The 63,277-nt window shown below is 48.2% G+C and overlaps 1 protein-coding gene and 1 non-coding gene across 2 annotated transcripts; one reads left to right on the top strand and one right to left on the bottom strand.

Moving 5' to 3' along the window:
- Positions 1-18,754: 18,754 nt before the first annotated feature.
- MAP2K2 (mitogen-activated protein kinase kinase 2) lies at positions 18,755-48,300 on the bottom strand. Its single transcript, XM_066276010.1, has 11 exons — positions 47,853-48,300; positions 43,323-43,533; positions 34,119-34,265; positions 28,614-28,691; positions 27,795-27,846; positions 27,586-27,710; positions 26,715-26,928; positions 24,898-24,962; positions 23,119-23,180; positions 21,959-22,004; positions 18,755-19,137 (listed from the first exon to the last, which is right to left on the bottom strand). Exons 1-11 carry the CDS (start codon positions 47,942-47,944, stop codon positions 19,027-19,029), a joined length of 1,203 nt encoding a protein of 400 aa, XP_066132107.1. The 5' UTR covers positions 47,945-48,300; the 3' UTR covers positions 18,755-19,026.
- Positions 48,301-54,311: 6,011 nt separating this feature from the next.
- LOC136321590 (U6 spliceosomal RNA) lies at positions 54,312-54,418 on the top strand. The gene has a single exon (XR_010728738.1). It is a non-coding gene; the product is annotated as a U6 spliceosomal RNA (small nuclear RNA).
- Positions 54,419-63,277: the final 8,859 nt, after the last annotated feature.

Here is a 63,277-nt window from a genome sequence, read left to right as displayed (position 1 = left end):
TGATTCTCAGTATTTTGGAGAGAATAATGGTAGAGACTTCCTAGGGTTGTGACAAGGGAGAAACAAGATGGTACATGCAACATAATTAAATAGCATAGTGCCTACAGAAGGGAAGTCCTCAATACAAGATAGATGTGATTATGTTATTGTTGTTGGTTGCTATTATTATTATTATTATTATTATTATTATCTGGGCAGAAATGAAACCCACATTACCAAAGGTGAAAAATTTACACACACCCAAGGCATCTTGACTTTATCAGCAGACCCCGTAAGATACTTAAGCTTAACTAAAGGGTTCTTGGAATGTATCAGGACCAGCTCCATCTTACTAATAAAACAAAATAAAAATTGATAACTACTTGACACTTGTCTACAAAAAGATCTATTCCAGGGTAAGTAGTAACTCCAAGTCTCAATTGCTGAGTTCCACTTTTCCATGTTATTTTAGTTCATCTGTGTAACAGGGTTATCATCCCTAATGTATTTACAGATGAAGACATGGAGACTCGGGATAAAGAAGTTGCCAAAGGCACACAGCATGTGAGTGGAAGAACTTGAATTAGAGTTATGTTGCCTCCACAGTTATATAATATTTTAAACTCATAATTCTTGTCACCATAAACAGGATTGCTTTTGGGGTAGGGAAATGGGAATGGGGAGCAAAGTGAGGGACTCTTTGAATTTTGTATCATGCATACATTACTTAAAAAAAATCTTAACAGAAACAGTGAGAGTCAGAGAGAGGGATAGACAGGGACAGACAGACAGGAACGAAGAGAAATGAGAAGCATCAATCATCCGTTTTTCGTTGCGACACCTTAGTTGTTCATTGATTGCTTTCTCATATATGCCTTGACCGTGGGCCTTCAGCAGACAGAGTAACCCCTTGCTCGAACCAGCAATCTTGGGTCCAAGCTGGTGAGCTTTTTTTGCTCTAACCAGATGAGCCCGTGCTCTAGCTAGCAACCTTGGGGTCTCGAACCTGGATCTTCCGCATCCCAGTCTGACGCTCTATCCACTGCGCCACCGCCTGGTCAGGCACTTAAAAAAAAATCTTAAAGTAGCATTCTTTAACTTTTGTGCTTCAAAGAACACCATAAAGAAAGTGAAAGAAGCCTGACCTGTGGTGGCGCAAGTGGGTAAAAGCGTCAACCTGAAACACTGAGGTCGCTGGTTTGAGGCCCCGGGCTTCCCTAGTCGAGGCACATATGGGAGTTGATGCTTTCTGCTCCTTCCTCCCTTCTCTATCTGTCTCTGTCTCCTCTCTCTACAATGAATAAATAAAATTAAAAAAAAAAAGAAAGTGAAAGAAAAACCCGCAGAATGGGAGAAAATATTTGCAAATCAGATCTGATAAGAGTCTACTACTTAAAATATATAAAGAAATCTTGTTAAAAGAAAAAAAAAGAAAGAGCCCTGTCTGAATAGCTCAATAGACCATCGTTCCAAAGCACAGAGGTTGCTCCTCAATCAAGGCACATACAGGAACAACTTGATATTCTTTTTTTTTTTTTTTTTAATTATTTATTTATTTTTACAGAGGCAGAGATAGACAGGAACAGACAGGAACAGAGAGAGATGAGAAGCATCAATCAGTTTCTCGTTGCGCGTTGCGATTTCTTAGTCATTGATTGCTTTCTCACATGTGCCTTGACCGTGGGCCTTCAGCAGACTGAGTAACCCCCTGCTGGAGCCAGTGACCTTGGGTCCAAGCTGGTGAGCTCTTTGCTCAAGCCAGATGAGCCCGCGCTCAAGCTGGCAACCTCGGGGTCTCGAACCTGGGTCCTTCCGCATCCCAGTCCGATGCTCTATCCACTGCGCCACCACCTGGTCAGGCCAATTTGATATTCTTGTCTCTCTCTTCCTCTCCCTCTCCCTCTCCCTCTCTCTCTCTTCCTTCCTCTCTTGCTGAAATTAATAAATAAAATTTATTTATTTATTTTATTTTTATTTTATTTTTTTAACAGAGACAGAGAGAGAGTCAGAGAGAGGGATAGACAGGGACAGACAGACAGGAACGGAGAGATGAGAAGCATCAATCATTAGTTTTTCATTGCGTGTTGCGACACCTTAGTTGTTCATTGATTGCTTTCTCATATGTGCCTTGACCACGGGCCTTCAGCAGACCGAGTAACCCCTTGCTCGAGCCAGCGACCTTGGGTCCAAGCTGGTGAGCTTTTTTTTTTTTAATTTTGTATTTATTTATTTATTCATTTTAGAGAGGAGAGAGAGAGAGAGAAAGGGGGGAGGAGCAGAAAGCATCAATTCCCATATGTGCCTTGACCAGACAAGTGCAAATTTCGAACCGGCGACCTCAGCATTCCAGGTTGATGCTTTATCCACTGCACCACCACAGGTCAGGCCAAGCTGGTGAGTTTTTGCTCAAACCAGATGAGCCTGCGCTCAAGCTGCAACATTAGGGTCTCGAACCTGGGTCCTCCGCATCCCAGTCCGATGCTCTATACCCTGCACCACCGCCTGGTAAGGCAATAAATAAAATTTTTTTAAAAAAGAAAAAATCTTGTTGTCTAACCACTATGCTGTATACCTGAAACTCATAGAAAATAATATTGACTCTAAAAAGTAATTAAGAAGGCCCTGGCCGGTTGGCTCCGTGGTAGAGCATTGGCCCAGCGTGTGGAAGTGCTGGGTTCAATTCCCAGCCAGGGCATACAGGAGAAGCACCCCGATCTGCTTCTCCACCCTTCCCCTCTCCTTTCTTTTTGTTTCTCCCTTACCCTCCTGCAGCCAAGGCTCCATTGGAGCAAAGTTGGCCCGGGTGCTGAGGATGGCTCCATAGCCTCTGCCTCAGGTGCCAGAATGGCTTGGGTTGCAACAGAGCAATGCCCCAGATGGGCAGAGCAGTGCCCCCGGTGGGCATGCTGGGTGGATCCCGGTCAGGCACATGCGGGAGTCTGTCTGTCTGCCTCCCCACTTCTAGCTTTGGAGAAATAAATAATAATAATAATAATAATAAGCCAAAGGATGCATCAATAAGTGGAACAAGTGGATGTATTGCTCTTGCCATCACTCTAAAACCAATAAATTTTTTTAAAGTGGGAAAAAAAAGTAAGAGAAAGAGAGAGAGAAAAGAAAGAGAGAAAGAAAGAAAGAAAGAGAGAGAGAGAGAGAGAGAGAGAGAGAAGGAGGGGAGGAGCAAGATGCATCAACTTCCATATGTGCCTTGACCAGGCAAGGTCAGTGTTTCGAACGGGTGACTTCAGTGTTCTAGGCTGATGCTTTATCCACTTATCCACTATGCCACCACAAGTCAGGCCACCATATCTCTTTCTCATGTGTAAGAAGCAGCCACAAAACAAGGGTTCAGTGTCCTTGAGCACTTGGATCCAATACTCTTAGGTTTTTCAATGGGTATTGACTGTTCTCTCAACTGTGACCAGAGAGAGAAGGGCATAAGGAGCCTCTTCTGGCTGCTGGGGATGAAGTTGAGGCTGCAGGGCCAGGGGGCTCACAGCTCCAGGGGTTAAAAGCATTTGTACATAGGCCTGGGGATCCTGGTTAACTATTATTCCTGGAGGAAGTTCTGAGGTGGAAAGGGAGCTGGGGATAAGTTCCAATTTTGAAAAAGGGAGGGACACAGGCAGATTCTAGAACCCAGAGATCACTGAGCTTGATGTGGACCCCATGACTATTCTAGAATATTCTGTTCAGCAGTTGGACTGCCTGGAAGACCACATAGCCAGCCCTGGGTGCCTCCTATGGGTCAGGTCCCTGATCTTCAGCTTACATTATAGTGGAGGATAAAGATAAGCAAATAGACAAATAAAAGAACTTCAGACAATTAGTGTATGCAATGAAAAAAATTAACTAGAGGAACTGAACATACACAGAGCAGGACCTGGAGACTGTTTTTTAAAAATGAACAGGTGTCCAGCGGTAGAGCGTCGGCCTAGCGTGCGGAGGACTCGGGTTCGATTCCCGGCCAGGGCACACAGGAGAAGCGCCTATTTGCTTCTCCACCCCTCTGCCACGCCTTCCTCTCTGTCTCTCTCTTCCCCTCCCGCAGCCAAGGCTCCATTGGAGCAAAGATGGCCCGGGCGCTGGGGATGGCTCTGTGGCCTCTGCCTCAGGCGCTAGAGTGGCTCTGGTCGCAACATGGCGACGCCCAGGATGGGCAGAGCATCGCCCCCTGGTGGGCAGAGCATCGCCCCATGGTGGGCGTGCCGGGTGGATCCCGGTCGGGCGCATGCGGGAGTCTGTCTGACTGTCTCTCCCTGTTTCCAGCTTCAGAAAAAAGAAAAAAAAAAATTAAAAATGAACAGGTGTGAAAAGATTTTACACAATTTATTAATTAATGAGAGGATAAATAAGATTACATCAGGTTCAAAGAAAACTTCTAAGAACATCAATATATAGGCAAATAAGAAATGCTATAATGAATTAACAAACAGAAGCAAAACATGAATCTGCACATTTAATTTGTATTTCTGTGGATAAGAATCATGGCCATGCCTGACCTGTGGTGGTGCAGTGGATAAAGCGTTGACCTGGAATGCTAAGGGCACTGATTTGAAAACCCTGGCCTTGCCTGGTCAAGGCATATACGAGAAGCAACTACTACAGTCAAAGCTTCCTGCTCTTTGTCTCTCTCCTCTCTCTAAAATAAATAAATTTTAAAAATCTTTTTTTTTTTGAAGAATCATAGCCATTATTATCAGTTTTCTACAAGTATACAGTTGAAAAATACTCAAAGATAGCCAAAGGCTCAGGACCACATAGAATCAGATATCTAGTTTTGACTAGGGGTTAATTCTTTTTTTTAAAATTCATTTATTTAGTCATTTTAGAGAGGAGAAAGAGAGAGAGAGAGAGAGAGCAAGAGAAGGGGGAGGAGCAGGAAACATCAACTCCCACATGTGCCTTGACTAGGCAAGCCCAGGATTTCAAATCAGCAACCTCAGCGTTCCAGGTCAATGCTTTATCCACTGCACCACTGCAGGTCAGGCCTAGGGGCTAATTCTTTTTTGAAAATGGTCATCATGGACAATTTTTTTTTTTGAGAGAGAGAAAAGAGAAATATACATCTGTTCCTGTATATGCCCTGACTGGGGATTGAACCAGAAATCTCTGTGCTTCAGGATGGTGCTCTAACCAACCAAACTAACCACCCAGAGCTTTTTTATCTTTTTAATTTTATAAAAAAAGAGAGAGAAACAGATTTGTTTTCCACTTATTTATGCATTCATTGGTTGATTCTTGTATGTACCATGACCAGGGATTGAACCGAGGACCTTGGCATATTGCTACAGCACTATCTACCAGGCCAGGGCAACCATGGACAATTCTCCAAGGAGGTGCTATTTGAGCAGAGACCTGAATGAGAATCCAGGGACAGGTTCCTAGGTGTGAGGAACCAGGAGGATAAAGGTGTAGAGGTGGGTCTAGGCTAAGTGACGGAAAATGAGACAGGAGGCCAGTGTGCCTGGAGCAGGAATTCTAAGGGCGGTGAGTGTGCACCTGTAGGCCAGGTAAGTGCTTTGAACAATATTGGAAGTGTCATGGATTCAACCTTTAAAAAGGTGGACATTCTGACATCTGCCACAAGATGGATGAACTTTGAGGATATTATACTCAGTGAAATAATCCAGTCACAAAAGGACAAATATTTTATGATTCCACTCACAAGAGATCCCTAGAGTAATCAAATCCATAGAGACCAGGGGTTGGAGAGGGGAATGGGGAATGGAATCAGTGCTCAATAGGGACAGAGTTTGAGAAGATGAGAAAGTTCTAGATATGGATGGCGGGGATGGCTGCACAACAATGTAAATGGACTTAATACCACTGAACAGTGCACTTAAGAATGGTTAGGGCCTGCCTGACCGGGTGATGGCACAGTGGATGGAGCGTCAGACTGGGATGCGGAGGACCTAGGTTCGAGACCCCTGAAGTCACCAGCTTGAGCGCAGGCTCATCTGGTTTGAGCAAAACTCACCAGCTTGGAGCCAAGGTCGCTGGCTCGAACAAGGGGTTACCCGGTCTGCTGTAGCCCCACGGTCAAGGCACATATGAGAAGGCAATCAATGAACAACTAAGGTGTCCAAACGAAAAACTGATAATTGAGGCTTCTCATCTCTCACCGTTCCTGTCTGTCTGTCCCTACCTGTCCCTCTCTCTGACTCTCTCTCTCTGTCTCTGTAAAAAACAAACAAACAAAAAAAGAATGGTTAGAGCCTGACCTGTGGTGGTGCAGTGGATAAAGCGTCAACCTGGAACACTAAGATCACTAGTTCAAAAACCCGGCTTGCCTGGTCAAGGCACATACGGGAGTTGATGCTTCCTGCTCCTCCCCCGCTTCTCTCTATCTCTCCTCTCTAAAATGAATAAACAAAAAATCTTTGTTATTTATTTATTTTTTTTATTTATTCATTATGGGGGGGGGAGAGAGAGAGAGAGAGAAGGAGGAGCAGGAAGCATCAACTCCCATATGTGCCTTGACCAGGCAAGCCCAGGGTTTTGAACCGGCAACCTCAGCGTTTCCAGGTTGACACTTTATCCACTGCGCCACCACAGGTCAGGCCACAAAAAATCTTTGAAAAAAGAGAAACTATTTCAGGATCTTACTTAACAAAGGTTGGCCTTTTTCACTTGACATTAGGAAGAAGAGAACACACAAACTACCACCCACAGCTGCAGAAGCAAGTGGCTGGCTGCTAGGCTTCTTGTTGAAATCTTGTTGTGATCACTTGTAGGCAAATCACTGACTGTGTGGACTGGAACTTTGCAGGTGGTAGGTGTCCAATAAACCTGGAATTCGAGTATAGGTACAAAGGAGGTCAGGGTTACTGCTGGAAGTCCCTCTGATTTTCCTTTTTGTAGAAACCTCCTCCCATTCACGCCCCTCCCAGGTCCTGGGGCCTCTTCCAATACGTGCTCTCAGGCAGAGTCAGCACACCCTGGGGTGGCCAAACCAGGTGTGCAAGTATTGAAATACTTCAGACTCCTTGGCAAATCAATGCTGTATAGAGCACCCGAGTGCCACCCTGAACCCTGTCCTAGGGCATCCCCTGAACATCCCAGAAGAAATATTCTTTGATAGAAGACACTTTCTGTGAGTCTCTGAATTTATAGCAGTTGGGTAGATGACTGGTCTACTTGTACTGGGAGCTGGTACACGTCACTTTAGAGGCTACTTAGACTCAGTTCTGAAAGTGGAAGAAGGCAGAGTTATTCTGGTGATGTTGGTGCCCCTTATTCTACCCATCAGCGGCTCAGAATCCCCACCTGTGCAAAGTCTCTTCCAGCCAAAAGCTTGCAGTTCCCATCAAGCTCTGGCCCCTCTCTCCATCTTCGCACTGTTATCTGGGACAACCCCTCATTTCCAAGCTGGACAACAGCTCCCAAGGGTCTCTCAGAACCTCAGTGAAGTGCTCCAAAGCTGGAAGGTGGCCCTGCCTACCTTTGGCCTGGCTCAGAGCTTTGCCTATTCTAGTCTCCATGGCCCGGCCCCAGACTATGGGAATTTGCTTAGGGCAGTGGATTGTCAAGACTGGGCATGCTCCTGGCATCAAGTGGGTGGAGGCCAGGGATGGTGCTCAACACCCCACAGTGCCCAGGATGGCCCTACCCCAGACAATGACCTGACCCCAAATGTCCACAGGAGAAGCTCTGGCATGGTTCTAACTTCAATCCTGCCTGCTGCAAACCATGCCGGCTTGCTTCCTCCCTTTCTGTGCTCTGCAGAGAAGGAAAACTGCTGCTTGGGGCCTCCAGACAACCAGCACTGGAGCCATCAGGCTGCCTTCTATACCTTCTACCCCAGCAGCATGCCTCCACTCTGGAGATGGTCCTTGGTTGTCTTGACCTAGAGAGACCCCAAGTAGTGAACAAGGCCAGTCCCATCCCTACCTCCCCCCCCATTGTCATTCATAAGATGGCATCTCCGGGGAAACAGAATGGTCAGGACCCACAACTAGGGAAGCAGGGGTGGGGGGGGTGTGGGGGGGGTGTGGGTGGGGGGGTGGGGTGGGGGGGTGGGGGGGGATTGGAAGGTGGAATGTGGGAAGGTGGCAGCATTTCTGGTTGGCCAGACCTCCCCCTCAGTTTTTTGTTTCTTTTTTCTTAAATCACTGAAATTTTAAAAGCTACTCCTCCTTCTCTCCTTCTATCCCGCGGCCTGCCACGTGGGCTGGCCTGAGAAGTCACCCTCTCCTGTCTCCCCACTGCAGGCAGGCTTGGCTGCCAGGCAGTAGCTTCAGTTTCACTTTGGTGTCACCGGTTTCACTTTCAGGCCAAGGAGAGAAAAAAGAAAGAGAGGGGGGGGAGCAGGCTGTGTCAGGTGCAGCCTCCACCCCACTCCCCTCAGGGCCACTCACTTCCATTCCTGACCCTCCTCTGGCCTGGGCATTCTTGGAGTCAAGGTCAAATTATCTCTGCATGCCCTTGAACAAGGCGAATAACCTCTTGGCGCTGGGCTCCTCTTCCTATGCTCTCTGCCCCTCATAAAAGTGGGGCTGAGAATCATGTCGTCGTCCCCCCCCCAGGGTGCTGTGAAGATCAAAGTCTTGCTGACCAGGGCAAGTGAATGTCAAGGACAGTCCCACAATGTCCCTAGTGGAAGGGGGCAGGGCAAGCTCTAAGGCAGAACAGGATGCCGGCTGTCTTTGCCCAGGGAGAGACCCTTGGCCCAGAAACCACCAGGAAGTAGCCTCATGTGGTCTGAGTCTAGGGCCTGGGTTCAGGTGACAGTGTTCCCTGAGGTTGCCTGCCCTGACTTGGGGTTCCATTGTCTGGCAGACCTCTGCTGAAGCCCAGCTGCTCTGCTTGCTTTTCAGCACACCTGCTTGACTCTGGGATTCAAGTGTTTTCACCTGTATAATGGGTGAGGAGGTCTTGTTTCCTAACCCACTCCCACCCTGGCCCTATAGGATGGGGGTCCACAGCCTGGTAAACAGATCCACTCCCATCTCATGCCTGCATGAGAGCCACTTATGGGCAGAAACCGGGTCCATTCACCTCTCTCCCCAACACCCCACTCAGAGCCTGATTAAGGACTAGCCAGACAGGACAGGGGAGTTACCCTGGGTATGTCAATAACAGCTCCTGGGAGATAGTGAGTGTATGTACTTACATGAGAGGTTTTTGTTTGTCTGTTTGTGTTTTTAATAGCTTTACTGAGGTATCATTCCTATACCATACAATTCATCCACTTAAAGTTTGCAATTCAATGGTTTTGTTAAATTTTTTATTTATTTTATTTTTTTTATTCATTTTTATTAGAGAGAGAGGAGAGAGAGAGAGAGGAGAGAGAGAGAGAGGAGAGAGAGAGAGAGGCAAGAGAGAGAGAGAACAGAGGGAGGAGCAGGAAGCATCAACTCCCATATGTGCCTTGACCAGGCAAGCCCGGGGTTTCAAACCAGTAACCTCAGCATTCCAGGTCAATGCTTTACCCAGTGCGCCACCACAGGTCAGGCAAATTTTTTATTTTTTTAAAGATTTCATTTATTCATTTGAGAGAGGAGAGAGAGAGAGAGAGAGAGAGAGAGAGAAGGGAACCACAAGGGAGGAGGAGCAAGAAGCATCAGCTCCCATATGTGCCTTCACTAGGCAAGTCCAGGGTTTTAAATATTTTATTTATTGATTTTTTTTAGAGAGAGAGGAGTGAGAGAGAGAGACAGAGAGAGAGAGAAGGGGGAGGAGCAGGAAGCATCAACTCCCATATGTGCCTTGACCAGGCAAGCCCAAGGTTTCGAACCGGCGACCTCAGTGTTCCAGGTCGACGCTTTATCCCACTGCGCCACCACAGGTCAGGCCAAGTCCAGGGTTTTAAACCTGCAACTTCAGCTTTCCAGGTCAGTGCTTTATCTACTGTGCCAGTACAGGTCAGGCTCAATGTTTTGTTTTGTTTTAAAGATTGTATTTATTCATTTTAGAGAGGAGAAAGAAAGAGAGAGAGAGAGAGAGAGAGAGAGAGAGAGAGAGAGAAGGGGGGAGGAGCAAAAAGCATCAACTCCCATATGTCCCTTGACCAGGCAAGCCCAGGGTTTCGAACCGGCAATCTCAGCGTTCCTGATAAACAGTTTCCACTGCACCACCACAGGTCAGGCCTTCAATGATTTTTTAGTAACCACCACCACTGATTGATTCCAGAACATTCTCATCACCACAAAAGAAGCCTTATTCCCATCAGCAGTCACTCCCATTCCCCCTCCCCAGCACCTGGCAACCAGGAATCCACTTTCTGTCTCTAGATTTACCTGCTCTGGACATATCACATAAACGGAACCACACACTGTGTGGTCTTTTGTGTCTAGCTTCTCTCACTGATCATCGTGTTTTCAAGGTCCATCCATGAAGCAATTGTCAGTTCTTCACTTCTTTTCATGGCTGAGTAGTATTCCAGTGTGTGAATGTTTTGTTTATTCATTCATCCATTGAGGAAATTTGGGTTGTTTCCAGTTTTGGCTACTGTGAATCATGCTGCTGTGAGTGAGGGCAGGCTTTAAGGTAACCAAAACAGGTGTTGATCAGTGCATGTCCACCCACAATAAATGATGTATGGTGTTTTCTGGGGGCAAGAGGCTCTCTGGGACCCTGCTAGGCCCTGGCCTCACCTCCATCCAGGTTGGCCGGATTGTAAACCTGGAAATTCTAAACACAAGACTCTGAGAGGCTGAAACTCCGCAGGAGGGCCAGAATACCTGGCAACTCAGCTCTGGAAAATGGACGCTCCCCTTTAAAGAGGAGGATCGCTGGACCAAGGAAGGGCAGGCCAAAGGGAGGACCGGAGTGGAAAGGAGGGGAGGGGAAAGATGAGAAAACAGAAGAACGGAGGAGAGGCGGGGATGGAAAAGAGGGCAGGGAGGGGCTTCCTCCATATCGCACCTGTCTGGCCTCCCGCCCCCGCTTGGGCAGGGGTACCCCTGGGCAGGGGAGGAGGAGGGGGAGTCACACAGGATCCGATGCTGTCTCCCTAGAGTCACTTCCTACTTTTTAATGTTGGGGGTGAAGACAGGAATCAGCGCACCTCGGGGTTTAGGAATCCCTCCCGCCCATGGGAGGTGAGGCCGCCCCAGCCCCGCCCCTACCCAGCTTCACCCCACCCCTCCCCCATCTTGGGACCTCAGGCGACATCCTTGCTAAATCATCTCCCTGCCTTGGGCGCCGAGTATCCAAGTGTAGTCCCCTCCCCTAAGCGGGCCAGCCAGACCCCAGGAATTCTGATCCTAATCGCCCCGCCTCCTCCCCCAGCTCAGCTCCCAGTGCCAGTGCTGCGCTTGGGGAGATTAAGTTCCGTGTCGCCTCATGTGCTCACTGGCCACTTCCATGTCATCTTTAGGGAGATGTCCATTAATATCCACTGCCTGATTTTTATTTACTTATTTATTTTAGAGAGAGATAGGAAGAGAGAGAGGGTGAGGAGAGAGATGGAAAGCATCAACTTGTAGTTGCAGTCACTTTAGTTGTTTCTCCTACAGTGCCTTGAAGAAAGAAAAGGGGGTAGGTCAGGCTGGCGACCTCAGGTTTCGAACGTGGGTCCTCAGCGTCCCAAGTCGATGCCCTATCCACTGCACCACCACAGTCAGACACTCTTGGTTTTTTGGTGTTTTTTTTTTTCTGATGCTGGAAACGGGGATAGACAGTCAGACAGACTCCCGCATGCACCCGACCGGGATCCACCCGGCACGCCCACCAGGGGGCGACGCTCTGCCCACCAGGGGGCGATGCTCTGCCCCTCCGGGGCATTGCTCTGTCGCGACCAGAGCCACTCTAGCGCCTGGGGCAGAGGCCAAGGAGCCATCCCCAGCGCCCGGGCCATCTTTACTCCAATGGAGCCTTGGCTTCGGGAGGGGAAGAGAGAGACAGAGAGGAAGGAGAGGGGGAGGGATGGAGAAGCAGATGGGTGCTTCTCCTGTGTGCCCTGGCCGGGAATCGAACCAGGGACTTCTGCACGCCAGGCCGACGCTCTACCACTGAGCCAACCGGCCAGGGCCGACACTCTTGGTTTTTTAAAGGAATATTTATTTATTTATTTATTTTTGTGAGAGAGATAGAGAGAGGGACAGATAGGGACAGACAGGAAGGGAGAGAGATGAGAAGCATCAATTCTTCCTGCGGCTTCTTAGTTCATTGATTGCTTTCTCATATGTGCCTTGACTGGGGGGGGGGGCTACAGCAGAGCGTGTGACCCCTTGCTCAAGCTGGTGAGCCCGTGTTCAAGCCGGTGACCTCGGGGTTTCGAACCTGGTTCCTCTGCATCACAGTCCAACACTCTATCCACTGCGTCACCGCCTGGTCAGGCTATTATTTTTATTTTTTAATTTAATTTTAAATTTTTTATTCATTTTTTTAGAGAGAGGAAAGAGTGAGAGAGAGAGAGAGAGAGAGGAAGGGGGGAGGAGCAGGAAGCATCAACTCCCATATGTTTTTTTATTTTATTTTTATTTATTTATTTATTTATTTTCATTTTTCTGAAGCTGGAAACAGGGAGAGACAGTCAGACAGACTCCCGCATGCGCCCGACCGGAATCCACCCGGCACGCCCACCAGGGGCGACACTCTGCCCACCAGGGGGCGATGCTCTGCCCATCCTGGGCATTGCCATGTTGCGACCAGAGCCACTCTAGCGCCTGAGGCAGAGGCCACAGAGCCATCCCCAGCGCCCGGGCCATCTTTGCTCCAATAGAGCCTTGGCTGCGGGAGGGGAAGAGAGACAGAGTGGAAAGCGCGGCGGAGGGGTGGAGAAGCAAATGGGCACTTCTCCTGTGTGCCCTGGCCGGGAATTGAACCTGGGTCCTCTGCACGCTAGGCCGATGCTCTACCGCTGAGCCAACCGGCCAGGGCCCTGTTTTTTTTTTTTAATTTTTATTTTATTTATTCATTTTAGAGAGGAGAGACAGAGGGAGAGAGAGAGAGAGAGACAGGGGGAGGAGCTGGAAGCATCGACTCCCATATGTGCCTTGACCAGGCAAGCCCAGGGTTTCGAACTGGCGACCTCAGCATTTCCAGGTCAACGCTTTATCCACTGCGCCACCACAGGTCAGGCTATTTTATTTGTTTATTTATTTATGTATTTTAATTAATTAATTAATTAATTTTTTACAGAGACAGAGAGTGAGTCAGAGAGAGGGATAGATAGGGACAGATAGGAACAGAGAGAGATGAGAGTATCAATCATTAGTTTTTCATTGCACATTGCAACACCTCAGTTGTTGATTGCTTTCTCATATGTGCCTTGACCGTGGGCCTCCAGGAGACCAAACAACCCCTTGCTGGAGCCAGTGACCTTGGGTTCAAGCTCGTGGGCTCTTGCTCAAACCAGATGAACCCGCACTCAAGCTGGCGACTTCGGGGTCTCGAACCTGGGTCCTCGGAATTTCAGTCCGACGCTCTATCCACTGTGCCACCGCCTGGTCAGGCTATTTTTTTTATTTTTTAAAATGATTTTATTTATTGATTTTTAGAGAGAGAGAGAGAGAGAGAGAAGGGGGGAGGAGAGGAGCAGGAAGCATCAATTCATAGTAATAGTTGCTTCTTATATGTGCCTTGACCTGGCAAGCTGGGGGATTTGAACCAACGATCTCAGTACATATTCCAGGCTGATGCTTTATCCACTGCACCACCACTGGTCAGGAACTGCCCACTATTTAATTGGGGTGATTGTCTCTTGGTTGCCAGGTCCTAATGATTTTTCTTATATTCTGGCACCAGACCTCAAACAGGATTTGCAAGTATTTTCTCTCACTCGGTAGGGTGCCTTTTCAATCTCTTGTTTTACCCAAGTTTTACATTTTGACTAAATCCAAGTTCATCTATTTTTTCTTTTGCTGTTTGTACCTAATGTATCATGTTGAAGAACCACTGCCAAGCCCAAGGCCACGAGACTAAGACTATAGGCAGGGGAAAGTTAATGCAACAGCTGTGCTGAGGGTTTACTGTGGAGGTCTGGCATCCCTTTGCAGTCTGAGGAGGGAGGATGTTTGTCCTGAGCCTAAAGTTTGAACAAGAGTTGGTGGTGGAGATGCAAGAGAGAACCTTCCAGAATAGGGAACAGAAGGCGCAGAGACAGGAGGGCAAGAATAAGTGAAAGACCTGTACTATCCCCTTTCCCTCTCTTTCTTCTCCCCAAGGACCCTTGGACAGCCCCTACTCCTATCTGGGTCCCCACAGAAGGGCAGGAAAGGGATCTGAGTAAGCGGGGAGGCCATTGGGGGAATGCCAGCCATCTCCTTTAGTCCGTAACCCTCTTTGCAGAGAAGGGAACTGAGGCCCAGAGGGGCGTGATCTTCCCTGAAGCTGCAGAGGCAGGGGTGCAGCCAGTTCAGGCAATCTAGCTCCTGCTGCCATGGGGTGGGTGAGGGAGGAGACAGGACAGGGCTCACTACCCCATCCCTTTCACCTGAGGCCTCTCTGATTCTCCAGGTGCTTCTCTATGGGCCTCTCTCCATCCCCTGGGAAGCCTGGGCAGAAACCTGAGACTCAGGCCTCCGTTCAGGCTGCCATGAGGCCCAGGTCTCTCCTTCCTGCCCTCCTTACTCCTCGAGAGCCACCCCATCGTTGCCATGGGGATGGGGACTGCAGAACAAGCAGGTACTCCACCTACCTGGCTTATGGTTCAAGGTTTGGCCTCAAGCCTCAAGGTGGCCTGCCTGGAGCTCTCACACCTGGTCAGCTAGGAACCCAGAGAGGAAGGGGTGGGGGCTGGAGGTCCCAATGGTTTCTAGTTTCAGAGTCTTTTCCCCTTTCTCAGCCCCCACTCCACCTCGAACCCAGCTTTCTGGGAAACCCTGTCACAGCTTCCTCTGAACTCTGTTAACCTGGGAGTTCACAGCTATAGAGGGAGGCTGTGTTTAGCCTCCAGGACCTGAGGCTTCCTGCCCTGCTCAACATACACCTCCTCCCCTGTGGCCAGCTGAGTGCTCTTCTCCTAGCTGCCCACCTTCTAGAAGATTCTGGGCTGTCCCTGCCCACATCCCCCTGCCACATCCCTGTTGAACTGCCATAAGATGACCCCGGCTATAGACACAAAAAGCCTGGTGCTGCCCCAGACATACACAAGTCAGGGTCTAACCTCTGCTGCTGGGCTACTGTGGCGTCTTACAGCATCAAACGTGGGGAGGAATTTGGGCTAAATCAGGTTTTCTTTTCTGAGCACAATGGAAATTGGGGCTGGGTCACCTCCTGTTGGGGGGCTCTCCCTGGCACTGTGGGTGCTGAGCAGCATCCCTCTCCCCTCACTACTCGATGCCAGGAGTGCCCCAAGTCATGACAGCTGCAGATATCCCCAGACATCACCCGTGTCCCTGGTTTCAAGGGGTAGGTTTATCTCCATTGAGACCCTGTGGGCTAATGTCAGCTGGGAGAGGACAGAGCACAGAAAGGATTTATACATGGCCACATGTATTATCTGAGTGTACTGGGTCTAACCTCAGATGTGCTGAGGACCAAACCCCATATTACAAAGACTTCATAAAAAAGAAAAACAACATAAAATACCATAGTAATTTTTCATATTGATTACAAGGTGGAAGTGGTAATATCTGAGCTCTATTGGGTTAAATAAAACATACCATCAAATTACCCCACCTATTTCCTTTTTTTTTTTTTTTTTTTACAGAGACAGAGAGAGAGAGAGTCAGAGAGAGGGATAGATGGGGACGGACAGACAGGAATGGAGAGAGATGAGAAGCATCATTCATCAGTTTTTCGTTGCAACACCTTAGTTGTTCATTGATTACTTTCTCATATGTGCCTTGACCGTGGGCCTTCAGCAGACCGAGTAACACCTTGCTCAAGCCAGCGACATTGGGTCCAAGCTGATGAGCTTTGCCCAAACCAGATGAGCCCGCACTCAAGCTGGTGACCTCGGGATCTCAAACCTGGGTCCTCCGCATCCCAGTCCGACGCTCTATCCACTGTGCCACCACCTGGTCAGGCTGTTTCTTTCTTTTTTAAAAAAGATTTTATTTATTCATTTTAGAGAGGAGGGAGAGAGAGAGAGAAAAGGGGGGTGGGGAGGAGCAGGAAGCATCAACTCCCATATGTGCCTTGACCAGGAAGCCCAGAGTTTTAAACCTAAGAACCCCACTCCCCGGTGTTCCAGTTCTATGCTTTATCCACTGTGCCACCACAAGTCAGGCTTCACCTGTTTCTTCTTCCTATTGAAATTGCTGCTGCTAGAAAATTGAAATTGCAGAAACCCTGCCTGTAATCTGCTTGCTGATTCTGCAGCGTTTTCTTTTTTCCCTCTCATTATCCCCCCACCCCCACGTTTGTTATTACAGAAGGGAATGTGACCCATCCAGGGGCCACTGGGCTGATCCAGTCTGAAAATTCCACAGGATGAAGGAGGTGGGCAGTTGCTTAATAAATAAGGTGTTTGGATAGATCCAGCACCATCACATCTAATGGAGTGGAGTGATCACATATTCTCTGGGTTACCACTGGGCTGTTAGGATGAGCTACTAATGGCTCTGAGGCACAAGTGCAATAGAGGGGAACCAGGTGGGAACACGGGACAGCATGTGGTCTTATAAAGTGCTGTTGAACTGCACTGATTTGTACTGACAAGCTGGAGATTTTCTTCTTGCAAATCAAGCACCAAAATAAAGTGAAGAAAACACAAAATAAATAAAAACACCCATTGTGCAAGATTCTAAAGCTCTCCAATTTGCTTCTTTTTCTTTTTTTGGACAAAGGTCACAAGGTGCTGGGATTCCCAGGTGTTGCCCTGCCCTACAACATGGTGTTTGTGTTATCTCACATACTTGGCCATACCAGGGTTTTTAAAAACAGCCACAAGGAACTTCAACACATGCCTCCAAAACACTTTGTTTCTCCTAAGAACCAGGGCAGGGGCCTGATGACTCCTACCTGGACCCTCACCCAAAACCAAATCCAGATCCCAAAACCAAGGCCTGTCACATTTCATGAAAGAGCCTGCCCACTTGCAACAGAGAACCTCTAATTATGTTGCTGGGACAGGTATCAGGTCCCTAGGTCCATGGCTACTTTTGGTCCTGCAGTTGAGAGCAGCCAGACCTGGTCCATAACTGCAGTGACTATGGTGTTGAATTAGAAGGGACAAATCCAGGTGTCCCCAGGGAATGGGGGGAGAGGGAGACACATGGAAACTTGTCTATCGGTGATGCAGACACTCTGGCGTGACCCCCACTTTCTAGGAGCCTGGTTCTGTTGCAGAGTGGAAAGAGAACCAGTTTCTCTCTAGATCTTTCCAGATGTGGAAAGGGATCCTGAAGTAAGTCTAGAACTGAGTGGCCCATGTTGTATTGAGCTGAGGGCCTTGGGGGCAGCACCTAGAACTGTCAGTGCTTGTGGAGGCACCCACTTTCAAATCATTCCCCTCCACCCCCCACCAACCCTAAACCCTACCTCCAGCTCCCTCTGACCCCCATCAATGTGATCTTTTACTCCTCGTAAATGGCAGCTGGTTCCATGTTAACAGGTTCAGGAACCTGAAGTGTACAGGACAGGCCCAGAGATATGGCTCATCTGTGACCACCAGCACCAGATACCCTTGGGCCCAGAGACTATCACAGCTCAGACATTAGGATCCCTTCCTCACTCTAGGAAGGCCCTGAAGGAGCTGGGACACTCACAGAGCAACACCTCCATAACTTCTAGTTAGCTCTTTATTCTTTTCTAAATTAGGTGAGATTTTGGGGAGAAACTATGAAGTGGCACAAACCTGGAAAGCTGGTTGAAAGAGCCATCAACTTCTCTTCTCTTTGGTGTCCATAGGATAAAAGCATGGGGGACTAGAAGGGTCTCAAGAAAAGTCTAGCAATTGCTACAAGATCATAAGCCCCTGCCTTGTGCTGCACCTTCTCTAGAAACCCAGGGCCAGCGTGGACTGCAGCAAGCCAGGTCCCTCTCAAGAGAACCCTTCCTCTGCAATTTGCCACAGATAAGTATCAGTCTGTTTCAAGCCATCAGGAAGTATTGAGGGGGGCAGCTGACAACTTTAACATCTTCAGAGTTCAGAGGGGAGTCTTAGAAGCAGCCTTGCTCCCCCCCCCCCCACTTCCTAGAGGCAGCCTTTTCTGAGTCCTGAAGGTAGAAAGGCTGGCCACCCCAGTAGACAACCTCACTGCTGCTGTTTCATTACAACCAGCTATGGAGGAATGGGTCAGGGGCCCAAAAGAGTGATGTGCCCTGGGCGGTCACTTTTGATTCACTGGGTAAGCAGAGGTGGCGGAGGGTGCCACCCACCCAATCTATAGGCAAGGGGGAGCACAGGTCTTATCTACTGGATCTGCTGGAGGTTTCAACCACACTGACAGCTTGGAAACCCAACACTTCCTTTCTGTCAAGTGTCAGCTCAGCTGTCACGATGAAGAGTCAGAAGTGTCTGCTCCTAAGGCACAGGAGAGGACCAGGATCCTCTGTTAAGGACAGGCAGATTTGGCTGTACCAGGCTGCATGACAAGAGGCAGCAGTGACCAGGGGAAGTGGACCTCATGACAGCCAAACAGCTGATTGCTTTTTGGGCCTGCTGAGGGCCACCTTTAAGGGGGCAGGTGTCAGGTGAGGGGATGACACACAGAAATGGAAGGCGGCACTTCCTCTGTTTTGGTGAAAGATGCTAATGTCCAGGGGTTCCTTCTGAGGCTTTGTCCCTGGCAAAAGGAGTGAAGCCAGTGCCTGATGCCACCCCCACCCCAATTTCTCTGTGGCCCAATTGGCTGGGGCAGCCCTAAGGGACACTGTTTCCCCTGGGGTTAGACCGGAGGCTGACACCCAAAGAACAAATGGAACAAGTACAATGGGCTTGGTTTGCTTTTTCTTTCCCTGTTTTTTTTTTTGTTTGTTCTGTTGTTGTTTTTAAAACCTAAGCAGGTTCTGAGACGACAACATGGGCAGCATCACCCTTCCCCAGAGACCAGAGGGCCCACATTGTGACAGGTGGAAGAGGAAGTGAATGTTCTGCTGTGTGTATGTTGTCTCCTCCAAGGCTCAGCAGGAGAGGGAGGAGAAGAGCTGGTCTGTCCTTGGCGGGAAGGGTGGGTGGACGGGATTCGGACAGGTCAGCAGCCAGACCCATCACACAGCGGTACGCGTGGGTGTGCTGGGCTGGTTCAGACGCAGCGTTTTACACAACCAGCCGGCAAAATCCACTTCTTCCACCTCGGACCGTTTGATGAAGCCATGGTTCTGAAAGAGAAGAGACACCATAAACAGCCTAGTGTCTGTGGGGAGAAGAAACGGACCAGGCTTTTGCTCAAACCCAGCAGGCCGTCAGAGATGAAAACCCAGAAACAGAGAGAAAAGGCCGCCTAGTGCAGGAAGACACATACAGGACAGGGAGAAAGCAAATCCAGAGCAGGTTGGTACCATACCTAAAGCCACACAGATGTGGAACAGGGTAGGGTGAGACTACTCTGAGCTCCCTGGAGCCCAGGCCTCCACATCAGCACTACTGACATTGTGGCCAGGTCAATCCCTGTGGGGGACCATCTGGGGTACTGTGGAGTGGTGAGCCAGCATGTCTGGTCCCCATCCCCTCAATGCCAGGAGTACCTCAAGTCATGACAATCACAGATGTCAACAGACATGGCCTAGTTTCCCTGTTGGCGAGTCACTCCAGATGAGACCATTTGATCTGCAACAGAATTGCCTGTGAGGATAGCAAGTTCCTATAAGTGCCACCACCCAGTATGGAAGCCAGTGGCCACAAGAGGCTCCTGGGCCCCTTAAATATGGCTTATGAAACTGAGGAATAGATCTGTACATTCCATTTTGTTTTAAGTAATTTACATAGCCACCTATGGCTGGTGGTTCCACTAGAAATAGCAGAGGCACTAGAGCTTCCTGGTTCTGGAGTGGGTGGGGTGAGTGGGTGCTTTTCCCACCAGGGTGTGCCTGGAGGGGTGATCCAGGACAGGAGGGCAAGGCCTCGGAATCCACGGGGGGGTCTAGTTTCCCCATGTGACACAAAGGTCCTGACTGCCGCTTTTTTTTTTTTTTAATTTATTCATTTTAGAGAGGAGAGAGAGAGAGAGAGAGAGAGAGGAGAGACAGAGCGAGAGAAGGGGGAGGAGCTGGAAGCATCAACTCCCATATGTGCCTTGACCAGGCAAGCCCAGGTTTTCAAACCGGTGACCTCAGCATTTCCAGGTCGATGCTTTATCCACTGCGCCACCACAGGTCAGGCCGCTTTTTTTTTTTTTTGTATTTTTTTTGAAGCTGGAAACGGGGAGAGACAGTCAGACAGACTCCCGCATGCGCTCGACCGGGATCCACCCGGCACGCCCACCAGGGGCAACGCTCTGCCCCTCCGGGGCATCGCTCTGCCGCGACCAGAGCCACTCTAGCGCCTGGGGCCGAGGCCAAGAAGCCATCCCCAGCGCCCGGGCCTTCTTTGCTCCAATGGAGCCTTGGCTGCGGGAGGGGAAGAGAGAGAGACAGACAGGAAGGGGGGGGGGTGGAGAAGCAAATGGGCGCTTCTCCTATGTGCCCTGGCCGGGAATCAAACCCGGGTCCCCCGTGCACCAGGCTGATGCTCCACCGCTGAGCCAACCGGCCAGGGCCCTGACTGCCGCTTTTTATGCAAGCTGGGGCCAGGCAAAACCACCTTCACCTTCCCAAAGGCTGGTGCAGGCTTGGGTAAAACACCAAAGAAGGGAAGACAACTCCTGTGGTCTTGGGCAACAGAAAGAGTGGCTGCAGAGGTAGTCCTAAACAGCAGATACTTTTTTGTGTGTGACAGAGAGGGACAGGTAGGACAGACAGGGATAAACAGATAGAAAGGGAGAGAGATAAGAAGCATCAATTCTTTGCTGCAGCTCCTTAGTTGTTCATTGATTGCCTTCTCATATGTGCCTTGACTGGGGGCTACAGAAGAGCCAGTGACCCCTTGCTCAAGCCAGCAACCTTGGGCTCAAGCCAGCGACCTTGGGGTCATGGCTATAATCCCACACTCAAGCTGGTGAGCCTGAGCTCAAAGCCACGCTCAAGCCAGTGACCTCAGGGTTTTGAACCAGGGTCCTCAGTGTCCCAGGCTGATGCTCTATCCATTGCGTCACTGTCTAATCAGGGTACATATTTCTTTCACACATTCCTTTAGCACACGTTACTGGAAAACCTCCTATGTTAGATATAATAAGGTTTCTAGAAAGAATTAGGCAGATGCAGACCCCTCCCTAACACAGTGCTTGCTCCAGACTATGCTTTCTATTCTGACCACAGCAAATGGTGACTACAACTGGGACACAGTCTGACACCACAACTAATAGTGGGCTGGGATTAGACAAGGTGCCGGGGCCTTCAGAGAGTAGGCGCTGAAGGCAAGACTCAGAAGGGAGGAGCGATCCTTGAGAGGAGGAACAGGACACATCCTGTAGGGAGAACTGTCCTGTGAAAGGTCCTGAGGGGAAGGCGAGCTTTAGTGGCCACCTTGGTTTTCAAGAACACTGAATGGTATGGGACATTAAAAGAAAAGCACCAGCCTATGGCAGGGCAGTTCAGTGGATGAAGCATTGTTCTGGCAGGCCGAAGTTGTGGCTTCGACCCCTGGTCAGGGCACATAGGAGAAGCAGCCAAAGAGTGCACAGCTAATGGAACAACTAAGTAGAACAACAAGTTAATGCTTCTCTCTCTCTTTCTCTTCTTCCCCCTTTCCCTACCCCTCAAATCAATGGGGGGAAAGAAGTCACCAACCCCTTGGCTTCCCCAACCTACAGGGGGCTTGATAAGCCCAAGATGGAAGCCCAGAAGACTTACAGCCCATCATTCTCCAGAAATCCCACCCAAGCAGGGTTAGGGCCCTTATGTTCCCCCAGGAGCTGAGAGGGCAGAGACCACTCTGGATCATTCCAGGAGACACACAGGATTCTCCAATGGAACATGCATCCCATGACAAAAGCCAGCTCAGGAGGCTGGCCGGGGCCTCTCTTTCCTGAGAAGGAGGAAGGGGCCCTGGGTGACAGCCTGTCCCCCTGGTGATCCCAGAGTCTGCAGCATCACTCACACTCACCATGAGCATCTTTAGATCCGCTCGCTCGGCTGGGTTCTTAATTAGGCTGGGGGTTCCATGAGTGGGGCAACAAGACAGAGCATGGGGAGACAAGACAGGGCAGTTAGTTGGTGGCCATGGGGACTTGCTGTCACTCTCTTGCCTGGTCCCCATGGGTGAGGACTCCAGTGCTGCCCTGCAGTGTAAGAGCAGGACGCCTTGGGAAGAAAGGATAAGGGTCTGAGACCAGGATAATAGGGAAAAAAAGAAAAGGTGGGAAATCCCCAGCTGCTCCTCAGTCAGAGGCCCAGCAGCAACCACTGCTCCATTTCCAGTAAAACCCCTAAGTCTGGGAGTCTGATTGTCAAAATGGAACTTTTTCCTTCAAAAAAGCAGAACTGCCTAAATGCAGCTATTCAAAGCAGCATGGGGCCAAACAGTAGGTCTTTAAACAGAAAAAACCTTGCATGGATATAAAAATGTTCACACAGATAATGGATAACTGGAATTGTGCCACACAGTGTTGGCCAGAGGTCATGCAAAAGGCCAGTGGTACCTTTACCACCAGGAGCAGGTGTGCTGCTGTGAGTCAGGCAGTACCCAGGCAGCAGTGAGCTGGCAGTATCTGCTCATCCTGACATGCAAGACTTCCTGAAAGGTTAAGTGGGGCGGTCCTGGCCCCTCCCTCCTGGTCTCCAGCCTGTTGCCCCAGGCCCTTCTTCAGAGGGCAAGATAGTCCAAAACAGTAGACCACCTTCCAGAATCTGGGTAGGAAGGCTTGTTTAGAAGCTGGTGGGATGCAGAACTCGAGGGATTGGGAGGAATCTGGTGGCAGAAGGCAAGGTAGGGACAGCCTATTTCCAAAGTGCCCGTAACCCTGGTTCACTCTAGGTTTTGGGGACAAGTAAGGGATGGCAGCTGGACACTGTGACTTAGCAGCTTTGGAAAGGGAATCTGGGTTCTCAGGTGACCACAGGTGTCCCACCGGATGCTGCCATCCACCCGGCATTCCTGAGTGGTAGGCTCGACAGAGGGGTTTGGGCCAGAGCCAGGAAGCAAGGGCTCATCTAATTTTATGGCTGGGAGTGTGCGCTGCCCTTTCCAGGAGGAGGTAGGGCATCTTAGGGCCTGGCACCCAGCCCCACCTACCCAAGACCACACTGGAGGCTATGGCACCTTACCATTTATTCACAAACTCTTGGAAGTCCTGGGTAAAGACGCAACTGGGCAGCTTAGGAGGAGGCTATGGGAGAGAAAAGACAAGTGGGTGTCAGATGCTCATGGATGGTTTTAGAATTTCGGAACAGAAGACGCTTCCCAGCACTGTGCACATGAGGAGAGCGTGGCACTTGGAGACCCTGAGGACACACCTCTCCTGGCCCTGCCTTTTCACCCTGCTAGAGGCAGAGGGGAGCACTCATCCCTTCCCTTCTAAAGGCTTCTCTGCAGGTACTGATGCCAGCTCTGCCAACTGGGCTGGGCTCTTCCAAGATTTTCTTTTGAAAGCTCTCACTTAAAGATCACACTGTTTCTACAGGGAAGGATGGTTTGACACTGTTTGAGCCACCCACCTCTGTGGATGTCTAGAATGAGCTGTAGATCTGGACCACAGGGGGCAGCTAGTTCCAGGGTTTGGGGCCTAAAAGCTGGAAAGCCTGAGGAGCATGGCCTGGCACACATATACCAGAGGGGGGATAGTCATGTGCAGGATCAGGCCCTGTCAGAGAGGCAGTGGGCAGAGACTATCCTGATGAAACCCACAGGGTCTTTTCCTCCTCAGGTCCTCCTCCCTCCCCAGTCTTGGGACCCAGCCTTCCTACTCGAGGCAAGAGGTGCTCACCGGGTGGCACTGTCTGGCTCTGACCAGCTGTGTCACCAGTCACCACACCCTGTTCTGTTGCCACCAATCACTCACCTTGACACTCAGCTTTGAGCCAAGCCCACACCATAGGCAGCCTGGCTGCCCTGTTTCTCTGCCCTGACTCCAAAGGGCCACAGTAAACACATGTCAGCAGAGGCTGAGGGAAGGTGATCAGACTTTGCTGAGAGGCAGGATTCAGGGTCAGCCACACCCCTTCCCAGCTACAGGCCTCTAAGGAGGCCGCTTTTATCCTTAGGCCTTGGTTTACCTGTCTGTACAATGGGAACATTCACACCACCCTTCTAGGTGTTCTGTGCCTCCTTCCCAGAGAGGAGAGGATACCTGGACTTTCCCCAAGGAAGTATGACTATTTACGATGTCATGCACACTGACTCCAAGATGCTCAAAGAGATACTGAGTGACAGCTCTTTGGCCCCAACACTTGGCTGTTGGCCTTGAAAGGAGGAGGCTGCGGTAGGAATTCTGGATTCATCTTTATAAACACAAAAATATGTTCCTTGGGTAGGGGTAAATTTCTGCAGAATGGCCGGAAGGAAGGCCACATGTTATTACAACAGATAACCTCCTACTGCCTGACCAGGTGGTGGCGCAGTGGATAGAGCGTCAGACTGGGATGCGGAAGGACCCAGGTTCGAGACCCCCGGGGTTGCCGGCTTGAGCGCAGGCTCATCTGGCTTGAGCATAAAGCTCACTAGCATGGACCCAAGGTCACTGGCTCAAGCAGGGGGCTGCTCAGTCTGCTGAAGGCCCACGGTCATGGCACATATGAGAAAGCAATCAATGAACAACTAAAGTGTCGCAACGAAAAACTGATGATTGATGCTTCTCATCTCTCTCCGTTCCTGTCTGTCTGTCCCTATCTATCCCTCTATCTGACTCTCTCTCTCTCCCTGTAAATAAATAAATAAACAGATAACCTCCTACTGAAAAGAATGGTCTCCAGCTCTCCCCTTGGCCCCCTCACCAACAAAATCCACAGCCCATGTGTTGAATTCTCTTCTTTTTGGTAATGTGCTCCTATAGGATTAGCTTAATTCCACTGGGATGAAGATGTGCCAAAGAGCCTTCAGGTACCCACCTCGTTCACAATATAGTCCAGCAGTTCAAAGATAGCCATAGCTGGCCGGCTGTCCACCCCGTGACCTGCCCAGGGGAGAAACAAATATGAGGGTGAGATGGGCAAGTGGCCGATGTATTTGTGTTGGGCATTAAGGTCTGAGCACACTGAATAAGCCAGGTACTCTTCTCCCTACACTGGACTGAATTGTGGGAGGCTTCCCTGGCCTGGCTACTAAGTTCACTTCCTGGGAAAGTAATTTCACATCTAATTATTTTTTTAAGAGAGAAAGGGAGATAGAGACAGATTCCCACAAGTGCCCCCACTGAGATCTACCTGGCAACCCCCATTTGGGGCCAATGCGCTACTCAACTGAGCTATCCCCAGTGCCTGAGACTGACACTCGGACCAACCAAGCCACTGGTTGTGAGAGCATTAGGGCTGGGGTAGGGACTGAAGAAGGGGCTGGTGGGCCAAGGTGGCCTGGCATGAACCACTGTTCCTCCCAGTTGGGAAGGGGCTGAAGGGGAACACCTGGGAGGCCATCTTAGAGTCAAACTGAGAGACATGGGGGCAGGGCCTGAAGGTACAGATGGGGGCAAGATTTCCTCCTTAGAGGAAATCAGGACACCCCAGCAATCTGGGTGTGGCTCCAGGGAAGGGGAAGGTCTAGACTTGAAAATACCATGAAAACACCATTTGACAGGCTAAGTATCTATCAGTGGTGAACAGATACACAAATCATGATCCATCCAGACAGGAAAAATCTTATTCGGCCACAAGGAGTGCAGCACTGACACTTGCTACAATATGGAGGAACCTTGAACACATGATGCTTGGTGAGAGAAGTCAGACACAAAAGGCCACACAGTGTGTGATTCCATTTATGTGAAATGTCCAGAACAGATAAATTCAGAGAGAGAGTAGATCTGTGGGTGCCAGGATGGGGGAGGCGGTAGGGATCAAGTTTCCTTTTGTAGTGATTGAATGTTCTGGAATTAGATAGAGATGACAGTTGGAGAACCTTTGGAGGATACCAAAATCCACTGAATTATACTCTTGAAAAGAGTGAATCATAAAGTACTTGAATTCTATCTCAATAAAACTGTTATGAAACCTACTGACCACAGTCCACTGTACGTTCCTTGGAATCTCATTTAACTCGACTCCCTTCCTGTCAAGCACCGTTCACCAGTTACACCATCTCAGCTGCAACCCTCCCTCTCTCTACCCCCCAAAGTGGTGGAAGCATCAGCCTGAACCTCTCAGTTCCCCACCTCAGAGGTGGCTGCTCTGGTGTCCAGTGCCCCCCATACCTCCTGTCTCCTCCCATGTTGTGCTGCCTGTATGTTCTACAAACCACCCAAGGAAATTCTGAGTCAAGTTCCTTTCAATTTTGGGTCTCCCCAGAAGGCCTGGCTCCAATACAGCGGAATATCCAGGGCAGCAACTAGGCGGTGAGCATAAGGGCGTTCACTGGGCAAGCCTTTTGGCTTTTCTGCACACTTGGAAATTTTCATGATAAAATGTTAAAAAAATCGACCCAACCAGTGGCTTGGCTGAAGGGTTGGTCTCTAGACTCCACCAGCTGGTGGCACCAGGTGCAGCTGGTGGTAACAGGTGCAGCTGGCCCAGAGAGGGCAGGTTGGGGCCGCTGCTCCCAGCATGTCCCTAGAAGGCTCAGGGCTACCTGAGGGCTACTGACCGCAGTTAGCATGACCCAGGGGACAGGTGGTGCCAAGAGGGGCCAGAGGGGAGGCAGCTGCCATCCCCTGGCATAGCATTCCCTGTGCAGGTCACTGCCCATTCAAACCAGAAGTGCCAGATTCAGACCGTACCACTGATGGGACGTCCAGGGGGTCTCGGCCGCGGCGAGATGCTGTGAGGCTCTCCTTCTGCCCCATCAACCACGGGCCGGCCAAATATGGCCTCTAGCTCCTTGGCATCTGGTGGAGGGATGGGGTACCTTCCAATGGACAGCTCCACCAGGGACAGGCCCATGCTCCAGATGTCCGACTGCACTGAGTAGTGAGTGCCTTGCAACCGCTCTGGCTGTTGGGTAAGACAGAGAAAACTAAGAGGAAAGAAAGGCCCTGAGGGATAAAAATGAACAATGGAACCCGGGGGCAGATCACTGGATCAGGGGTGGCATCTAGGTGTCTCTTCACTGTTCCCCACAGTCCCATCCTGACCCCTCCCACCCCTCTAGAGACCAAAGTGATTCTGTCTTCTCCCTCCACCCACCTTTGGAGAGAAAAGCTTTCTAGCCTGGGCTGACAGCAGCTCTTTAAAACCCAAATCTTGGCACTTTTGGAAAAGGATGACTGGCCCAAGAAAGAAAGTAGAATTCCTCCTTTTTCACAGCAATCCCAAGACTAAGTTCTCTGAATCTGCTCCAATTATCACCCAGATGTTTCCTAAAATATCTCAGGGCTAGGTTCTTGGCTCAGAAATTAACTGACTACTCTCTCTTGACTAGATTTTTACTACCAGTGGGAAGAAACCAGGCAGGCATTCCCAGAGACAAACCTGGGCAAGACCATGGTAGAAATAAGAATATCTGAGAGGAGAAATGCAGCAAACAAAAAAGAAAGTATATTACGAGGACATGCAGGCTTTTGGAAAAGCTTATGAAAAGTGGGGAAGAGCCTAATGGGAGAGGGGGTAGGGTATGGCACATGATGTTAAAACACCTCTTGTAGGACTTACAGACATGTAGGATCGAGTTCCTACAAAGGAGTTGGCCATGGAGTCAATGAGCTGCCCGCTCACCCCAAAATCGCACAGCTTGATCTCCCCACGGGAGTTGACGAGGATGTTAGACGGTTTCACATCTGAGAGCAGAGCCAGTTGGTGAGATATGACTCAGGCCCACCCACTGGCCCAGGTGGCTTGGGAGGGGCTCCTGTCCCTCTTACCTCGGTGCATAATCTGGTGCTTTTCCCGGAGATACGCCAGGCCCCGAAGAACCTGCAAGGGAGTCACGGGGGGGGGGGGGATCAGTAGGGCAGTGCCATGTTGGGGAGTCTCCCCTAGAGAGGCATGTGGGCTAGACTTGGTGGTCACAGTGTGTAAGACCAGCTCAAGGACCCTGTTTTCAGGGGCAGGGGCAAGACAGAGAGGCAGAGTCACGGCAGTGACATATAGATGCCTACTTTACTAATTATCACGTGACTGCCCGCCCACCCATCCGCCAGGCTGACACTGCCATCCCCTCAGTCTCAGAGGAGGGGCTGAGGTCCACGGACGCTAGGACAAGGCCCAAGGCACTGTTAGGAAGGCTGTGAGTGTCTAGCTGGCTGCCCTGCCTCAGAAGTCGTACCCACCAAATAGGCATCATCTCTTCTTTTGGTGCCAGGGCTGTGCTAAGGACCCACCCCCTAGACTGATGGGGTGAAGGGTGTAATGGGTCTGTCACAAAGTCAGAGAGAAAACAAACACACTATTGTGCTAGGGGACCCTGTGCCTGGGACTATACCACTGGGGCCCCATGCAACCCAGGCACCTATATGGGGCGGGAAAGCATTACCCCTATTTTGTGAGCAAAGGGATGCCCCTGCTCAGTACTGCAGCTGGTGGAGACTGGTGTCAGCAATCTCCCTCTCTGCAGTGACATGCACCATGGGCCAGGTGGAGTGGGCAGGAATAAGAATAAAGCATCTGAGCATGGAAATAGGAGCATGTGGACATACATACCCACCACTGGGATGGCCGGGGGATGGTGCCCGTACACTCACCGCAATGCTGACCTTCCCCAGGATCTCTTCTGGAATTCTCTTGGCTTCTTTCAACACCTGGTCCAGAGAGCCACCGTCCTGGGGGCAGAACAGGAGAGAGAAAGCAAGCGCTCTAAGCAGGCAGCCAGGTGGGGCTCCTGCAGATACATCCCAGAGGAACGCTGAAGTGGCAGGTTTTAAAATGTAGTAATTCCCTGGTTCCCAGAAAACTGTAATCTGATTTTCTACATAGAAAACAGAGGCCAGACCAAAGCTAAAGGCAACCGTTGGCCTCAGGATGGCATACTTACTGCAGAAGGGCAAAGAGTACCTGTGTACTCCCCCTGACTGAGCCCTCCTGAGGTTGCCATGACAGCAGCAGGCCCAGCCACCAGGCTTGCAACTGGAGCCTCCTCGAGGGTGCACGAGCTAGACTTGTCCACTTCTGGGACTGGGCTCTTGTCACAGTCCCAAGAAGGACAGGGACTGAGAGCAAAGGTGATGCCTGTAAGTGCCCAGTACAGGAGGTGGCCAAGCTGACTGGCCTCTCCCTTGCCACCCCCTCCCACCCACCTAGTTAGGAAGGAACACACTGAGGACACCTGGGGATGACAGCACTGCCCCGCCCCCCCCTTTTTTTCTATTTTTCTGAAGCTGGAAACGGGGAGGCAGTCAGACAGACTCCTGCATGCGCCTGACCGGGATCCACCCTGCACGCCCACCAGGGGGCAATGCTCTGCCCATCTGGGGCGTTGCTCTGTTGCAACCAGAGCTATTCTAGAGCCCGAGGCAGAGGCCACAGAGCCATCCTCAGCACCCGGGGCCAACTTTGCTCCAATGGAGCCTTGGCTGTGGGAGGGGAAGAGAGAGACAGAGAGGAAGGAGAGGGGGAGGGGTGGAGAAGCAGATGGGCGCTTCTCCTGTGTGCCCTGGCCGGGAATCGAACCCAGGACTTCCGCATGCCAGGCCGACGCTCTACCACTGAGCCAACCGGCCAGGGCCTGCCCCTTCCCTTAGGTCTTGTCCTGCACTTGCTGTTAAGCATGGCATTGTCCTGCAAAGGACCTGACACAGGTCATCCTGGTTGATCCCTCCTACCTCACCCTGGGTGTGGCCCAAAATCCATCTGACAATGAGGAAATGACAGAAATCAAGTGTCTTGTGCAAGGTTGTCTGGCAACAAATCTGGAGACCAAAACTCAGGTTTTTACTGGCTCTGACCAAGTGCCTCTTTTGAGGTGGGGCCCTGAGGATACGCCTACCAGACCCCCTAGGACTTTAGGTGGACATGGCCAAGTTCCAACCATGAGCCAGAGCCTGCCTTGATCTCCTCTGCACTCTAAAAGAGGAAAGTGGGGCTGAGGCTCAGGGGTTAAGTGGGGCTACCATTTGAACTGGTGGCCAGGTGGCCCCAGATACTGTATTTCCTCCACTGTGCTGCTCTAGGTGTCCCACAGGTGCCACTTCCTTGGGGCACTTTCTGCTTCACTGGCACAGGGAGAAGCCTGAGGTGCACAGTTCTCCCCTCTTTAGCATCCACACAGTGCCTGTGGTGGAGAGTTCTAGAAAACGCAGTACACTTTGAAGCTTCAGGAATGTGTATGACTGTCCAAAAGCAAGGGACCCAAACTTGTAGAGGGTGAGTGTGGCTCAGGAGGAACCCAGGAAGGTGAGCCTGTTCTGACTAGGGTGTCTGGCCCGCCCCGCTCTACCTGTAGAGTGAGATGGAAATTCCTTTTATTCTCATTTCTTATTTTATCAATCAACCTTAAAAGGATTAAAAACAGTTTTTAAACTGTAATCCCTGTTCCCTAACACAGATCTTTTCATTCTGAACTTTCATAGAGATGCAATATGTTCACTGAATAAGGCCATAAGGCCACTCAGGGAAGACATTGTCAGAGAGGCTATGGTAGATCAGGCATTATGCTGGGGACTCAGGAATTAACTCATAACACCTCTGTAAAGGACAATACTGCTCTCTCTACAGGGTCTCCCCCTTGGCACTGGGAACACGGGGCCAGGCCATTCTCTGTGGGGGCTGTCCTGCAAACTGTGAGGTGTGAGCAACATCCCTGACCTCCACCAGCATCTCCCTAGTTGTGACAATGTCCCCAGACATTGCCCAGTATTCCTGGGTGAGACTCCCTGGTCTACAGCTAAGAAGGTAAGTCATTTACTCAAGTCACATGCATAGGATGTGGTGCAGGGGATGTCACAACTAGGTCTTCTTGACCCCAAATCTGTCTTTTTTGCATGACTATACAGTTTCAGTTTGTATGTATGTTTTAAATGTTCTTAAAATCTTACTTTTATTAAGCAGGTAGTACATAAACACATATTTTTATAAAAATTTAAATGTAGATAAGTTATACCCTGATCCTCCAGTGATTCCACTTGCCTCCCCCAAAGTGTGACTTAATAGTCTTCCAGATCCTTCTGCACAACTGCATGCACATCCATATGCACAAGAAAATACAGAATTTTAAAAATATTCATAAGCAGATTCATATCATGCATCTTTTCTCCTGGGGGATTTTCTGATCCGGTTCACACAGGCTGACTTCGTTTCTCACTGCAGAGCAGCCCAGTGGCATTCCTTCTGTCCCTGACTGACAATGTGTCTGATTTTTCATTATTACAGAACAAGGGGGTGCATTCTTCATTTACTAGAGCCTCTGAGTGATCAGTAAGCAGCTCCCCAGCTACACTGCCCTGAGATATCCACTGTCCCCTGGGTCCATGCCAGAGTTTCTCCTGTAACAGGGTTGGGCCACCCAGAAACTGTCAGCCCTGCTGTCTCCAAGCTCTGAAGGTCAACACACTGGCCTGGTGAGGCATAACCTTGTGTGCTGAATCTGGGCTTTATTATCAATTAGGGGGTCTTTTCTCAAAAGCTGCAGCTGGAGCCTGACCAGGTGGTGGCGCAGTGGATAGAGTGTCAGACTGGGATGCGGAAGACCCAGGTTCAAGACCCCAAGGTTGCCAGTTTGAGCGTGGGCTCATCTGGCTTGAGCAAAAAGCTCGCCAGCTTGGACCCAAGGTCGCTGGCTTAAGCAAGGAGTTGCTCGGTCAGCTGAAGGCCCACGGTCAAGGCACATATGAGAAAGCAATCAATGAACAACTAAGGTGTCGCAATGCGCAACGAAAAACTAATGATTGATGCTTCTCATCTCTCCGTTCCTGTCTGTCTGTCCCTGTCTATCCCTCACTCTGACTCTCTCTCTATCTCTGTAAAAAAAAAAAAAAAAAAAAAGCTGCAGCTGGAGCCTCCCTGAGGGGAAATAAGAGCCAATTCCGAAATGACCGTGTGCAGAGATGAAACCTTGCTCTGCGCGGAGATGAATAGTTCCACATGTGGGATATTGACTAGGTAGGATGTCATGACGGTAAAAAAAGAGAAATGAAGGTGACAGAGAAATGAGAAATGGCCTTTGACGATGGTAATTATTTACTCAATGTCCTGTGTGACCTGGGCCAGGGGAAGACACTAACTACCACTGTCCTTAGCTTGACAGGCAAGAAGGGGTGAGACTCTCATCCAGTTACATGTTGAGAGTTGGGTGGTGAGATGGAGGCTTCACCCCAGGGTGCCATCTCCACTGCCATGTGGGGTGCCTTACAATATGGCACATGAACATATGAAGCAGAAATGTCCCACAAACAGGGAGAACCTATGCACACGTGGATCGATTCTGGAGGGGTTCATTTGACATGAAAATACTGTAAGGAACGGTGACAGCAAAGACTCTTTTGCTGCTTTAATGTCATTTTGTTCTCTTCGTGCCTTCCTCACCATGCCTCTCTCTTTAAGGCTCATTTCAATCTTGAAAATCAGTGGCCTCCAAGTTTTGTGGAGCATAAGCCCTATCAGGAGAAAGCGGGGGAGTGCAGGCCTCACCGTAGCATGCCTTTTCATTTGGGTATTATATATTTGGGCCCCGTTCTTGTATGCTCATTATAAAAGTGAACCAAAAAAATACAACTAGGAACTTTTAAATTAGGAGCACAATAAATAAATAGGCTGGCTAGCACTTGCCCGCTGCCTCCTGGTGGCTCCGACTGTGTGTTGCTGGGATGCAGAGCCTGGTGCTGGAGCCCATGTTTCACATTCACCAAGAACAGAAGGGGGAGTGGAGGGGTGCCACTTCCCCTTTTCAGTAAAGGAAAAAGGTGCCTTCAAATTCTCGCACTGTTCAGGGAGAACAGGTGGCCAAGAGCACTGGGGAGGAGGGCGGAGAAAAGTGAAGGAGGTGAGGGAGAAAACTGGGAGGGGGAAGGAGGAGGAGCTACTGTACCAAGTCTCCCCTCAGATCACAAAGTGACTTCCGTCCTTTCCCCTCCTTGATTCTTGTCTACACAGTGACTTTGCCCTTCAGGTAGGCAGACAGGATCACCCTCTCCCAGGTGAGGAACAGGACTCCTTCAGGGTGCTGCTTGGTGGGGATCTCTGGGATTTCAGAGGCAAGAAGGGAAGACAGGGAACACCTTCTGGAGGACACTCCCTCTGAGCTGTTACCCCAAGAAGCCTGCTCACAACAAATTCTTTGTAGGCACTTGCTCAAATTAATTTTCTGCCTTCATTACAAAACTGTCAGGGACAGCAATTGGCAAAGAGTAACTGAAGCCCTCATGGGCCGCATCCTGGTTTTGCAAGAGCCCCACGAGGCCTTACTCTGTCAGGCAGTCTGGTAACTGATCAACTGGGCTTAACAGAGGGTCTGTGGCATTTCCCCTAAGGCCCTCAGCTCTGACCACTTCTGCTTTTGTTACATCCAATTCCACCGATTTCTAAGCTTCAAGACCAGAGTTTCCTAACCAGGGGGTGCAGTCGACTCCACCGTGGTGGTTTAAGAAAAAGATGGGTGCATCTGCTCTACCCCAGAGCTTCTAATTCCACAGAACTGAGCAAGGTACAGACCCAGGTCCTTTCTTTGAAGCAGCTCCTGAACTGCTTTACTCTCTTTAAAAGACACTTTGGAGACATTGATCCAATTTCTATTCGCATGTACCCTTGGGCCCTGCCATTCCATTGGCAGGACTTCACCCCTCAGGGATGCCTGCTTCAATGCAAGACCATTCAAGGTAGCATCATTCAAAACAGGAAAGGGATCAGAAACAACTTCAGTGTCCCCAACAAAAGAGTTTAATAAGTTACCTTATAGTTACATACAGATGCCAAAACACCAGACGGTAGGGAAAAAGAGCTGGCTCTCTATATGCCAACAGGAAATGATTTCCACCTTGACCCACTGAAAGAGCAAAGTTGGGAGGAAGGCCTCTGGTGCGTAAAAATGAAAGAACTTATACACATATGTTTGTATGGTATTGACTATCTCCAGGAGGACTGCCTTGGAAAAAGGCATGCCGTGGCCTCTCAGGACAGAAGCCTAAGGGACACAGGCAGGGGACCTTCTTTTCACCAACCACCCTCTCATTCTACATGAACCCTTTATCCTGTTTTATCTCCCTGGTCTCTGGGGATATAGGCTGGCCTCTGGGTCCAGGGTGCCCCACTGAGCTCACCATGTGCTCCATGCAGATGCTGATCTCCCCATCGCTGTAGAAGGCCCCATAGAAGCCCACAATGTATGGGGAGTTACACTCATGCAGCACCTGCAGTTCGCGGATGATCTGATTCCGGATGGCTGGCTTGATCTCCAGGTGAATCAGCTGCAAGGAAATAAAAAGCGGATTCAGGAACAGGCCGCTAAAGGTAACCAGGAAGGGGTAGGGGGCTTCAGCCCTCTTGCCCTTGAAGTGCTCATGACAGCATTCAGGACCAGTCAGCAATCCACTCCTAGGTATCCATCTACCTAGGAGAACTGAAAACACATCTATACACAGACTTGTACATGTATTCACAACAGTGCGATTCACAATTGCTAAAACATGGAAGCAACCCAAGTGTCCATCAATTGGTGAACGGACAAACTAAATGTGGTCTATCCACACACTGGACTATTACTCAGCCTTGGTAAGGAGTGCAGCACCAACACTCACCACCAATGCTCAGTGAGAGAAGCCAGGCACCTAAGGCCACAGAGTACGTGACTCCATTTATGTGAAATGTCCAGAACAGGCAGATCCAGAGACAGGAAGTGGATTTGTGGTTGCCAGGGGCTGGGGCATCTTTTGGGGGTGATGGAAATATTCTAAAATTGGTGGTGGTGATGAATGCACAATGCTGTGAATATACTAAAAAACACTGAATTATATATACTCTAAAAGGGTAAATTGTTCTGTGAGTGAATTATATCTCAATAAAGCCGTTTAAAAAACAAAAAACCATCGGCCTGACCTGTGGTGGCGCAGTGGATACAATGTTGACCTGGAACCCTGAGATGCCGGTTCAAAACCCTGGGTTTGCCTGGTCAAGGCACATATGGGAGTTGATGCTTCCTGCTCCTTCCCTCTTTCTCAATCTCTCCCCTCCTCTCTAAAATGAATAAACAAAATCTTTAAAAAATCAACAAACATTTTTCAATTGGTTATAGGGGAAGCTCTGTCAAGAGGAGCTTTTTTCCCACCAAGTCACATGAAGTGCCAGCCTTTCCCAGGACCCAGCCCAGGGAATACCCTGGCAGGGGTGGCAGGGATTACTTCACTTCTGCTCAGCCCCTCATTCAGGGGTAGGTTTCTCTGGAGCCCTTCCCACCTCCAGGCTAGAGACAAAGGCAGAGAGAGCCTCTGGTTGCCTCCTGAGAATCCTACTTGCCCTTTCACTTGAGTTAAAGCCAGCAGCCAGAACGTCACCAAATTCATTACATTTCAAAAGCTAAGAAACTAAAGGGCAGAAAAGATAGCAGATAAAACACCAAGAGCTAAGCTTAACTACAAACTCTAAGCAGGCCAGGATCTACTGCTCACTGTTCAGCATATAGAGTGAGGGTTATGGTCCCAGGTCCTGGCTACTTAGAATACTAGATGCTCCAGCCATTGTGATAAGAAAAAGGTGTGGCCTAACCAGGCGGTGGCACAGTGGATAAACGTCAGACTGGGATGCAGAGGACCCAGGTTCGAGACCCCGAGGTCGCCAGCTTGAGCGTGGGCTCATCTGGTTTGAGCAAAAAGCCCACCAGCTTGAACCCAAGGTCGCTGGCTCCAGCAAAGGGTTACTCGGTCTGCTGAAGGCCCGCGGTCAAGGCACATATGAGAAAGCAATCAATGAACAACTAAGGTGTTGCAACGCACAATGAAAAACTAATGATTGATGCTTCTCATCTCTCTCTGTCCCTGTCTATCCCTCTCTCTGACTCACTCTCTGTCTCTGTAAAAAATAAATAAAAATTAAAAAAAAGAAAAAGGTGTGAATTTATGCCCCTTTGTCGGAGAGGCAGAGCCAGATCACAGGCATCTGAAAATGACTGCCATAAACTCAACAGATATTTACATAGAGCTGGTTACAATAGGGGTCAGTGATGAGGAGAAAGACAGCAGAGACATGCCATCAAGAGGACAAACAAGCAGGCGAAAACCCCAGTATGGTAGAGATGCCCTGATGGAGGAATCATGGAGAGACGACCCAGGGCTCAGGTGACACTGGGATCAACGTTCCAGGAAGAGGGACAAAGAGTTGCCTGTTTGAGGGCACCAAGGAACAAATGGGTGTGTACCAAGTTCAGTGGGGCACAGGGTACGTGTGGGGAGCACCACTTGCTCACAGGCCCAGACCAACGATTGTCACAACCTTGAGAACTGTGGCAGGTCCTAGCAGCAGGATTTTTAGTGCCCCAGCCATGCCTAGGCAGTGCCTTCTTAACTGGGAGCCTCCAGTCCTCAGAGCCCCTCAGGCATTTGCTTCTCCAGCCAACTTGCCTGCAGAGCCCAGCCCTGGCTATGTTCCCCGGGACACCCCCAGGACAGCAATCACACCAGAACTCCAGTACGCTCTCCTATGGCGGGACTGCATTTACAAGGAGATGTCTGACGTGCACACACATAAGTGCTTTGAAGGGGTGAGATGCTGGGTCTGAAAATGAAGCTCTAATGTTTGTGTGGAAGGAGGGAGGCTGATGGATCGGCAGGTACAGGGTGATGAAGACCCGTGCTGTTCAACAGAAACATACCATGAGTCACACATGTATTTTAAAAATCCTTCAGCTGCCATATTAATAAAGTAAAAAGCAGGTGAAAAAAATTTTCATGTCTTCTGCTTAACTCAAAGTTACAAAAAGTTATCAACGTGATCAACATAAAAATATTAATGAATTTTTTTCTTACAGAGCCCTTGAAATCTGGTGTTTTGGCACATATAACATACCCTGATTTAAACTGACCACATTTCAAGGGCTTAGTAGCTGTGTCACAGGTGAACGAGTACCAGGGGAGCAGGGATCCACCAGACTTCAGGGAAGAGGAAACTGGGCAGAACTAGATGGGATCCCAAAGGTCCTGGAAGCCTGAAGTCAGGGTGAATGTGGAACAAGGACCCAGGAAGCGAGAGGCTTTTGGGAAAGACGTGGTAAAGAGGGAATGTAGGGGCTGCTACAACATGATGTTTTAATGGGTCCATTATATCTGGGGCTTGTAAAACGAACTTTCTGGATTGAATAGGAGCCAGCGCTGAGGGTGTGTGAAGAAAGAGCAGAAACAGTCTGAGCACATGTGCTAACAATGTGCCCTGATGACAACAACCCTGGGGGGTTGGGATAACTGCCCCAACTGTACTGATTAGCAACTTCAGGTTCTGAGACATTAAATCTTGTTCCCAGAGACACAGCTGGTGAGTGACCAGGTCAGAATTGGGACTGAGCTCAGGGATTGCCAGAATCCATGCTTTCACAGCACCATTCTGGGGCTGAGGGAGACCCAATTGCTGATTAATTCAGAGTGGTGCTGGAAGTTCAAACCAGACCCATGCTGGTCTAGGAGTTTAAGGCAGTTTCTACTGCAGGATAGAGGATCTGAGCTATAAACAGAGGTGGGGGGCCTACAAACTAGGGAAAGAGGAACATAGATTCTGAAGGCAAAGCACTTACCACTTCCACAGTGTCAGGGTCAGCCACGAAGGTTCAAACTCAATTCAGATAAGACCCAAATGAGCCTCAGTTTTTTGTTTTTGTTTTGTTTTCAATTTTCTCACCTAAGTAAACTCCATATAAATGAGAGCATGTGTCAAGATTTTAAAAATGGCTTTGACACAGGGCAATCACTTGAAAGATGGCAGGTAGTGTTACTGTGTGGCCTTGGGTGGGTCACATGATGTTCATCACATGACCTTCATTGTAGAAGCCAAGTGCAAATTCCTTTGCTCCAAGTGTGTGTGTGTGTGTGGGGGTGTGTCAAAGGAGCCCTTCCTGCATAACAAACATGCTAAACTCCTCAAAGATCTCCCCTGGCAGAAGTCATGCAGAGGCTTTGTTCCTAGGGCCCTCAGAAGGATGCAGGTATTAACCTGATCAGATGGTAGCCTAGTGGATAGAGCACAGGCCTGGGACACTGAGGACCCAGGTTTGAAACCCTGAGGTCACTGGCTTGAGCGTGGGCTCATCTGGCTTGAGCAGTGGTGTACCAGCTTGAGCATGGGATCACAGACATGACCCTCATGGTCGCTGGCTTGAGCCCAAGGTCACTGGCTTAAATAAGGAGTCACCAGCTCAGCTGGAGGCCCCTCTCCCTGCAAGACATATGAGAAAGCAATCAATGAACAACCAAGGTGCCACAACAATGGGTTGATGCTTCTCATCTTTCCCTTTCTGTCTTTCTCTTTCTAGCTTGCTTAAAAAAAAAATGCAGGAGTTGGAGAGCCATATGAAGCCAGGAATTGGAGAGCCATATGAAGTCAAGAAAACATTCATGAATAGGCCTGACTGTAGAAATTGAGAGACCAGTTTTCTTGGGCCTTACTGAACTGGTCTTGCTGCTACCCCAGCCTGTCCTACTGGTTAGGATGATCCTCTGCCAATCACAGGGACCTGAGGGATGCTGGCCCACAGAGCAGGAGTCCTATGGGTGTCCAGGAGCTCCACCCAGCCTTTAGCCTCATACCTGCAGGCAGGCTGCCTTTGGAGATCTGATAAGCCTACAAACTTGGAATGTACAGAATTCATAACAGGCTTCCCAGGAAATTCGGAATTCCAACCACAGTGTGGAGGAGAGGCCACTGTTTCTTTTCTTTTTTTAAAAGATTTTATTTACTCATTTTAGGGGGGGGGGTGGAGAGAAGGGGAGGAGGAACAGGAAGCATCAACTCTCATATGTGCCTTGACCAGACAAGTCCAGGGTTTCAAACTGGAGACCTCAGTGTTCCAAGTTGATGCTGTATCCACTGTGCCACCACTGGTCAGGCATCACCACTGTTTCTTAAAAACCACTTTGTTTTGTCAATTTTCCCACCTGTGCTCTCAGCTGAATAAAGGCAACAGGCCTCCTGGGTGGATAGGCATCCGGATGGATTTTTAAAAGTGCCTGAACCCCACAGACAAGTCCAGGCCTCTTGGGCAATAGCGAGTTACAGCCCCAGACAACACAACACCCAGGTGGACAGCCTTCTTTTTCTTTTTTTTGTGCATGACAGAGACAGAGAGAAAGAGATAGGGAGAGGGACAGATAGGAAGGGAGAGAGAGATGAGAAGCATCAATTCTTTGTTGCAGTTCCTTAGTCTCCTTAGTTGTTCACTGATTGCTTTCTCATATGTGTCTTGACTGGGGGGAGGGGCTGCAGCAGAGTGAGTGACCCCTTGCTCAAGCCAGCAACCTTGGGCTTCAAGCCAATGACCTTTGGGCTCAAGCCAGCGACCATGGGGTCATATCTATGATTCCATGCTCAAGCCTATGACCCTGCGTGCAAGCTGGTGAGCCCCTGCTCAAGCCAGTGACCTTAGGGTTTCAAACCTGGGTCCTCTGCATCCCAGTCCAATGCTCTATCCACTGTGCTACTGCCTGGTCAGGTTGGACAGCCTTTTTTTTTTTTTTTTCCACAGAGGCAGAGATAGACAGGGACAGACAGACAGGAACAGAGAGAGATGAGAAGCATCAATCATCAGTTTCTCGTTGCGCGTTGCGACTTCTTAGTTGTTCATTGATTGCTTTCTCACATGTGCCTTGACCGTGGGCCTTCAGCAGACCGAGTAACCCCTTGCTGGAGCCAGCGACCTTGGGTCCAAGCTGGCGAGCTCTTTGCTCAAGCCAGATGAGCCCGCGCGCGACCTCGGAGTCTCGAACCTGGGTACTTCCGCATCCCAGTCCGACGCTCTATCCACTGCGCCACCGCCTGGTCAGGCAAAAAAAACCCCTCAATTCTTTTTTTTTTTAGAGAGGAGAGAGAGAGACAGAGAGAGACAGAGACGGGGGGAGGAGCTGGAAGCATCAACTCCCATATGTGCCTTGACCAGGCAAGCCCAGGGTTTCAAACCGGCGACCTCAGCATTTCCAGGTCGACGCTTTATCCACTACGCCACCACAGGTCAGGCTGGACAGCCTTTTTGTTCAGTGTATTTGCCAAATGCCTGCAAGCCCCTGTGCTGTTCTGACATTCTGCTGGGAGAAAGTTAAGATAGATTTGTTCTATACAGAACAAATCTAGGGTCCTGACCCCCATTCTTTGGATTTTTTAAAAAAACCTTTTTTATTTATTTTTATTTTCAAACAATGTTTATCACCTGATCAGGCGATGGTTTGAAACCTTGAGGTCACTGGCTTGAGCACGGCTCATCTGATTTGAGCAAAACTCACCAGCTTGAGCCCAAGGTCACTGGCTTGAGCAAAGGGTTACTCGGTCTGCTGTAGTCAACTCCCCCCGCCTCGTCAAGGCACATAAGAGAAAACAATCAATGAACTAAGGTGCTGCAACAAAGAATTGATGCTTCTCATCTCTCTCCCTTCTTGTCTGTCTGTCCTTATGTGTCCCTCTCTGTCTCTGTCACAACACACAAAATAAATGTTTATTACCTGACCAGGCGGTGGTGCAGTGGATAGAGCATCAGCCTGAGACACTGAGGATCCAGGTTCAAAACCCCAAGGTCACCAGCATGTTCATGGGCTCCTCTGGCTTGAGCGTGGGATCATAGACATGACCCCATGGTCACTGTCATGAGCAAAGGATCACTGGCTCAGCTGGAACCCACTGGTCAAGGCACATATGAGAGACCAATCAATGAACAACTAAGGTACTTTAACTATGAGTTGATGCTTCTCATCTCTCTCCCTTTCTGTCTGTCTTTCTCTCACTAAAAAAAAAAAAAAAAAATTATTTTATTGATTTTAGAGAGAGGAAGGGACATACTTTAGAAAGAGAGAGAGAGAAACACTGATCTGTTCCTGTATGTGCTCACCCAGGGATTGACCCGATAACCTCTGTGCTTCAGGACGATGCTCTAACCAACTGAGCTATTTGGCCAGGGTTAGATCTTTTTCTTTAAAAAATACTTTTTAGTTTGAAAAAATTAAAGAAGCACAGGGAAGCTGCAAAAACAGCTGAGTTCCATGTACTTTTCCCCCAGCTCCTCCCAATAGTAACATCTACCACTGAAAAAACATATCAGGAAATTGACATTGGGACAGCACCACTAACTTGACTACTTATCTGTCCCCATTTTAAACTAAGTCTTACTTTGCAGACTTTCATATAGTAGTAGACAAACTTTCAGATTCACATTTATACAAGGCACATCGGGAACAGGTGGACGATTTTTCAGCTGGCTTGAGAGAACCACTGGGTCCCTGATACAAACTGACCAGCACTGTTCTCAAGTATGCCCCTACCCCGGTCATTGTCTGAATCCCAAATCTGCCTTTTATTCCTGGTGCCTCAGGCAACGGCAAGACTAGAGATTTCTGGGGCTGCTCTGGTTTTGAAAAGGCTATCTGCCTGACCAGGCAGTGGCACAGTGGATAGAGCGTCGGACTGGGATGCGGAAGGACCCAGGTTCGAGACCCCGAGGTTACCAGCTTGAGCACGGGCTCATCTGGTTTGAGCAAAAGCTCACCAGCTTGGACCCAAGGTCACTGGCTCCAGCAAAGGGTTACTCGCTCTCCTGAAGGCCCACGGTCAAGGCACATATGAGAAAGCAATCAATGAACAACTAAGGTGTCGCAACACGCAACGAAAAACTGATGATTGATGCTTCTCATCTCTCTCCTTTCCTGTCTGTCTGTCCCTGTCTATCCCTCTCTCTGACTCTGTCTCTGTAAAAAAAAAAAAAAAAAAAAAGAAAAGGCTATCTGTACTAAGTGGACAGAAACAGGTTTCAGGAGGGAGGGGAGTGCTCTAGGGCAGTGGTCCCCAATCCCCGGGCCACGGACCAGTACCGGTCTGTGGGCCATTTGGTACCGGTCCACAGAGAAAGAATAAATAACTTACATTATTTCCGTTTTATTTATATTTAAGTCTGAACAATGTTTTATTTTTTAAAAATGACCAGATTCCCTCTGTTACATCCGTCTAAGACTCACTCTTGACGCTTGTCTCGGTCACGCGATACATTTATCCGTCCCACCCTAAAGGCCGGTCCGTGAAAATATTTTCTGACATTAAACCGGTCCATGGCCCAAAAAAGGTCGGGGACCACTGCTCTAGAGGCAAGAGAAGTAGCTACAGAGCTAAATCCCAATGGAGACCAAGCATACCATTCCCAGGAAAGGTGAGACCTGCACTGATCCACAGGGCATGGGGTAAACAGGTTTCTAAGAATACAATTTGGAAATGACAGGACAGTGAGCTTGCAGAAAAAGGTGGCCTTCTATGTCTGAAAGAACACGACTGCATGAACTAAATGATTTGTCAACATGAAGTCCTCCCCCTCCCGTCATGTGTTTAGGAGGGGGAGGACTTCCTAGATGGGAGGATATTCCTAGATGGTCATACCTTCCTTTTCACTCCCTACATCTCCCAGGGGTTATTCCCACATGTTTAGTGGGAGGCTGCATTATGGCACAGGAGCCCAGATGAGGGAGGCTTGGGACTTTTCAAAGCCAAGGTCTGTACTAAAGGGTGGGATGATGATTGATTTAATATGTCCACAGTATCCAATTGTTTGGTCAAACACCAGTCGAGATGTAACTGCGAAGGAATATTTTAGATGTGATTTAACATGGAAATCACCTCACTTTAAGAAAAGCAGATGTCCCTCCCAAAAGTGAGTGGCCTAAGAAAAAAGGCTGAGGTCCCCCAAGGAAGAGGGAATTCTGCCTTCAGATAGCCTATGGGTTTGAGCTGCAACATCAGCTCTTCCCTGGGTTTCCAGCTTGCTGGCCTACCCTGCAAACTTCAGATTTGTAATGATTGTATAACCTAACATCTTAAAATACCTCTACCTCATAGTGGTTCTGCTTCTCTGGAGAACTCCGACTAATATAGATGGTTTAGTTACCCCATACTGAGGCACCACTGCAGCAGAGGCCCTGTCTTGGGTCTTCAGTGTTTTCTTCTGATTGTGAAGTCAGGGTGATGCTAGCCTTAAGAGGACTTGAATCTCTTCCTTTCTTACCGAAAACTCTACTCACTTTCTGGGAATTTGAATTTAAGCAGTCCCCAAAGGTAGAAGTCAGTAATGGAAGGGAAGAGGTCTTTGAGGAAGGCCAGCATTGCCACATTGTAACTGGAAGTTAAGCTTTTTCAGGAATGAGAACCCATTGCTGATGAGAGAGCTTCTGAGCCCAGGAGCCAGTCAGAAGGCAGAGGCTGGCACCTTTCCAACTGCTCTCTTGTTTCCAGGGGATCTGCCCCAACCACATGCCACCCACAGAACATACAGACAGAACGTTAATGCCCAACTTGCCACCTCTCACCTTTCTTGCCATAATGAGGCCTGAAGGTCTGTGCTGAACCTTGGTGACCACCCCGCCATTCCCGGCTCCTAGCTCCGAGATCCTTTCGAAGTCATCATCTTTGAGCTCCCCAACTTTGGCCTTCTGGGTGAGGAAGGCTTCTAGCCGCTTCTTCTGCTGCTCATCAAGCTCTAGCTCCTCTAGCTTCTTCTGGAGGTCCACCAAGTTTGCTCTGCAGAGACCCCAGGGTAAGGGTTAGTGAAGAGTGTTGCGAGCTGCCAAAATGACTCAACCTGAACTAAGGATACGATGTAGCCACTGAGTATCAGGCCCTGGGTTTGCAGTCAGGAGGATGCAGAGATGAATCAGACTTGATTCTTGGGCCTGCGGGGACAGTGATCTAGCAGAAAAGAACGACCACCTGCAGACACACAGCTGACCAGAAGAGAAGGCTGGTTCCCTTAGAACTGAGGCCATAGTCTATCTCCCTACTCACAAAGGATAGGGGACCTCAGGAGCTGCTCTCCCTGCTCACAAGGCTAATTAGGGGACCTCAGGACCTGAAGGACCAGCTCTAGCTCTGTGGCCTTGGAATCAGACTCAGAAGCCCTCTTTCCCAATACACAGGCTCCCAACCACACTGGGAGGAGACATGAAACTGGGGAGATATGATGAGGCATCAGACAAGTGAAGGCCTAGCCAGAATGCTGGTCTTCATGAGGATGAAAGAGCAAACTCATTTTAAGTGGCCTCAGAGCAAAAAACAAGAAGCAATGAGCAGAAGATAGAAGTTGTAATTTACCTGAATTACAAATGGGCTCTGGAGGGGAGAAGAAGAGGGAGGGGCCTGATTTAAACAGTGCAGACAATTCCAGGCATTCCAATCAACCAGCACATCCTTATTATAACTTGAGCATTACTGAAAACATTAGGCATTTATGCACATACACATTCCTGGGACTGGTTATGAAAAAACTCACATGTATAATGCACTTTATTGGGTGACTCAAGGAGTTATCAAAGGAAATTCAAAGACAACCAGCTATTTTAACTAATGCCTTAAGTTTGAACCAAATCCTGGAGTAAAAGCAGCTGCCCGTAACAGGCAGGTAGACTTTAGCTTGATGCACACAAGAACTAATCTAGTGCCATCCAAAAGATAGAATATAAGCAACATGTGCAATTTAACATTTATAGCCACATTAAAAAATCCGTATCAGGTGAAATTAATTTCAATACATTTGCTTTAACCTATCAAATATAATTTTCTTTTTTCTTTTTTTTTTTATAGAGACATAGAGAGTCAGAGAGAAGGATAGATAGGGACAGACAGACAGGAACAGAGAGAAATGAGAAGTATCAATCATCAGTTTTTCGTTGCGACACCTTAGTTGTTTATTGATTGCTTTCTCATATGTGCCTTGACTGTGGGCCTTCAGCAGACCAAGTAACCCCCCGTGCTCGAGCCAGCAACCTTGGGTCCAAGCTGGTGAGCTTTTTGCTCAAACCAGATGAACCCGTGCTCAAGCTGGCGACCTCGGGGTCTCGAACCTGGGTCCTCTGCATCCCAGTCCGATGCTCTATCCACTGCGCCACTGCCTGGTCAGGCTCAAATATAATTTTCAGTGTGCAATAAATATAAACAAATTGATGAATATTTATTTTACTTTTTTTCATATTAAGTCCTTGAAATCTGGGACGCATATTATACTTACAGTTCCTCTGAATTTGGACAAACCACATTTCAAGTGCCTACTGTGCCAGAGAGTAAGTGCAGCTCTGAGAAAAGTTTCTACCAAAGAATGGGCCACCTTGGGAAGTCCTCAGCCACCAATTCCTGAGGGTGTTTAAACCAAGGTTGCTGCCCACCCAGGGAAAATCTCACAGAGGGGATTCGATCAGGGGATTGAAGGGGGAGCCTGGTTGCCCTCTTAGGAACTTTCCAACCCCTATGTGACTATGACCAGCCTACAACTTAAAGAAGTTTGAGCAAAGGGGCAAACAGGACAGGAATGAAATGATCTGCCACTGGGCAATGTCACCTGAGCTGGTATTGCAAGAAGTGGCTGGAAGCCGGGAGAAGGGGGGGCAAGGTAGAGATGGGGTCAGGGATGTCATTTCCTGAGCAAGTACCAGAGCTTTATAAACATCATCACACTACCTTCTTTAATTCTCATGATCCTCCTGGGAGGTGGGTCTCTTGTACACCCAGCCCACACATAAGAGAACAGGCCCAGAGAAGTTAAGTAACTAGCCAGAGTCACAATGTAAGGAAGTGGCAGTGTCTGGAATCAAACCTGTATTCTTCCTGATTGCACAGCCTGTACTTATGGCCCTGCTTATTACACTGTCCCTCTGAGCCAGGAACAGGGGCCTAGTAGGTGTTCACTGAATGCCAGGTGAACCAAGACCTCGATAAAGAAGGAATGAGAAGAATTCCGACGGGAAAAAAGAGGAAAGGCAAAGAAATGAATGGATGTGACACACAGTTCCTTCACTGGAGGGTTGAGAGGCAACTTTTTTTTTTTTTTTTTACAGAGACAGAGCGAGAGTCAGAGAGGGACAGATAGGGACAGACAGACAGGAACAAAGAGAGATGAGAAGCATCAACCATTAGTTTTTCGTTGCGACACCTTAGTTGTTCATTAATTGCTTTCTCATATGTGCCTTGACCACGGGCCTTCAGCGGACCGAGTAACCCCTTGCTCGAGCCAGTGACCTTGGGTCCAAGCTGGTGAGCTTTTGCTCAAATCAGATGAGTCGGCACTCAAGCTGGCGAGCTTGGGGTCTCGAACCTGGGTCCTTGGCATCCCAGTCCAACGCTCTATCCACTGTGCTACCGCCTGGTCAGGCAAGAGAGGCAACTTTTAAGGGCAGACTCTGGAAGGTCTCCAGCACTGCCCTATGACATCTAAAATGTATTCTGGAGTCAGCTGATTATTCCATTTTAAATTTAATGGCAACTCAACTGTGGCTGTAAAAAACCCTGGAATCCCAATGGCCGGCTTCCTCTACTAGTGGAATTCTTGCAGGGATGGAAATCAGACACACCACATAAAAGAAAGAGAATATGAAGAAAGAACTGTTTTGTAAGAAGAGGAGTGGATTTCTGAATATAAGAAACACATCCCCACATGAGGTATGTGCTTGGAGACAGAGAAAGATGTCAACTTTCACACATATACATCAAGACTCACCTCTAAACCCTCACCCTGCCCCTCACCCAGGCTGCAGAAAGCCAAGTCTCCTGAGAGGCACAAATACACCATTTGCCCATCACATATGATTCTCATGGAGTCATACTACAAGTACAGCAAAGGAACCCCAGTCAGGGGCCTCTGGGACTGTCCTGCTCTCCTCCACCATGCAGAACAGGAGTGGAGAGGCCACAGGGATGGACTTCTGGGGCCAAGCAGTAACCCTCACGTGACCTCCCAAGCATGTTTATCCTCACACAGTAAGATTCTGCCATCATGTAACCCCACTACCCCAGGATGCTCCTTTCACTGTCCCCTTTCTCACAAATCCTCCTGTCTCCCTCAATTGCTTCAAACCCTCAAACCTGCACTTTTCCAGCCCGTTGAGGCTTTGCTAATTCATTCAGTTTATAATCTCTGCTTATCTGCTGTCAGGAATCCCAGCAGGCACCCCACTTCTTTCCTCTGTTTCCTATTTCCCACCCACACCCTTCCCTTCCAAATACCCTCACTTCCTGCTTTTCCAGCCTCCTCACTGCTTTCACCAGCTTCAGGGGCTTCACTCCCACCCCCAACTAACAGAATTCTCTCAGGCTTCCTTCCCCCCAATTCCCTCAGAGAGCCTACCCTTCAGGGATCCCCTCCACATCCCCATCATTCAGGCAACCCCTTCCCTTTTCCTGGTCTTGTATGGACTTCCTCACCCCACCCTCACTCTTAAGGGTCTCACTCATCCCGTTCTGGGTATGCAAGGACCCACTCTCTCTACTTCACTATTCGGAAACTTCCCCCATTTTTATTTCAATTCTTGGGACTGCCTAACCCATCCTCTCCCCTCAGGAACCCTCCCCCCAACTATCACCTTGCATTCACTACTCAGGGATCCCCCTAACTCCGGTCTCACTATTCAGTGACCCCCACACCCCAACTTCTTCCTGCAGGGACCTTATTTCACCGATTCATTACTCAGGGACCCCCTGACCAAAACTTCACTAGTTAGGGCCCCACACGTCCTCTTTTCCCCACAGGAACCTCCCCTCAATCTGACCTCCCTACCAGGCCTCCCGGTGGACTTCACCACTCAGGGACTCCACGCCTCCCAACCCATTCTCTCTTCTTAGGGACCCTCCCCCAACCTCACCACCAAGGGGGAACTCCTTCCGCTGCCCTCAGGACTCAGGGACCTCCCCATCCCATCCTCTCTTCTCAGGACCTCTTCCCCAGACCTCACCACTCAGGGACTCCCCCACATTCCACCCCGTCTTCTCAGGGACCCCCCCCCCCAACTCCCGATCTTCCTACTCAGGGACCACCCCCCCACCCACCCGTCCTCACCCCAGCCTGGCCCACTCACTCGGAGGCGCCCTCGCTGGTGGGGGACGGGCCCTCCGCGATGGCGGAGTTGATGGTGAGCGCCGGCAGCACCGGCTTCCTCCGGGCCAGCATCGGGTCTCCGCGGGCCGGCGGCAGCGGAGCCTCTAACCGGGGCCCATAGGGGGCGGGCCGGGAGCGGGCGGCGCCAACACGATCGCGGAGCTAAGACCGCGGCCTAGGCTGGCACCGGGGCGGCGAGGGCGGGAGGCACTGCGGACCGCGCGTGATGGGCACCGAGGCTGAGGTCGATAAGTCGCCGCCGCTGAAGCCCGACCCAGGCTGACGCTGCAGCGGGAGCCCGGGAGGCACAAGGCAGGGAGGGGGAGGGACGAGATCGCGGACCGGCCTCTCGCGAGAGACAGCTCCGTGAATCGCGAAATGTTCTGCAGGGTCCCTCGTCCGGGCACCCGCCTCAGGCCGCCACCCGGAAGGGAAAAGGGGAGGAGACCCACCGAGGAGGTGCCCGGAGCGTGCGCACTCGCTCACCTCCCACCGCGCGTGTGCACAGGCTCCTGAGATGCTGGGCGGGGAGGCAGGTGAGGGCAAGGTGAGAAGTTAGCGGTGGGAAAGAAGAGCTCGAGCAGGTGAATAGGGGAAACGTCCGAGCCTCAGAGACTTGTGGGGACTACATGAACCACTAAACTCTCCACAAATTGTGGGAGACCCAGAGTCAAATGAAGTCTTTTTGGCCAATTATGGACACATACACACAAAACACACAGCCCCCACCAACTCATAATCCCATTCGTTTGTGAAAGAAAGGTATTTTTATTAAAAAACACACAAAACATTTTATTGTGGTAAATATACATAACAAAATTTACTTATTTATTTATTTTACCATTTTTAAGTGTACCCTTCAGTGGCATTAACCATTAAGTGCATTCACACTGTTGTGCAAACACTGCCACCATCCATCTCCAGAACTTTTCCATCTTCCCAAACGGAAACTCAGTTTCCATTAAACACTAACCGCTCTTTTCCTCCCTTAACCCCTGGCACCCACCATTTACTTTCATCTCTATGAATCTGCTATGAATCTGATTCATACGACTGAAATTACACAGTATTTGTCCCTTTGTGTCTCACTTCACTCAGCATATCTTAAAAGTTCATCTACAATTGTAGAAGATATCAGAATTTACTTTCTTTTTTAAGAGGGAGAGAGAGACAGACAGACAGACAGTGACAGACAGGAAGAAAGAAAGATGAGAAGCATCAACTCATGGTTGTGGCACTTTAGTTCATTGGTTCCTTCTTTCATATGAGCCTTGACCAGGGGCTCCAGCTGAGCCAGTGACCCCTTGCTCAAGCCAGTGAACTTTGGGTTCAACCCATTGACCATGGGTCATGTCAATGATTCCACATTCAAGTGGGTAAGCTTGTGCTCAAGCCAGTGATCTCGGGGTTTCGAACCTGGGTCCTCAGTGTCCCAGGCTGATGCTCTATCCACTGCACCACTACCTAGTCAGGCCCTCAGTTATTCTTTTAACAGTTAATTTCCAATGCTTTTTATGTGCTAGATCCTGTGCTGGGCACCAGAGATAAAACTTTTAAAAATAGATATACAATATGTATACACATAATTGCAAAATATGACAATGCTATAAAAGTGCAAAGATGTAACCATAGCTCTTCCCTGATTAAAACTACTCCCAGACATGCCTGTTCCACTACTTCTACAATCTGGGACTTTTTAGTTTTGCCTCTTGCTTCCACTCACCTAAAATTCAGGAGAATGCTCAGCTGGCCTCAGATGATGTTGTGACCTTTCCCAGCTCTGGGCATTTTCACCTTCATCCTGTTCTGCAAATTGATCTTTCAGGCATATTTTATTTAGGCTATGTATGCTTATAGTCTTTTTTATTGGGTTATGGTAGCTTCATATAATAAATGCACAGTTCTTTTTTTGTTGTGTGTGACAGAGACAGAGATAGGGACAGACAGACAGAAAGGGAGAGAGATGAGAAGCATCAATTCTTTGTTGAGGCACCTTAGTTATTCACTGATTGCTTTCTCACATGTGCCTTGACCAGGGGGCTCCAGTAGAGCAAGTGACTCCTTGCTCAAGCCAGCACCTTTAGGCTCAAGCCAGCAACCATGGGATCAGGTCTATGATCCTACACTCAAGCCAGCGACCCCACACTCAAGCTGGTGAGCCCGGGCTCAAGCCAGTGACCTCGGGGTTTCAAACCTAGGTCCTCAGTGTCCCAGTCCCACACTCTATCCACTACTCCACTGCCTGGTCAAGTGCACAGTTCTTGAGTGTTTAATATTTTGAGCTTTTACAATTGTATGCACCTACGTGACCATTCCTGGAAACAAGACAGAGAACATTTACATCACTCTAGTTTCTTCAGTGCCCTCTTCAGTTAATTCCCCTTACCCCACCTAGCAGTAGTGTGCTGGTAAATGTTTAACAGTGGACGTTTGAAATGAGAGAGAGGGCAGGAGAGAAGGAGAGAGAGAGAGAGATATTGATTGATTTGTAATTTGTAACATTACACCATTTTTTTGCTGTAAATATTTTTACCACAGCTGATTATCATGCAATTGGAAAGAATGTTAACAATGGGCACCTTTGAGCTAGGGCAAGCTGACTGTAGCACACCACTACCCAGAGATACCCTAGATTCTGGTTCCTATCCCCGTAGATAGTTTTGAGATTGACTCAAGTGGTTGCATCTAACAGTACTTTGTTCTCTTTTTAAACATTTTTTATTCAGTGAGAGTAGGGGAAGCAGAGACAGACTCCCACATGCACCCTGACTGTGATCCACCCAGCAAGCCCACCAGGGGGCGATGCTCTGCCCATCTGGGGCGTTGGTCCATTGCTCAACGGAGCTCTTAGTGCCTCATGTGAGGCCATGGAGCCATCCTCAGTGCCCAGGGCCAACTTGCTAGAACCATTTGCCCCATGGCTACGGTTGGGGGGGGCAGAGAAGGGAGAAGGAAGGAGGGAGAGGTGAGAGGGGGAGGAGTGGAGAAGCAGATGGTCGCTTTTCCTGTGTGCCCTGACTGGAAATCGAACCCAGGACTTCCACATTCAGCCCGACACTAAGCCAACCAGCCAGGACAGTCTTTTTTTAATTTTCAGCCTGACCTGTCATGGTTCAGTGGATAGAGCATTGACCTGGAATGTTAAGGTTACAGGTTCGAAATCCCAGGCTTGCCTGGTCAAGGAACATTTGGGAAACAACGAGTTGGTGTTTCCTGCTCCTCCGCAGTCCTTTATCTCTCTCTCTTCCCTCTCAAAAATCAATAAATAAAATTGTGGGTTTAAAAAAAAAATCAGAATTTTCAGTTTTCCTTAGTTCCTACTGGGGGTCTTAAATTTTGTTGTTGTTTTTTTGCAGGGACAGAGAGAGAGTCAGATAGAGCAGGGGCCCCCAAACTTTTTACACAGGAGGCCAATTCACTGTCCCTCAGACCGCTGGAGGGCCAGACTATAAAAAAACTATGAACAAATCCCTATGCACACTGCACATATCTTATTTTAAAGTAAAAAAAACAAAACAGGGACAAATACAATATTTAAAATAAAGAACAAGTAAATTTAAATCAACAAACTGACCAGTATTTCAATGGGAACTATGCTCCTCTCACTGACCACCAATGAAAGAGGTGCCCCTTCCGGAAGTGCAGCAAGGGCCAGATAAATGGCCTCAGGGGGCCGCATGCGGCCCGCGGGCCATAGTTTGGGGACCCCTGAGATAGAGGGATAGATAGGGACAGACAGATAGAAACGGAGAGAGATGAGAAGCATCAATCATCAGTTTTTCATTGCGACACAGTAGTTGTTCACTGATTGCTTTCTCATATGTGCCATGACTGTGGGCCTTCAGCAGACTGAGTAACCCCCCGCTCGAGCCAGTGACCTTGGGTCCATGCTAGTGAGCTTTTTGCTTGAGCCAGATGAGCCCACACTCAAGCTGGCAACCCCGGGGTCTCGAACCTCGGTCCTTCCTCATCCCAGTCCGACGCTCTATCCACTGCGCCACTGCCTGGTCAGGCCCTACTGGGGGGTCTTAGCTGACGTGCTACCTTTTTTCTAAAGATGAATTCTGCTGCTTCCTGCTACTTCCCTACATCTCAGCATTCCCAGTGCACCCTGTTTATTTCTGGTGGATGGCTCTTGCTCCATTCTGATTCACATCCCTGCTCTTGAATTTTGCCTTTCCTACTAGTTATGAATGTTTTGAGGGCATGAAGATGTTGGATTTGTTTCTTTCTCTTCCTGTCCAGTTTCTTGGAGTTGAAGCTTCACATATAAATGCTACTTGAATAAGTGAAATGAGTGTTCCTGTCCTTGGGAGATCCATTTCCTGCTAATTACTGATTCTCAACACTTGTTATAGAACATGAGGTTTTATTATTGAGGTTACAGTACAGACACACTCCCTCCACCTCCTGTACTATCTTTATTAGTGAGCACATTTTTGCTCTGTGACTTCTCTCTGTTACATATCTCTCTACTTATCACTGCTTCCAATCACATCATTCTTAGTACATCTGTTCCCTAGTCCCAGAGACTTAGTTGGCTCCTAAATTACTCCTCCCACCCCCAGAAAATAAATTGCTAATAGCTTTGTTGATAGTCAATCCAAGATGCCATTTATCTTGTTTAGGCACAATCTAGCATTAATATCACATGTGTACACACTTTCTATCTCCAAATACACCCTGAACTTTATCTCTGTCACCTGTGCAATAGATTAACTGAAAGAACGGCTGACCCTACCCCTTTGAGAAACAATTTAGTACTACTGGAAATACCCTATGACCCAGGAATTCTACTCTTAGGCATATAACCTAGGAAACTTTTGCCCTTGTATAACCAGGAGACACACACACTAATGTTCTTGAGGGAACTTATCTGGAAATGATACAGATATCCATCAATGGAAAAATATGTCAGCTTTGGCTGGTTGGCTCAGTGGTAGAGCATTGGCCCAACTTGTGTATGTGCTGGGTTAGATTCATAGTCAGGGGACACGCTGCTTCTCCACCCCTCCCCTTCCCCCTTCTCTCTCTCTCTCTCTCTCTCTCTCTCTTTCTCTCTTTCTTTCTCTCTTCTTCTCCCACAGGATGACTTGACTGATTCAAGTGCATGCACCCCAGGAGCTGAGCATGGCTCTGTGGAGTCTCAGCCTTAATGCTAAAAATAGCTCGGTTGTGAGGATGGCCCCAGATGAGCAAAAGCATCAGCCCCAGATAGGGGTCTCCAGGTGGATCCCAGTTGGGGCATATATGGGAGTCTGTCTTTCTATCTCCCCTCCTGTCACTTGGAAAATAAAAATTTAAAAAGAAAGAAAGAAAAATATGTCTTAGAATAGTCTCACAAAGAAATATTAACCAACAGAAGACTCACAAATGACAACACACACAAAAAAAGTCTTAGGATAAGCTACCTGGCCAGGTGTCTCAGTTGATTAGAACATCCTGATATGCTCATTTGTGGGTTCAATCCCTGGTCAGGGTACGTACAAGAAGCAACCAGTGAATGCACAACCAATTGGAACAGTAAATTGATGTTTCTTTCTCTTCCCCTCTCCCCCTCTCCCCCAAAAATCAATCAATAAAAAAAAAAAATTAAGCCTGACCCAGCGGTGGTGCAGTGAATATAGTGTCAGACAGGAACACAGAGGACCCAGGTTTGAAACCCTGAGGTCACTGGCTTGAGCACGGGCTCACCAGTTTGAGCGAGGGGTCACTGGCTTGAGCGTGGGACCATAGACATGACCCCATGATTGCTGGCTTGAAGCCCAAAATTGCTGGCTTGAGCAAGGGGTCACTGGCACAGATGGAGCCCCCTAATCAAGGCACATATGAGAAAGCTGTCAATGAACAACTAAAGAGCCACAACAAAGAGTTGATGCTTCTCATCTCTCTTCCTTCCAGTCTGTCTGTTCCTATCTGTCCCTCTCTCTGTAACTCTCTGTCTCTGTCACACACACACACAAAAAGAATAATGTCCATTGTAGCAATGTGAATTCTCTGATTTGGTGGCTATATAGGATGTTATCTTTGGGGAAAGCTGCGTCAAAGGTACAGGGGAACACTGTACTATTTTTTACAACCTCTTTTATTTTTTTGCTAAGAGCGAGAGACAGAGAGACAGGAAGGGAGAGAGATGAAAAACATCAGCTTGTTGTTGTGGCACCTTAGTTGTTCATTAATTGCTTCTCATACGTGCCTTGACCGGGGTTGGGGGGGGTTTGGGGTGGTGGTGGCTCAAACTGAGCCAGTGATCCCATGCTCAAGTTGATGAGTCTGCACTCCAGCTGGATGAGCTCATGCTCAAGCCAGCAACCTTGGGGTTTGGAACCTGGGAACTCAGCATCCCAGGTCGACGCTCTATCCACTGCGCCACCACCGGTCAGACTATTTTTTTACAGCTTTTATATGAGCCTAAAATTATTTCAAAGTTAAAAATTAAGTGCTCGCTTCGGCAGCACATATACTAAAATTGGAACGATACAGAGAAGATTAGCATGGCCTCTGCGCAAGGATGACATACAAATTCGTGAAGCGTTCCATATTTAAAAAAAAAAAGTTAAAAATTTTTTAAAAGGGACAATATGGTAGTTCCTCAAAAAATTAAACAGAACTAACATGTGATTCAGCAATTCCACTTTTGAGTATATGCCCAAGAGAACTGAAAGCAGGGACTCAAACAAATACTTAAACACTCATATTTATAGCAGCACACTTCACAGTAAACAAAAGATGGAAACAACCCAAGTGTCCATCAACAGATGAGCTGATAAAGAAGATGTGGTCCATCTACAATGGAATATTATTCAGCCTTAAAAAAAGGAAATTCTGACACCTGCTACAATGTGAATGAACCTGGAGGACATTATGCTTAGTGAAATAAACCAGTCACAAAAGGACGATTAGTATGATTCCTTATAGGAGGTCCTCGGAGGAGTCAAATCTTACATAAAGACAGTAGAATGGTGGGTGCCAGTGGCTGGGGGAGCATAAATGGGGAACAATTAGTTAATAGATACTCGGTTTCCTTTTCAAACAATGACAATGTTTGAAACCAGACAGAGTTGATGGTCACAAAATATGGTGAATGTACCAAATGAAACTAAATTCTTCATTACATATGCTTTTAATTTAATTTTATTGTCATCTATTTTTGCTATTTTTGTTATTGTATCTGTTTGGTGGAAACTGTATATGATGATGAGCTATATTCTTATATTCTGCATATCTTTTTATATCTTTTTTATTTTAAAATTTTATTGACTTGAGAGAGAAACATCAATTTGTTTTTCTACTTATTTATGCATTCATTGGTTGATTCTTGTATGTGTCTTGACTGGGATTGAACTTGCAACCTTGGTGTATCAGGACAGTCTAACCAACTGAACTACCTGGCCAGGGCTTCTGTATATCTTTTTGCATCATTGACATCACACTGGCAGCTTAGAATGGACCATGGTGAAGGTATTTACATCACGGACATTGGCAAATACTACAAATAGGGCTTGGTTGATGTATTTTTTTTATTGTATTTTTGATTGACAAGATCAAGGGTCAGAAAACTTATTTATTTATTTATTTATTTATTTATTTTGTATTTTTCTGAAGCTGGAAGCGGGGAGAGACAGTCAGACAGATTCCCGCATGAGCCCGATCGGGATCCACCCGGCACGCCCACCAAGCGACGCTCCGCCCACCAGGGGGGTGATGCTCTGCCCCTCCGGGGCGTAGCTCTGCCGCGGCCAGAGCCACTCCAGCGCCTGGGGCAGAGGCCAAGGAGCCATCCCCAGCGCCCGGGCCATCTTTGCTCCAATGGAGCTTTGGCTGCGGGAGGGGAAGAGAGAGACAGAGAGGAAGGGGGGGGGTGGAGAAGCAAATGGGCGCTTCTCCTGTGTGCCCTGGCCGGGAATCGAACCCGGGTCCCCCGCACGCCAGGCCGACGCTCTACCGCTGAGCCAACCGGCCAGGGCCTTATTTTTTTGGTAATGAAACTTTTTTTGGTAATGAATCAGAGGTATGAGGTGGGGAGATAGTAAATTTTGTTCTGCTTTATAGGTTCTCTACTGCATCTACTCAACACTGCAGTGGTTGTGAGAAAGCAGCCCAGACAATACTAACCAAATGGGCATGGCCCAATTTGCACCAATAAAACTTTATTTTATTTACAAACAGGCAGAGAGTCATTGCATACCAACCCTTAGTTTAGGCTTTAAAAAATGATGGGAAAAGTTAATAATGTGAATTAAACTCTAAAATATGTCATCGTGCTTGACCAGGCAGTGGTGCAGTGAATGGCGTGTCTTCCTGGGATGCAGAGGACCCAGGGTTGAAACCCCGAGGTCGCTGGCTTGGGCATGGGCTCATCTGGCTTGAGTGTGGGCTCACCAGCTTGAGCACAGGGTCATTGGCTTAGTGTGGGATCATAGACATGACCCCATGGTCGCTGACTTGAGCAAGGTGTCACTGGCTTAGCTGGAGGCACATTTGAAAAAGCAACCAATGGGCCTGACCTGTGGTGGCGCAGTGGATAAAACGTCGACCTGGAAATGCTGAGGTCGCCGGTTCGAAACCCTAGGCTTGCCTGGTCAAGGCACATATGGGAGTTGATGCTTCCAGCTCCTCCCCCCTTCTCTCTCTCTCTCCCTCTCTCTGTCCTCTCTAAAAATAAATAAATAAAAATTAAAAAAAAAAAAGAAAAAGAAAAAGCAACCAATGAACAACTAAGGTTATGCTTCTCATCTCTCTCCCTTCCTGTCTGTCTGTCCCTGTCTGCCGCGCGCTCACGCTCTCGCGCTCTCTCTCTCTCCCTAAAAATAAATAAATAAATAAATAAATAAATAAATAAATAAATAAAATGTGTTGTGCCTACAGTTGTTAGACTGTGACTAGCACAGAAGAATGAGGAACTATTTCTAGTACTCAAAAATTATTATCTGATTCATCAAAGAAGACATTCATGTTGTTGATAACAAGTGAAATTCCACATGAATTCACTCTCATGTTACTTTTTCTGTATGTGCCCCAGCCAAAAACTGAACCAGCCACCTCTGCATTGCAAGACAATGCTCCAGCCAAGCGAGCCATCCAGCCAGGACTCATGTTACTTTTTAATGTGAATGAAACTATTGCCAACAGTTATGGCAGAACTACAATTGTTTCATTATTTGCAACCAAAGGTTGGCTATGGGTATAAGTTTAGCAAAAATGAACAAACACACATTTTGAAATCCAAGTGGCTATATGGAATTTACAGTAGAGTATTGGATAGTTTTCTTATTGTAAATTGCATGCTACACATTCATGTAACATTTATAACATATATATTATATATCATGCAATATATGTAGTGTATTAGATATATTGATATATAGAGATATGTAAATTCCCTTCCCCACAGTGTCAGGTTTTTAAAAATTTTTATTTATTAATTTTAGAGAAAAGATATATATAGAGAATGGTGAAGGAAGGAGCGGGAAACATCAACTTGTAGTAGTGGCCTCTGCTATGTGCTTTGATGGGGCAAACCCAAGATTTTGACCTCAGCATTCCTGGTCGACACTTTATTTGCTGTGCCACCACAGGTCAGGCAAGAGATGGTTCTTTTTTTTTTTTTTTTTTGTATTTTTCTGACGCTGGAAACGGGGAGAGACAGTCAGACAGACTCCCGCATGCGCCCAACCGGGATCCATCCGGCACGCCCACCAGGGGCAACGCTCTGCCCACCAGGGGGCGATGCTCTGCCCCTCTGGGGCGGCGCTCTGCCGCGACCAGAGCCACTCTAGTGCCTGGGGCAGAGGCCAAGAAGCCATCCCCAGCACCCGGGCCATCTTTGCTCCAATGGAGCCTTGGCTGCGGGAGGGGAAGAGAGAGACAGAGAGGAAGGAGGGGGGGGTGGAGAAGCAAATGGGCGCTTCTCCTATGTGCCCTGGCCAGGAATAGAACCCCGGGTCCCCCGCACGCCAGGCTGACGCTCTACCGCTGAGCCAACCGGCCAGGGTCAAGAGATGGTTCTTAAACATTGAACAGCACACCACTGCCTTTCTACACTGCAGAGTTGAGATATTCCTTTGTCAACATGGCATGCATTTATTCAACTAACACTTATTGAGTGTCTACTCTCTACCAGGCAGACATATCATAGGTAATATGGACATTCACTAATTATTTAATTCAACAAATATGTTTTGCACTCCTCCCTGCCTTAGCTAGTCAGAGAGAGGCAGGGGTATGAGGTGGGGAGAGAATGTACCAGAAAGGGAACAGACTGTGTCAGTTTAGTTAGTATGAAAAATAATGCAATAACTAATAAAAATACAAGAATAAACTGTTTCATGTATTCATAACTGTGAACCTACTTTTGCCCCACCCTGTATTGTGAAATAACCACCACAATAAGTCTAGTTAATATCCAGCACCCACATAGCTACAATTTTTTTTCTTGTGATGAGAACTTTTAAGATCTCTCTTAGCAACTTTCAAATATACAATATAGTATTATTACCTATAATCACCCCAGGGTTTCTTTTTTTTTAAGTGAGAGGAGGGTAGGTAGACTCCCACATGCATCCAACCAGGATCCACCTGACAACCCCCATCTGGGGCTGATGCTCTGTCCATCTGGGGCCATGCTTGCAATTGAGCTATTTTTAGCACCTGATGGGGAAGCTCCACAGAGTCATCCTCAGAGCCCAGGGTCAATGTGCAGGAACCAATCAAGCCATGGCTGAGGGAGAAGAGAGGGAGAGAAGGGGAGGTGGAGGGATAGAGATAGAGATAGAGAGAAGGGGGAGGTGGAGGGAACGAGAATCAGATGGTTGCCTCTCCTGTGTACCCTGACCAGAAATCAAACTTGAAACATCCATATGCCGGGTTGATGCTCTACCACTGAGCCTACCAGCCAGGCCCTTATTTCTTTGATAACTAGAATTTGGAACTGTTTGAACCACTTTACCCATTTTTTCCACTAGAATTTTTCCCCTAGAGGTTTTTTTTTTTGAATTTTTATTTATTGATTTCAGCAAGAAAGGAAAGGAGAAAGAGAGACAGGAACATCAATCTGTTCATATACGTGCCCTGACCAGGGTTGGAATCAGCAACCTCTGCACTTCTGGATGATGTTCTAAGCAACTGAGCTATCCAGCCAGGGCCAGTGTTTTGTTTTGTTTTGAATGGTTTTGTACCATGCCCTGAGCAATGGATGGTCAGGTTTACAGCTGAGCAAAAAGGAGCTGTGCAAATGAACAAGAACCAGAAGGGAAAATGGAAAACAAAAGGAATTTAAGTAGGGTAAGGGAAGGTAGTAGATGATGTTTGTTGTCTTGTTAAATTTATTTATTTATTTATTTTATTAATTTATTGATTTTAGAGAGAAAGGAAGGAGGAGAGAGAAACAAGAACATTGATCTGTTCCTGTAAATGCTCTGACCAGGCCAGGAATTGAACCAGCAACCTTTGTGCTTCAGTGTGCCACTCTAACTGAGGGAGCTATCCAGCCAGGGCTTGTTAAATTTATTTTTTATTAAGCCTGACCTGTAGTGGTGGAGTAGATAAAGCGTCCACCTGGAACGCTGGTGATATAATCAATGCATGTAATGTAAAATCTACCCTTTTAAAGTGCACAGTTCAGTGGTTTTTAGTACAGTGTATATTCACTGAGTTGTGCAATCATCACCACTATCTAATTCTAGAGCATTTTCATCTTCTCGGAAAGAAACCCCCATCCTCATTAGCAGTCACTCCCCAGCCTCCCCACCCCAACTCCTAGCAACCATGAATCTGCTTTTTGTCTCCATGAATGAGCATTGGCTTTTGCTACCAACTTGTCACTGTGCCAATAAAATGCCTCCCCAGGGGATGAAGTCAAAATGGGGCTTCAATACAATGTCATAATTACCCTGATCAAAGTCCAAACTCAAGGTTTCTAGGAAGAACATGACTTTTTTTTTTTTTTTACAGGGGCAATTGAAAATCTCCTGGGCTTGGCAAGATCAGATGAGTGTGTACAGACTTCTCTCTCAAGGTCGCTAGCTCAGGTGACTTTCAACTTATGGAGGTCTTTTTCAATGCATTTGCTGTGTTTTCTTTAAAGCACAGGAAATACTGTTTGAATAAATTGGGAAATGGCGAACCTGTCAGAAATGTGGTACCTTGAAAAATTCATTTCAACCTTCTGGGCCTCAGTTTTCCCTTTGGCAACATTATTTTTTTCTTTGACATTAGATCTGGACTTGGCATACTTTGTTTGTAAAAGATGAGATAGTAGCCCTGGCTGGGTAGCTACGCTAGTTAGAGTATCATCCCTATACACTAAGGTTGCCAGTTTGATCTTTGGTCAGGGCACGTGCAAAAGTCAATCAGTAAATGCATAAATAAGTGGAACAACAACAAATTGATGTTTCTTTCCCTCTTTTTCTCTCTTTCTTTCTAAAAAGAAACAGACAGTAAATATTTTTGGTTTTGATGGTCAGACGGTTTCTGTTGCAACTGCTCAGCTCTGCCTTTGAAGCAGAAAGGCAGCCACAAACGCTGTATTGACAAATGGGTGTGGCTGTGTGCCAATAAAACTGTATTTGTGGACACTGAAATTTGAATTTCATTTCATATTCAGTGTCAGAAAATATTCTTAAGAATTTTTTCAACCAGTTAAAAAATGTAAAATTTATTAACTCACAGGCTGTACAAAAACACACTGAGCTGGATTTGGCCTGTGGGCCATATGTTGCCAATCTCTGATCTAGGGTATCCTTTATGCTGGGAGGTATTAGGGTATAAAACATGCCCATAGAGAAATGCAAATCAAAACCATCAGGAGCTATCACCTCACCTGCTAGAATGGCTATTATCAACAAACCAAAAAATAACAAGTGTTGGCGAATGTCAGGCAGATAAATTATATTTTGCTCACTCTGTTAAAGATGGACACTGCTCTCATGTGGTGATGCTCTCACGTGATACAGCTAAATGCCCTTCTTGCTTGGGAAGGGGCTTGGTTATACTAATGTGTGTTGGGGGAGGGCTTTCGCGCCAAAAGGTTTTTTAAAAAGGAACTAGGAAGCCATTTGGGGGAGAGTTGCCACGTTCTTGTAGAGAGGAGGAGCCCATGCTGTAGCAGGAGAGAGAGAGGCCATGTGGAGGGGAGGGGTAGCCAAAATGGCGGAACGGAGGAAGGAGAAGCCAATTTGTGGAGGAGAAGGAGATGGGGAACAGAGGTGAATAAGACTGGTGAGGTGGAAGCCTTTGATTCTAGGAAAAACTCAGATGAGCTAGTAGCTTTGTGAGTGCCGAATGTGTGGGTTTTGGAGCCCAGTGTGTTTGTTGTTTACTTGCTTGCCAAGTGCAAGTCTAGAATAAAGGAAAATGGACCACTAGTTCTTGGCTCTGTTGATTCCTTACCATCTGTCTGAATCAAATGCAAACCTGTGTTGGCCAGGCAGCTTTGATGGTGGCCGAGGATACTGGCCATACAGCAAAGATGTAGAGCAAAGGGAACCCATGTCCACCGTTGGTGGGATTGTAAATTAGTGTAGGCACTTTGAAGGACCCTCAAAAAATTAAAAATAGATATACCATGTGACCCAGCAATTCCATCTCTGGGTATTTATCTGAAGAAAACAAAAATGCTAATTTGTAAAGCTTATGCACCACTATGTTCGTTGCAGCATTATTTACAATAGCCAAAATATGGAAGCAACCATTAATAGATGAGTAAATAAAGAAGATGTGGTCCATATATACAATGAAATATTTTAAAGCAATAAAGAAGAATGAAATATTCCCTGAATGGTGGTGGGGATAGAGGTCCCAGGGATGCTGAGGTCCCAGGTTTCAAACCCCAAGGCTACCAGCTTGAGTGTGGGTTTATCTGGCTTGAGCGCAGGCTTACTAGCTTGAGCATGGGATCACCAACAGGATCCCATGGTTACTGGCTTGAGCCCAAAGGTCACTGGCTTGAGCAAGGAGTCACTGGCTCAGCTGGAGCCCCCACTCCCATCAAGGCATGTATGAGAAGCAATCAGTGAACAACTAAAGTGCCACAACTACAAGTTGATGCTTCTCATTTCTCTCCATTCCTCTCTCTCTCTCAAAAAAAAAAAAAAAAAAAAAAAAAAAAAAAAAAAAAAGGCCCCTGCCAATTGGCTCAGTGGTAGAGCCCAGTGTGTGAATGTCCTGGATTTGATTCCTAGTCAGGGCACACACAAGAAGTGACCATCTGTTTCTCCACCCTTCCTCTTCCCCCTTCTCCCCCCTCTTTCTTCTTCTCCCGCAGCCATGGCTCAATTGGTTTGAGCACATCGGCCCTGGGCACTGAGGATGGCTCTGTGGAGACTCTGACTTAAGTGCTAAAAATAGCTCTGCCAGGGCCAGCTCAGCAGTGAGTGTGCATGAAAGGAAGGTGCTGCCGGACTTAAAACACACACAAGACACAACATAGAGAAAAGATGGGTACAGGGGACTCCCAGCCTCTGGTACTCATCATATTTATTGGTCTCTTTACTCATCAAGCAAATTAGCAGAGCCTGGGTCAAATCAGTCTACAATGGATTCAGGTGCAGAGAAAGATAACCAACTGATGCCCCCCAAGGCATGCAGGAAAATGTCTATGGGGATCAGCTGCTTCCTATAAACAATCTTAGTAGTGCTTGCTGGAGCAGCATTCTGCCCCCCGCAGGACTTGGCGTTCCAAAGACTTGTCTCAAGGCTGCAGTTTAATCTCTCAGCCATTTTCCCACAAGCTCGGTTGTAAGCATGGCCCCAGGTGGGCAGAGCATCAGCCCAGACAGGGGTTGATGAATGGATCCTGGTCAGGGTGCATGTGGGAGTCTTTCTATCTCCCCTTCTCGCACTTGGAAAAACAAGAAAAAAAAAGAGAGAGAAACCCTTCTAAGATGCTATGCAGAAGCAAGAGGGATGTCTGGAACCTGCAGCAGAATCAGGTTGATGCTTTATCCACTGTGCCACCCCAGGTCAGGCGAACCTGCAGCAGAATCAGACTGAATCAAGGAAGCTTGAGTCTGCTTGGTGGGCTGGTTAATGTGTAACAAGAGGCTCTCCCGAGGAAGGAAACCCCTAATTTCTAGTATTTGTCAATTCCTGTGGTATAAATACCCTCACCACAGCCAATTTTAAGCTATATGCATGATGTCATAGAACACGGAATTAAAGCTGAGCATTATTGAATCTCATCAGCCAGAGTCAGCGTACCACTGTACTTAAGTCTTTTCTGTTCTGGTCCCAGTATTCTGTTAGCCCAAGCATACATATTACTTACCCTTTTTAGTCCTTGCAGATGTCAAATGAAATGATGTGGTTGAAACATTTTGGGGGAACAAAGAATGGCATGCTATACAAATGCAAGGCATATATACAGATGAAAAGCACAAATTAAGAAGTCATAGGGGCCCTGGCTGG

Source organism: Saccopteryx bilineata, chromosome 1, assembly GCF_036850765.1.
Source record: "Saccopteryx bilineata isolate mSacBil1 chromosome 1, mSacBil1_pri_phased_curated, whole genome shotgun sequence".
Lineage (NCBI taxonomy): Eukaryota > Metazoa > Chordata > Mammalia > Chiroptera > Emballonuridae > Saccopteryx > Saccopteryx bilineata.
Note: the sequence above shows the minus strand (reverse complement) of the source record. Positions and strands in the feature narration are given on the sequence as shown.

Excerpts from the sequence above, each read along its gene's own strand:
- MAP2K2 (XM_066276010.1), bottom strand. The coding sequence starts at position 47,944 with ATGCTGGCCCGGAGGAAGCCGGTGCTGCCGGCGCTCACCATCAACTCC. Across the intron at positions 43,534-47,852 it reads ACCAGCGAGGGCGCCTCCGA|AGCAAACTTGGTGGACCTCC; the intron begins GTGAGTGGGCCA and ends GGGTCTCTGCAG. Across the intron at positions 24,963-26,714 it reads CCCTGGACGTCCCATCAGTG|GTCACGGGGTGGACAGCCGG; the intron begins GTACGGTCTGAA and ends TCCCCTGGGCAG.